We start from the raw sequence: 72089 nt of genomic DNA, 5'->3' as shown, positions 1-72089 counted from the left end.
CACACACACACACACACACACACACACACACATACCTGGTGTGGAAATAAAAAAAATAAAAAAGAACCAAAAAAAAAAAAAATCACACTGATCATAAAAAAATTAAAAGTTAAAAAAAGAAAGTTATGTTGAGTATGAAAACTCTTGTTCATTACATTTTACTTCATAATTGCAACCCCATGTGTTGTATTCATTGTTCTTGTTCTGTATATAGTTTGTTTGTTATCGTGATCAAAACCATTGATCTGAAGCTCAATGCTGATGCTGTCATGTAAATAGTTTTCTAATCAGCAATAAATATAACAATTTCTGATCAACCCATATCAATTGCATGCTTAAAATAACATACCGGTTAAAGCCCCGCCCATTTCAAGACAAACCGACCCACTTCTGGGTTAAATCCCGCCCACTCCGAGAACAGATACAGATACAGATACAGATAATGCTGTACTCGCTCATCCCTAATAAATATAGAGGAGACTGTGAATAACCCTATTTCAACAAACGGTGGCATATTCCTTTAAATTCAAAAGGCAGCTGGTGAAGAATGGACTGTTTGTGTTCTCCTGTAATTATGTAGATAAAGTCAGTCAATATAGAATCTGTGTTGTTTTTTTAATTACTACATTTTGTTTATGATCCTCAGCTAAAGGAAACATATCTGCACCAGCGTTGTCAGTTAATTTTAATTTTAAAGGGGACATATAATGAAAAACTCTCATTTTCATTTCAGTCATGGTGCACAAACATTTGAGTATCTGGAGGGCTGACCAACCCAAAACCTGAAATAAAACAACCCAGCCAGTTATTTGTGGGCGTCCTCGATCTGAAAACAAGTTATTGATTACTGGCCCGCGCACTGCAGCTATCGTTTCGGAGAGTTACAGACGTCTCTTTTACAATGGTGGCCTACTGGGGGAAATTTTTTTTGTTGCAATACTGCGAGTGGCCACTGGACAAAATTAGCATAAAGGAAAATAGTAAAGTAAGTAATTGTGTTTTTTGAACATTAAAACATGTAAACGTTCTCATAGAAATTAGAAGTATGAACCTGAAAATGAGCATAATATGTCTCCTTTAAAAGAAAATGTTGATATACCTGCTGGCAGGGTCGGTGGTCAGTGGTTTATCAAGTGTCTTTGAGCAAGACACTGAACCCCAAATTGCTCCCAATGGTCAGACAGCATCTTGTATGGTAGCTCACTGTCATCGGGGTATGAATGGATGAAAGACATATAAACTGCTTTATTAATATTATCCTGCTGCTTGTAGTTGTTAAAAGTCCTAACTGAGCTAGATGTGATGGGCATTAGAAAACTAGACTTTTAAGACCAAAGCCTGCTGTCACACTGTAAAAGAAATGTGAATTGTTTTGTTGCCAAAGTAAAATATAATGTGACTTATTTTTTTATTTTGATATTTGTGTAATTGACATTACTTAGGACAAGCATGTTGTGCTTCTTTTTATTTAGATGTTTGTGTCATTGACATTATTTAGGACAAGTATATTCTGCTTCTTTTTATTATATATTTAACCACGAGTTGACGTCAACTCCTCAACTCCTCCTTATTTGGTTCTAGTCTCTAGCTTTGTCACGGCCCAACATTTACATAGGCTACACCACTGATCTGAGATCAGGTAGTCTTCTGAATAGGTCGCGCAAATCTCAGAAATTGTATACATTGTTCATCTGCTATTTCATCACTAAATTCACTTCTGAGACTTTTTTATGCGGGAAATCAACTATGTAGAGGTCAAATATGTGACGTTTTACGAAAATTGATAATAATAATAATTTTGTCAACACTGTGTGTTGGAGTTCAGCAGCCGGTGCTGCCTGGGTTGCTGCTAGCAGCCCACGGCGCTCCATACCCGCGCAAAGTCACTGTTTCTGGGTTACTGGACTACCAAACACCGCTGCCCTGATGGAGCTCCATGGGCTTGTTACGCCCGCAATCTCTTACCACAGGTTCCAGTTAATCTTATAATGGTTATATATGTTGAGTTATGTAAACAAACGATCGGGGAAATAAGCGCCTCTTGTCCGCGAGTCTCATTGATCGAGCCCGCAGTGAGCTGGATGGAGCTCTATCAATGAGAGCTAGCTAGCCTCCTCCTAACGAGTCCTCTGAAATTCACAAAAATGCATTAAATTGAAATCGGACAAACACATAGTTGATTTCTCGCATAAAAAACTCTCAGAAGTGAATTTAGTAATGAAATAGCAGATGAACAATGTATAACATTGCAGAAATATGAGACCTGCTGTCTCGTCTCCACTGTATGTGTATGTGGTTCGCTCAACCAATCAGCGCGCAGCTCATCTAAATATTCATGAGCATACCATATTTGGAAGAAAAGCTCTTGTTCCAAATAGGGCCAAAACACAGGGATGCATTAGGACCCAAAGAATAGCAACGGGCCATTTTCAGCCCAACCAATGTTACATACTCTATTAGGAGACCTTAAGGAACAGTGTGAAATACCCTATATAATCATTCTATCACCCCTTTAAGGCACTAAGTCAAGAGTGTCAGGTTGAACTATAGACTGTTGTTGGCTGTAATATCAGAATTGTGCATGTACAGTATGTTTAATCTGATGCACTCGCTGGGTATCATGTAATTTCAGGCAGTGCTTCATCATTTCGATCTAAATAAAAGATGAGATGTCAAACTGTATGTTGTGACTGTTGTGGATGTTTCTGTGTTCAAACTTTGATAAAAGAAACAAACTACAAACATACTTTTAATACTACAACATGTATCCTGGCTGCTCAACAATTTTCAGTTTTTTGATTAATCCTCCTCATTGATCGTCATAATAGTTTCATTCTGATAACTAGAATGACTTTTGGGAAACTCTCAATCACTCCATCTATATAAATCTAAATATATATTTACTCAAGCAGCTGGAAGTTAACGTGAATCTGGGAGAATCTGTGGAAGAACATGACTTAATACTACAGATGGACTGTAACACTTTCAGATGAAGCTTTTCCGTCAACTTATCGTCATTATGTGTATACCCAACGTTCACTTGTGGTATTTACACATCCTTTAAGTCTAACTATACGCTAATGATTCTTTAAAGCTACATTGTGTAAGAATTTCTCCCATCTAGCAGTGAAATTGTATATGTCAACCAACTGAATATTACTTTCTAGCCCCTCCCATTCCGATCGCGTTTTAACTCCTACGGTGGCCGTATTATTCCAAGAAGTACAACTTCGTCCGTGAGTGTTCCTTCCAGTGTAATAATAGTTTTACGTTTTCGTTATTTTGGTACCATTTCATTGCTAACATCAGCTATCAGGTTCCCAAACGAATGCAAGCTAATGTTAGTAAAGTAACAGGGTGATCCTCCATCTTCAACAGGCTTTCAAATCTGCCGGCAGTCAAAAGTAATCTCCCCCTGGCATTTGTCACGGTGCCACTGAGTGTAAAAGCGCGAAACGCGGAGGTATGTCCCTCTTTGGCTAATGTATTTTAAAGATGGAGGCACAACATGGCAGAATACCTAGGAGCGACTCGCTCCTAGGTATTCTGAATGATTCTGAATGGCAGATTCTAAGCTTACGAGAATACTTTGATTAGTTGGTGGAAGTAATTACACATGAATGAGCACATATTTGTGAAAGAACAAAGGTTTTTTTGGTAAGAATCAACTCAAAACATTACACAATGGAGTTTTAAAAGCAATAACTGTCTTATGTCAGATTCAGCTGCAGGTGTTTGTCATCAATACAAATACTTCTACCTGAGAAGATCTCATGGTAGAAGTACACATAATACTCTTAGGATTACAAAAAATGGGTGTAACGGTACAGTTTGCAGGAATGACACTGGTAAGAGCTAATGAGGTTTAACCATGTATCAGCTAATTTAAATAGCTCACGTTACTGTATTGTGTCAACAGTTAACTTCATTTAATATTGTATGTGGCGGTTTTCTTTTGCGGGGTGCAAATGTTCCACCAAAACAAGTTCCACTCTGGATCTGCCATAACCAATCGCTAACGTTTAGTCGTGACGTATGTCATGCACATGTGCAACAAGAGGGGAGACATCAAGGCTATTAGCATTAGCACCGCTAGCGATAGCCTTAGCCAACTCCTTCACCACTAACAGAGCGAGCTGGAAAATCAAACTTTTCCCAAACCCCGTGGGGAGGAGGGCCACAACATCATGGCCACCAACAAAACTCAGCAAAGATTGTTCTTGCTCGGGCTTTAACTTCTGGATATTCAGTGGCGTTGCCACAACGGACCGAAGGGCTTCGCTCACATCTTTCTAGCGCACATCCTCAACGTCATCGTTCTCAGCCACTCCCTCTGTTTGCTGATTGGAACGCCAAAAACTTGTGGTCGAAAAAACCCAAGAATATACCACAAACCCAGACGGAGTACTGAAGTGAAATGGAAATTGAGCGGAAGTACATAGGAGGGCGGAGCCAGGCTAAATATTTCCAAGGCCTTCAGATGAATGACTGCTCTGGTAATGGGCATCCCATCATTAAGTTTTTCTGTCACGTAATCACACACTCAGCTGGCCGCTTTTGAGGACCGCTATTAGGTTTTTTGTAGCTGGATATATCATTTGTTTCATCTAAATATGAATGTGGATAGCGAGAGTGATAGTGAGATGCTTGCTACAGTTGCATTTCTAGTGATGAATCGGTGAAAACACGTTTTATTTCTCTGAGACAAGGCTTTGTTCTAATGCTGCTGGGCGCTCTCTCTCTCTCTCTCTCTCTCTCTCTCTCTCTCTCTCTTCAGTCTCTCTCTATCTCTCTCCAAAACCGTGCTTTCGGGCGATCGTTGAGGCTCCGTCTCAAACTCTGCTTTTTCGACCAGCTTTCGACCATTTAAAATAAAATGGATTATGGATCATTTTATTTCTATGGTTTATAGCTGACTTTTCTATTGGCTGTTAAAACAGGTGACGTCCAGTATGTTCTGCGACTTGAACAGCTGAAAGTCTAGACCCCGATTATAAGACGACCCCACTTTTTCAGCCTTTTTTCAAGGAAAAAAAACTGTCTTATATTCGGACCAATAAGGTATTTAGCAGAGCCACCGTCACTGCATCCAGAGCTTAGCGCCGCCCAGGACGATTGTGATTGGTTTAAAGAAAGGTAAACAACCCAGAGCGTTTTTTTCCTCCTATACCATAATGCATCTGTGGTGTAGCCAGACTTGACTCCACAGTTAAATTATCAGAAAGTATTGATCACACTTTACCTGGTTGTTGATCCAGTATGGCTGCATTTTATTCATAGTAACTTCTTTTCTGTGCAACATTTAGTAAATTAACTTTTATTCTGAAGAAATTGCACCGGAAAAGGTTTTACTTCTGCTGATAAAGTGGTCAGGAGATGTAGACATGATTTGTAAAGTTGAAACTGTGCAGTGAATATATAGCTTAATCTGATGCTCCTTAGTTTTTATTTAATAATCTCTAGCATCAACAAGGCATTTTCGCCCCCCAGAACTACCGCAGTTTGTATGTTGATATCACAAAAAACTTCCATATGTTTGTCTTAACTTAATTACTCTGCATGTAAACATATTGATAAATACATGATTTTATCTTTCAGGACCAGAAAACATCACAGTGGAAGAAGAGGCTGATGTTGTGTTACCCTGTTCTCTCAGCACCAAGGAGAACATTGAGTTTAAACTCTTTGACTGGAGGAAAGTTCTTCAGAAAGATGATGGTCTGAAGGAGGTGTTCCTGTATGATGGAGGCAGTCATTACAACAACAGTCTAGATGGTCAGAGTGAAGAGTTCAAAGGTCGAGTCTCTCATTTTCAAGATGAACTGAAACACGGCAACGCCTCCATAATCATCAGAAATACAAAGATATCTGACAGTGGAGACTACACCTGTGATTTTCCTCGTCTTCAGCCACCTCAAATATTCAAGATTAACTTTGTTGTTGGTGAGTACTTTCATTGTGTCTGCTCATTTTTTTTTTTGTCTGCAAGATAATACAATTTATTTTTAAACGTCTGTAAAAGGGCTTATATTTCACAAGCACTAACTAATGTTTTTGTTTTACCTTTTAGATCCTATCTTAAAAGACAGAAGAGATGAAAATATCCCAGGTGAGTCCTGATTTTAATAACGTTACTCTCTACTTCTCACATGGGAGAAGATATGATATGATTCAAAAAACGTTAAATCTGTGGACCATACTGTGACATTTATACGCCAACATATTTCACGTTTGTGTAAATATTAATTATTTACCTACATGTTTATTAAAAACAACTTATGTTTTCAGTCAGTGGCTAAAAATAGGATTAATTGTGCATTGGTCACGTTTTCTTCATCCATCCCAATGAAAAAACACAGTGCAAACTACATCCACTTAATTTCAATGTATGAATAAATCCTATGAAGGTTATAATAATCGGTTGTTATAGAAACTGTTTCAGAGAGGTGTTGATTCTTTATGGTCATTTTGGAAAACTGTAGTTTGGGGGTGCTGTTTAATCATAATGTGTTATTAATTAACTTTTAATTAATATTTTATTAACTTTAGTATACCCTCATTGACATTAAATGATAAAAAGGCACTCCAGTGAAATATTTTTTTTAAATGTTATGATTAAACTTCCATTCACGCTGAAATTATTAAAGATATTTCTGACTAACACAATTCAGACCTATTGACACAATGGGTTTGCATAACTTTAAAGATGCTATGTTTCATATTTGATACTTAATGTTTGTTTTTTTATATATTTTTGAAGCAAAACAAATCTCACAGTAGTCTAAAGGTTTATGGCTGCAACACACTACACAGTGCTTGCTGAGACCGATCATTTGTATTCAAATTCTGAGTAGTGCATAGGAGGAAGAGAAGGAGGGAAATGAAGGAGAAGGCAGTAAACTGGAGAGACCAGGTGGGTCAGAGCAGGAGAAGACCACAAAAGGAGATGTAGAAATAAGTGAAAGAGAAGAGGGAAAGGAAGAATTGACTGTGAGGGATGAAGAGGAGGCTGCAGATTAAGAGAGAGGGACAGAGGCAGGGAGTGATCAGGTCAGGAGGATGAAGATGACAGGGAGGTAGAGGCCAGTTGTAAGCCCATTTGTTAAATAAATGGTAAATAAACATTATCTTGACTTTGAACTACATGCAACAGTGTAGCCAATGGTTTACTTTGACTCCATACACACTAATTGCCTGCTTCGTGATGATGATGATGTGATAATTTCACATTTTAGCATTTTAGAAATAATCTCTGGTTTTAAGTTAAAGCTTCCCTAGCTGTCTCCTTTATTTCACTGTTGCAGTCAAAAGATAATTGATTAGCTACGTATTGAAACATTTAATAATTACTCTGTAGCCACCAAGGCACATGAAATTGTTAATCTGGCCCTGCTGGGTGGGCTATAATATAGTTTTCAAAGTGAGCTTTGGAATAAAAAAACTGGTCGATGCAGTTTACAGGCTGCGACCGCTCCCACAGACGGCGGTTTCCACCCAACGTCAAAGACCAACTGCATGCCAAATTGTGACATACTTTAAAAAACACAGAGGTCATCTGTGAGGAATAGATCAATAAGCTGTGCTGTAAATAGTTACATGTGTTACTGACGCTAATAATTAGCTTAGTCCATAGTCCGGCTCTTGATCCTTAATAAAATTGACACAACACCCGGTTCTGTCTGTCTGTCTGTTGCCTTCATATCTACAAAGTCAGTCATTCTTACCGTTTTCATCACAAAGTGTTTTCCCGGTCAAACACAGAAGACACAAACACAGCAGATCCAGTAGACGCTCCATAGTTGTCGATGAATTATTGTAAAAATAAGGAGCTCTTACAAATCACTGCACACAGTTGACTTTCAATTAGCCTACCTCTATTTGTCACTCCCAGTGACTGTATCAGTAGTACTGTATGTTCCTGCACGGTTCAGCCCAGCAGCAGCAGCGGGGAGACGCGGAGCTCTGTCACCATCTTGTGTCGTGTTACTGGAATTACACTAGTCCACAAGTCTTATCATCGGTCCTGTGTCTCGTAGACGGATAAAGACTTCAAAGATGAATTTCCAGGGTCTGATAAATTGGTTGAAATTGAAAAAAAAACGGATTATCCTTTAATCTGTTTTTAGTTTCAAACCAAAAATGAAAAAACTAAACAATGACCTCCGTTTTCCCGTTTTTCCAATGTCCATAAAAACAAAAATCAACTGGAAAACTGCTCGTTAAATGCAGCTCAGAAGAAGAAAAAGGGATTTCATGAAAAAAATTAGAATAGAATAAAAACAATAATTTAAATAGAAAAAGTAATTTTATGGGGAACAAATTAAAATAAAATTGTGATATTCAGAAAATAAAAAAATATTAAAGAAGGAAAATTATTTTCATGGATGTGTGTGTATGTGTGTACACCATGTAGCCAGTCAATAGCCTAGATATTCATGTAGGCCTTCTTCTATCAATATGTCCGACAGTTTCCTATCACAATTAAAATTCCCATAGGGAAGTCTTTGGGACGCGCTTTTTCTCCATCCTCACGCTTGAACAGCCAAAACGCTGATGTCTGTGTACAGAGGAGCACTTTAGTGATTATAGCCTACTGAGTCGCAACGCAGCAGCTCTGTTGAGTTTTTGTTTGTTTTTTCAGGCTAAGCACGACAGTCTTGGGCTATACTTTTGTTTGTGTTCAAATTAACTGGGGAAAACTCTTCATATTCCTCAACCATTATAAACCATTTCAGTTGTCTTCTTTTCACAACACGTAGGGTTATAGTTTACATCACCGCAATTTAAACAACAATGTCATGTTCATAAGTTAAAGAAAAATGTGAAATATTTCATACCTTTCTCTGTTATTGTCATGCTCGGTCGCATTGAGTTGGCCTCTGTCAAACTATTGAGGCATGCCAGTAGTAAATATAGCGTTAAATGTGATAGTGCCATTGTGTGTGTGGTGTCATCAGTTTGACATGAAGAAGTGCTGAGCGTCTCTTCAGTGCTGCGGAGGAAGGTCTGGCAACGTGACACTGCAGGACAGTCTTTAGGTGAGTTCTGTATGGGCTAATACATTTTTTTCTTTGGTTGGAGAACGGCAACTGTTAATCCAATACCAGTTGTGTTCAATCTGAGACGATTTAACAGCAACACAAAAACAACTTACAAAAACTTTTTTAAATAACACAAGCCCAATTATGTTGTGTGTTGTGCACAGGGAAACGAGGGAATTAAAGACCTGAATGTAAACGGGGCATAGGATTTTTAAAAAAAAAGCTCAGGGGGATGAGTAGGTCTAAATCCAAACAGTCCAAACTAAAGCTGTCCACAAGAGAAGCAGGAAAAGTGAATGTGCAGGCAACTGCAGAGGAAAGTGGGAACACAGGAGGGGCAGTCAGGTGATGGGGAAGTGAAGGAAAGTCTGAGGCCATCTGGTGGATGGATGGGAAATGGCAGTGAGAGGGCAATAGAATGTTCCTGCAGTACTGGAGACTAGCAGCCTACTTAGAGTTCAAAAGGTTGATTCCACCCAGATTCTACTTTCTGTCCAAGTACTCATAGTTTGAAAGGTTTATTCTACCAAAATAGATGCACAAATTGAGATGGGGGACTTGACCCAGAAAACCTCCGGTTCTCAACCCAACTCCCTACGGACTGAGCTACTGCCATCCACTTTCTATTTATTCATATCACCCAAATACTACTTTTGTCCAAGTACTTATAGTTTTAAAGCTTTTTTTTTTAAAGCTAGGGTCCTAGAAATGCGGTCCTAGGAATGCAGTCCTGAAAGTGCAGCCTCTGGTACTGCAGCTTTGTGGCTGGAGAGGAGGGATAGAGACAGACTGTGTAAATGTTTATCAAGTGTGCTTAAATATATTCAATGTATTTCTGTGAAATAAATATTGTGTTGTTATTAGGCTCCAGTGACAAGTGATGCTGGTCTCTGGTCAGTTTGTGATATACAGTATCTACAGATGTGATCTACAGTATGAAAATGACTTTTCCAAGCCTAAACTTAAATGTCAATTAATGCATCTGCTGTAGACTGCCTAAACCTCCAGCAGATGGTAGGCAAGGCAAGGCAAGGCAGCTTTATTTGTATAGCACATTTCAGCAACAGGGCAATTCAAAGTGCTTTACATGAAAACAGATTAAAAAATTTAAAACAGATAAAATACGAGAATAAAAGTTACAGTGCAGTATAAGAAATTAAACACTGAAGAGCAGTTAAAACAGTTAAATATATAAAAGCAGATAAAATAGGAATTTTGAAATAATACCTATTTTTTGAAATAGGTAGTGTGGGTTCATTGCTGAATGGAACCATTCATGTTTACAACAATGAAGATAATAATAATAACTGCTGACCATGTGTTATTGTTACATGCAACCAAATCTTTTTATAAATGGTTCATACCATTTTAAGACAGGAGATAGAATCATACAAATGTCCTTTAAAACTAAACTGCTGAGGTAGATTCATATCAGGTAGTAGGTGGATGTCCCACATCACTTAAACACACCATCTGCTGTTCTCAATAGAAACTTGAAATGTAGACTTTTTTTATAGGATGGTCAAGATATTCACATTTTGTTAAATCAGATGAGCTATAGGATTGCTTATTGGTAAAACAATCACAGAATCAGCCATAATGTAAAACGCCTTATAAGGACCAGCTTTTGGGCTGAAAGAGTGTTATTACTGCCATGAAATCAAGACGTCACTCTTGTCGTAAAAAGGAACTGTGTTTTTCTAAAGATTCCCACTTCCCCTAGGGGCTGAACCCGGGCTGAACGTGGACAAGAGAGTTTACACTCGTCTGTGTCTTTGGCTAAAAGCAGAAACCTGACTGCAGCTTTGACTGGACGTTGGCCAGCTATACTGTAAATGCTGCTGCAGCACACATGCTGAAAGCTGTCTGCAGCTGATAGTCAGAGCAGGTGGCTGAGGTAGCTGAGCTAACTCAACTCATACTCACGACACACAATGAAGGATGCCACCGGGGAAAAGAACACACTGGCCCTCATTTATCAACCTAACGTAGAAACCAGCGCAGATATGAGCGCAGAAATCCTCTTACGACAGGCTTCACATGTGATTCATGAAATGTTCGTATCACACCAATCAGAGAGTAAGAATGGTCATACATTGATAAATGCAGCAGCTGGAAACGATCATAATTTAAATATCACGCCCCAATATATTCTGGGTTTTGAGGCCTCGCCCCTACAATTTACGACATGGAGAGACGTAATCCGGCTGAGAAGCGGCACTTTTCAGAGGTGGAGATTGAAACCCTGATATCTCAGGTTCACTATTTGGCAGCCTGAAAACTGGTATTAAAGGCTGTAGAAAGAATGTGGAATGGAAAGAGATCACTGATGCAGTCAACATTGTTGCCGTGGTAAATTGGACTCCAGCTGAAGTTTATTTAATTTATACATCCTTGGCATATGTATGTCCCCATAGTAATATACAGGCTTATATTGCAATCTCTTAGGCCTACATGGTTTACGTATATTTAAATAAACACACAGTAGCGGAGTTTATGCAGTGTCTTTTATTTTTCTCTTGTTTTTTTCATGAGTCAGAACCAGGCAACAGCTGTGAGGGAGAGCGCGTGTCCTCCGCCACCCCCGTGCTGGACCACCACCCCGACCCTGTCTCCTGACAGCAGAGGTGTTGGAAAAACAAGTCGGTCAATGGCAGAAATAAATCGTTCACTTGTGGCCATTAACGACACTTTAAAAGAGAAAGGAAAACCTGAAGAATAAATAAAAATGTTGTTCATCGTCATGTTTCCTGTATTGAGTAGGCTATCATTGCCAAACATAACACTATACCTTTTTAAAGCGAGGAATAATATCCTGGCTCCTTCGTATAGCCCCCAGTTGGGGCTGTGCTGGACACTGCTCTCTGGGCATCGGGTCATCTGGCTCCAGAACCCCACTAAAGCAGGCTAAAACAATGTTGCAGACTTTTTCTGCCGTGTATAGTAGGGTCCCCCCCGCTGATGCAAGACCATGAGCCATCTGCCCTTAATCAATCCGATGGAGCGCTCCACCGTGGCCCGTGCGCGTAGCTGTGTACTGTTGTACCGGCGAATAGAGGTCTTTTAAAAGAGCCAGATCTGCCATTGCTGATAACTGATCAACTGATGACTTCTCCTTCTCCTGTTAAACTTTTTATATGCTGCACCGCGAGTCCACACTGACTCGAAAACTTGCGTACACGAGTTCAGACCAGACGTGAGATTTTATTGCAGCCTACGCTCACGTTCAAATTGATAAATCCCTTGCTTTGCGTAGGAATCGGCGTACGCCCGTCCTACGCCTGTTTTTGGTTGTACGCACGTTTCATAAATGAGGGCCAATATGTGCAAACTGCAAAAGCTATTTATCTTCACGTTAACATTAAAGCTGATTATAAAAATAAAGTCTCTGGCTAAAGTGGGAAAAGCTCAGAAATACCTCACAACCAGTGTTGCCACAGTTACTTTGAAAAAGTAACTTAGTTACTTTACAGATTACTTGATTTTAAAAGTAATTTAGTTACTTTACAGATTGGTAGGTGTAGTGCAGGGAAATATGACCTGCCGTGAGCACGGTGTATTTTATTTTGAAAAGTATCCGGATGTTTTATTTTGTTTCTGTGCTCGACTTCCTGTCCCGCACAATCTGAATTGTGCTGAATTGCTGCGTCGACGTTCCGGAGACGTTCCGCAGACGTTCCGCATCCAGTGGAAATTGCCGGTAAGTTTGACTGTGCGGTGCTGCGACTCCAAATGTTTCTTCAAATTTGACGTAGTATTTTTGTAGCTAGATAGCACTTTGTCGCCACCAGCACAGAGTGTACAACGAACCTTAATATTGCCATCTTTAGCTGACACAAACTCAAAATAGTGACTGCATTTCCAGCTAGAAAACGCGCATCTCTCTCCTCCCTCCATTGTTGTTTACGTTTGTGTTGCTGTGTGGTACACGTTAACTGTCCACATGCTGAAAACGTGACTTGTCGTCACATACGTGACTTCACTCCCCGAGACGCAAGACGAAAGCAAAAACAATATATATTTTTACTAAGGAAAATGACAAAAATAGTAACGCACAGTGACTTGGATAAGTAACTTTAATCTGATTACTGGTTTGGAAATAGTAACGCGTTAGATTACTCGTTACTGAAAAAAGTGGTCAGATTAGAGTAACGCGTTACAAGTAACGCGATACCCGGCATCACTGCTCATAACCCCTCATACGCACACATCTGCGGTGGCCTAATGATGTCAAATCAAAAGTTATCAAGGGGCCTTTTTAACTTGTGGGAAATTGTTGTGCAGATCTAACACACGTGAGTCACTCCTGGCCTTTTACTAGAAAGATGTTTTTACTGGCTGTGGTTTTATCTGTTTAATGAATGGATACATGTTAGTGATTCAAGGTTCGAGATTCAAAAAGCTTTATTGTCTAATACAGTATGTTGCCATGTTAGAAAATTTTCTTTTGATTGAAGGCAGAGTGTGTGTGATGTGTCAGTAGCATGAGTTTTGTATATGTATTGCATTGGGAATGAAGGATTTTAAGTATAATGACTTTTTAGCCAGAGGCACTGAACCTTCTTCCTGATGGTAATAGCTCAAAGCTTTGGTGGAGGGGGTAGGAGGCATCCTGGATGATGAAGTTGGATTTTCTTTCCATTGCTTGTATATAAAGATCAGATGGCTGTTTTTGTGGAATGCCTATGATCTTAACGGCTTGCCTGGCTATCCTAGCCACCTTTCTCTTGCATTTGTTTGGTAGAAAGCTGTACCAAGATGTGATGTTGAAAGCGATGACAGACTCTATCAGTGACTGGTATACTCTGGATGGAATGTCCTGTCTCTCTTCAAATCCCTTAAGCCTTCTGAGGAGACACATGCACACGCTGTTGGGCCTTTTTGTAAATTGTGTCAACATGCAGGGTGAAGGTGTGACGGTGGTCAATCAAAGTACCAAGGTACTCTAAACTTTCAACCTGTTACACTACTTGCCCTTCCAGTCTCAATGGTGAGGCTAGTGGATGAGGAGTATCAAGCAGTCGGCCCCTATGGCAACACATTGTCTTGGTCTTGGTGATGTTAAGCTCCAGCGAGCTTCTCTTGAACCAAAGTGCCATTGTGTTGGCATACTGCTTGTAAGTGGACAGGGAGTCGTCATCAGTGAGGTTGGCCACCAAGGCCATGTCATCTGCATACTTAAATAGCTTGAGTCCGTTGCTGCTGCAGGTGATCTCATTTGTATAGATGGAGAATAGGACAGGTGACAACACACAGCCCTGAGGCACCCTGGTGTTTAAAATAGTGTTGGTGGACTTAAACCCATTTACCCTCACATGATGTGTTCTGTCCTTTATAAACTCCTTCATCCAGAGTGTCAGAGTTAGGTTAACTTGCAGCTGTTGGAGGCGGTGCAGAAGAGTGTTGATGTTCATTGTATTGAATGCAGATGACAAATCCATAAATAAGATCCTGACAAGGGAGTTGGGAGAGTCAAGGTGTCTTGTTACAGTGTCCAGAAGAGTCAGGCTGGCATCCTCTACACCTCGCTTTGATTGATAAGCAAACTGTAGTGTGTCCAAGCTCTCTCCGACCATAGAGATGAGTTCATCTGCAACAACTCTCTCCATGCATTTGCAGAGGATGGAGGTAAGCGCCACAGGTCTGAAGTTGTTCATCACTTTGACATTGGGTCGTTTGGGAACAGGTATGATGGTAGTTTCCTTCCACACCCTGGGTACAAAGCTGGCATCAAGGAACAGTTGGAAAAGTTGTGTCATCACACCAGCTAGCTGAGGTGCACATTCCTTTAAGATGCGTCCCTTCAGTCCATCCAGGCCAGGAGCTTTGGTAGAATGGAGACGGGTAAAGATGGAGGCAACCCTCTTTTTCTCCACACAGATGGATTCAGAGCAATGGCTCATGTTGTGTGAACCTGGCATAGAAAGTATTCAGTTCCTCTGCAAAGGCAGCAGGATCTGGGCATTGGATCGTGCCAGCATTCTGAGTCCTGCCTATCATGGTGTTAAGACACTTCCAGGCATCCCTCACATCTCCCCTGGTGAACCTCTCCTCCATTTTGTTCTTGTAATTAAGCTTGGCAAGCTTGATCTTATGCTTTAGCTCTTTTCTGAGATCTTGGACACGTTGTTTGTCTCCTTGAATAAAAGCTAATTTCTTCAAATTTACACAGTGTTTGAGCTCTTTTGTAATCCAAGGCTTGTTATTACCAACAAGCATGACTTGTTTAGATGGAATGACACTGTCTGCACATAATGATACTAGTGCTGTCAAACGATTAAAATATTTAATCGTGATTAATCGCATTAATGACATAGTTAACTCGCGATTAATCACAATTAATCGCACATTTTTATCTATTCTAAATATATATATATATATATATATATATATATATATATATATATATATATATATATATTTAGAATAGATAAAAATGTGCAATATATATAAAAAAAAAATGTGCAATATATATATATATATAAAAGGAGCACCTTGTTCAATTGTATTTGTCTGTTCTGTATGTTCAAAAATATAAAACAATAAAAAGCTGATCTAAAGAAAAAAAAAAGGAGCACAAAACGGCAAAAACAACCACTGGATAAGAAAATGGTATTTTACAATAACTTTGAATGCACCACGAGGCTGGCGAGGCGAGGCTGAGTCTGTGTTTTTCAGACAGCAGCAGCTACAGTCTGGTGTTAGAAGCCTCTACAGTTAAATACAGACACACTGAGAGAAGCGCAGGCATTTAAGTGGCACCTTAATGAGGCACCGAAATCCGCGTTGCTATTCGGTCCGGTAGATAACGGTCGTTAAGGCACCGGTGCCGTATTAGCACCGGGTCTCGGACCCCATTCAAAATGGCAATTTTTGCCGAAAAGCAACTAGTTTGCAGGTCTGTACTACTCTGTGGCCGGCTCGCAAGCCTAAACAAGTGTATGCAGAGTGCCTGTGTTTTGTTTCCGGTCTAGCTAGATCCGGTGTGGTGTTGTAGTTTTTCTAACGATACTAGTTGTTGCAACAGCATGAGAAAAAAACTACAAAGTTTGTTAGGCCAAAAACAATGTTAATGTCGCGATAAAAAAATTGACGCCGGTTAAATGGGTTTGCGTTAACGCCGTCAATAACGCGTTTAACTGACAGCACTGCGTTTTGTTTCTCGAGAATGTGTGGCGTTTTGTCCCGCGTGTGGCCCTTTGTTTCCCGGGGATCGCGTGGCGTTTTGTCCAGTGTGTTATTGTGGCGCATCCCCCGTCCCCCGCGGCCGTCTCCCGGCGTGTAAGGCGCCCTTTCCCCGTCGGGTTTCTCCTAAACCCAACCTCCGCCATCCCGCTATTGTGGCGCGTCCACAGCGGGCCGCCTTGTGGCCGCCTCCCACCTTATGGAGCATCATTTTCGGCCGTATCCCGGCCGTATCCCAGCCGTTTCCCGGCGTTTATTGTGACGCGTCCCCAGCGGGTCGCTTCGCAGCCGCCTCCCGGCGTCCTTTCCCTGAGAAAATAACGTGACATTTACACGTAAAAACTGAGAAAAACGTCCCCGTGAACACCAATCAATAGATTAAAAATAACGTGACATTTACACAAACTGCTGTGAGACTGTGCATTAACAGCCATGCAAAGACTGCCCTGACTGATTTCTCTGTCCTCGCCGTGTCCTAATCATAGCGAATTAATGTGAACCCATTAAGGTTTAATGCAATGTCCACAGACAACCACGTTTCAGTGAAACAAAATAAATTTGTGTTTTGATCTGAATCAAGCTTAACCAGTGGGGAAAGTTCACCCATCTTATTGCGCAGGGATCGCACATTTGACAGAGTGAAAGCAGGTAATGGTAGCTTACTTCCTCGTCTTCTTAACCTGTTCCTAATTCCTCCTCTCAACCCTCGTTTCCACCGTATTCTTTTCCTCAACACGTTTTTGGTGGTTGAAGGAGCAGGGGAGGTGGTCAACTTGTTGTAAATGGTGTAAATTTTGAATTGAAAACGTGAGAGAAAAGAGTTGGATTTGTCCACTGTGAAGGTTGTAGAAGCTTTGTCAGGGGAGTTAAGAAGTTTGTTTATTGTAGAGAACCAGGGGAGCACGCGAAAGCAAAAACCAAAATGTAATGGTGAGGAGGCAAGAATCAGTAAATATTGAGAAGTGTGAGCTGCAACGTCTGTGGTACATTCCCATTGCAAATATCCCATTAACATTGATTGAGTAAAAGGGCCAAAACACGTCTACATTGATTATAGCGCCCCCTAATGGCCGATCTTCGCCAAATTTGGTACGGAGCCCCAGAGTGGCATGCCGAACGAGCATCACAAGTTTCGTGTTGATAGCAATTACTACGGCAGAGAAATTGCAATTGCAAATTTTCCATTTAAATGCATTGAGTTATTGGCCAAAACAAATAAACGTTGATTATAGTGCCCCCTACTGGCCGATCTTCGCCAAATTTGGTACATAGCCTCAGAGCGGCATGCAAAATAAGCATCACAAGTGTCGTGTTGATAGCATTGATTGTGGCAGAAACATGGCAATTGCAAATTTCCCATTTAAATGCATTGAGTTATTGGCCAAAATGAATAAACGTTGATTATAGCGCCACCTAATGGCCGATTTTCACCAAATTTGGTACAGAGCATCGTAGTGGGATGTTGAACAATGACTTCAAGTTCTTTGCTGATAACATTTAATTTGGTTGAGATATGATATCATATGTGTGTGGTAGCTAGCTAGGAAAATTAGTTTGGTCTTCAAATGCGCATACTTTAACGTAGCAAAATTTTTGTAATAACTTGGTTAGGTCCATCTGGAGATGCTATGTTCCAGGTTTCCTGCAGATCGGTCGCACGGCCTAGGACGAGTTCAAAAAAGTTGGTTTTGCGCATTGCGCGATATTGCGGAAAAAGTTTTTACGCAGAAATGGCCGTGGCCTATATCATGTGATTCAACTTGATTCAAGGAACACGTGAATATAAGGTTTTCTAATGTGTGATGTGTAATGTGGGAGTTAAAGGCAAAAAACCATTATAGCGCCACCTTGTGTAATTTTTGGTAGGTGAGGTCCATGACCCATTGTACATCTGCCCTGTAAATTTAAAGTTGTTCACATTAGTGTAAGTGGTGAATCTAGACGTGGGTCCCATATGCCACGCCCATTTTGATCAATCAGTACCCCACTGTAGGGGTTGTAGGGGTGTAGGGGCCTCAGGAGTTGCCATAGATGGTACCCATCAAATTTTGTAAAAATCAGATGAGCCATTCATGAGATATAAACTTTTTGTACTTGTAGCGTGTAAAAAATATAAAATATGTGGGGGACCTCCAGAGGGTCACAGCAAACAAGAATCTAAAGTTTCGCATTGATAGCATTTATTTTGGCCGACATATGGCAAAGTTGGTGTTTTCAAAGTTAGCTACACTAATTTGTTTGTGCGTAAGATGCGCAATTTTTATACCATAAAAATTGTTTTGATAATTTCTTTGTTAGGTCTGCCTGGAGATGCTACCTGCCAAGTTTCGTGCAGATCAGTCACATGGTCTAGGAGGAGATTGAAAAAGTAGGTTTTTGATAAATCATGATTTTTCACGCAAAAAAGTTGGATCCCGGGAACGCGTGGATATATGATTTTTGAATGTACGGTGAACGGTGTGGGAGTTTTAGCACCAAAAGCTTTTTTTCTGCTACACGCCACCTAGCGCCACCTAGTGGTGGAAGTGGGTCAATTGTTGCGCCTGAGGTCCTTGCGGAGTTTTGGACCAGTCCTGAAAATGGCACCCCCGCAACATGTACGGTTTAGGCTGTAGGGGGAGTTTTATGCAGAGACGAAAAATGGAAAATAATAATAATCCTTAGAAAAACGATAGGGTTCCACAGACCCCAGTAGCTTTGCTACCGCGGTTCTCCCACCCTTCAAGCTTGGAGTAGCTTAGGAATGCACTTTATTTTTATTTACAGTCAGAAAAAAGACATTTTGGCATTCAGGCTGCAGAAATGGCGCGTGTTGCAAAAGCATATAATGCAAAAGTCAGAAAAAACTCTCTGAGGGGTTTTTCTGGGGGGTTTGATGTGAGAAGTTGAGCTGTGCTGGCACGGTGCACCACAGAGCCAGGTAAAATCATATATCTTGATGACATTTTGCATGTCTGCTGACAAACCACTTTGTTTCCTGCAACTCTGACCTGTGGACCAAATACAGCAGAATATGTCCATGTCTGTTAGATTAGACCTACTTTTAATGTTAGCATTCTGTCGGTTTGCAAGTAGAAATCTTTTGCAACAGCAGTAACTTCACACTTCTCTAATACAGCTGGACTTGACGGTGCAGTGAGGCTGACATGTGAAAGGAACACAGAAGTGAAACTAAACTCTAAACCAGTTCAGGAAGCAGCTACACTTTTGTAGCTGCTTCCTGAACTGGACTGAGCTGAACTTCCTGAACTGAGCTGAACACAGAGACTTTTTTCTCTTAACTTGTCAAGGAAAGTTAAGAGGGAGTTGGTGGTATATGCTGCTCTTGTGTGTCATTTAATTGCCCTCTTGTACGGTGGCCGACAGGGGCAGACGCCCTGCAACTTAAGAAAACACACGCAAATAGACAAAACACAAGCAAATTAAGAAAACAACTTCATTAATTTGACAACACATGTGCAGCATTCAGCAAGCACACTGCAAATACACACAACACAACCAAATAGATAAACGCACTGCAAATAAAAAACGATGCAAAAAGAAAAACACGCAAACCCCGAAAAAAGAAGCGACGCAAAAAGAAAAACAACTTCATTAATTTGACAACACATGCGCGGCATTCAGCAAACGCACTGCAAATGCACACAACACAACCAAATACACAAACGCACTGCAAATACACACAACACAACCAAATACATAAACGCGCTGCAAATATGAAACGATGCAAAAACAAAAGCACACAAACCCAGAAAACAAATGCAACAAAAAAACGCTGCATCCAGATTACACAACGGAAGTTCTCCAGACCTCTAGAGGGAGCAGCTAGTGGAACAGCTGGATTTTCGACCTCACGGGGAGAGAGAGAGAGAGAGAGAGAGAGAGAGAGAGAGAGAGAGAGAGAGAGAAAATAGACTGTAAATATTAAATCTATGTTTGAGATATGTTTTCTCTGGTTTGGTGGGTGTGTCTCCTCAGGTCCCAGCTGATACTCAATCAGCAGAGACGTCTGTAAACTCGTGGTGATAAAACATTTAAAACTGCATCAGCGTTCAACATTGACGTTTGTTTAAGCCATATTACATCAGAGGGTTTAATTTCGAGGTCTGAAATTACTGAAGTGTAGGCCTCCTCAAGTGTAAGATTGTGATTATACAACAACGGTTACCAACAAAATAAGTGATCAATCTGTATTCATATGGTGGAGCAATTCGCTCTTGAAATACATAAAACAGGCAGGATTTCTAGTCCCTCCCTGTTAGTAAACCAGCCAATTTACCGTGGGATTTATCAAACTGAATAAATCCCGCCCGCACATATAAACACAGAACTACTTTGCTAACTCCAACGTGTTGTAAGTAAGACATCTGCTGAAAAAGTTATTGTATTCATCAGCATGATTGCCGTACTGTTTAGTTCACAAACATCCAACACACCAAAGTACAAACACATAGGGACCAGACGCGAGCTTTTATTTTGAAAAGCCGAAGCTCGGGGACAGCACCAGCCGGGAGGGCATGAGACGGGAGCATAGACTGTATATTAATAATATATTATGTTATTAATGATAATAATAATAATAATAATATCAATTTAATATAGGTTAATAGCGGTCGAAAATCCAGCTGTTCCACTAGCTGCTCCCTCTAGAGGTCTGGAGAACTTCCGTTGTGTAATCTGGATGCAGCGTTTTTTTGTTGCATTTGTTTTCTGGGTTGGTGTGCTTTTCTTTTTGCATCGTTTCATATTTGCAGTGCGTTTATCTATTTGGTTGTGTTGTGTGTACTTGCAGTGCGTTTATGTATTTGGTTGTGTTGTGATATTTGCAGTGCGTTTGCTGAATGCTGCACATATGTTGTCAAATTAATGAAGTTGTTTTCTTAATTTGCTTGTGTTTTGTCTATTTGCGTGTGTTTTCTTAAGTTGCAGGGCATCTGCCCCTGTCGGCCACCGTACCGGACCAATAGTCTAAACTCAATTCTGCTCAATATTAATTTTATTTCTTTATAAAAAGCAGTAAATTGTAAGGTCTTTGATAAGCGGCGACTTGTAAGGGTACAAATGTTATGATTAGGACATGAAAAAAATGAAGCAGAGATATTACAAAATGCAATTTTGTCACTATTTAATCAACATCCACGAATGCAATTGTGACCAAAATGTGCATGTTTTTCGCCATTTTTCAAAGAAAAGCATTCAGTTAACTTTACAAAGTGCTATTACTATTTCGTTTGTAGTCTAACTACAGAATTAGCTTTTTTTCACTTTTTTCTTAGAACATGAAAAAGTGATCAGACAGTACAAAATGCCAACATAATGTCGCTATTTGAACAGCATTCACAAAGCAATTGTGAACAAAATGTGCAACTCTTGAATCTCTGCTCTCAGGTCCCAAACTCTTGCCCAGGCTGAGCCACCTGACAGCTGTGTGGTAGCCTATGTCACCATGTTCAGTTTCATGCTCCTCCAAAAGTGACACAAACTGCCTTTGATTTAAGGCTGTGGACATCACAGCTTTCGTCCAGAGCCAAGGAAAAAGAACTTGAAATTGTCTGCTTTGCTTTGCTTTGCAGCTGAATCTCCAGGTTTCCCGCGATGTCCTCGATCCTTCTCGTTACGGTTCGCCTGGAACGCGGCACGTTCTTAAACGTCTCTTTTTTTCTCTGGGCATATTAGCGCAGCAGAGTCCACCAAACACTCTTTAATAAACTGCCCTTCAGAAAATGGCTTACTGTTTTTGGCGATCTTGTGGCAGATCACAAAGCTGGTCTTGACTGCTGCATCCCTGGATGTGCAACGCTTGGTAAAAACGCCTTGTTGCTTTTGCAGTTTAACTAGCAAAGCTTCAGATGTCCGTTCCCGCTCTGCATTATAATCCTTTATCACAGCGATCTGTTCTCCGCAAACTAAGCACACGGCTTTACCTTTGACTTCACTAAATAAATACTTAGAAGTCCATGTTTGGTTAAAAACTCGGCGCTCTGTATCGACCTTTCTTTTTTTCCTGAGCTGACATTTTTGAGCGATAGATCATTCACGTCCATGCTAATGTCTCGTGAGCTCAGTTCGCGGCTCGCCGACACGTTGCAGTTCTTCTTCTTCTACTTATTTTTAATTGCGACTTGCAACCAGAGAAGAAGAAGCTGCATACATTCGCACAAAAAAAGCAACAGCAAAAAACACTTGCCTTCAAAATAAAAGCAATGCAGTTGTATTCCATGCATGATGTACACTTATTTACGTTTGATTGCTAACTTCCCATTGACCTCACGTTGGCCGGTTAGGGCCGCCCAACGGGCCTGATGTGGCCCACGGGCCGTACAATGCCCAGGTCTGGGCTACGGCGTAGGGTCCGGCGTAGACGCAGAGGGGTCTGCGGGGGTACGCCGTCGATTCTACGCAGAAGCATAAAAAGGCCTTTATAAGGGCATCATCATGTTGACCTGGTCCTCTCTGCTCTACACACCTCTGGAACAGGAATACTGTACAAGTCTTACAAACAGTTACACAATCAACTAGAACTGCAAGACTAAAGCAATGAGCCTATACATTGTGATATAACACAAGCATAAAATAACTGAAAACTAAATAAATGTTTCCAGCAACACAGATATGATCAAAGCCTCATTCCATCATTAATGTATCATGTTCATCTGACTCTGGAGTTGAAGCTGCAGGAAAAAAGACAAAACAATAATTAAAGAAATTAAATTAATCTTTCTTGATCATATTCAGGCTGCACAATCACAGTTTTACCACTAACACATCATTTATTTTTGGTGTCTGATCTACACAGATCTTCCCCAAAATGCATTCTTTTCTGTTTGGAAATAAAGTTAATGTTAATACACAAACATGAACCAGAATAGCAGGTGTACTTAGAGACACCTACTGCTTTGTGTGTGTCGCTGCGTGATTAGAATAGAGTCCTACATCAAATCTATTCAATCATTTTAAGACTAGAATAAAATCATCTTGAGTATATTATAACATCCTGTCATATGAATTTAAGCAGTCCCATCTTTTCACTCTCAGCTTCACACATATGGCTGTAAAACTAGAGGCCAGAGTTCAAACAAACATTAAAAACTATGCATAAAAGTAAAGTTAACTTTACTTTCAAAAACAAAACCAAAATGTAGATGCATCTCTCAGCAACATCAGGCAGCGTGCACACTCAGATTTAATCTACTACAGACTGCTGATATTTCATTAAGAAATGTGAAACTGACACCATGGATGAGTTCAAAGTTTTCATCATGTTTGTTCAGATGCAGCAGCTAGATAACAAGGTGGAGACCAGGCTCCAGTCCTTAAATGAGAGGACATCTTTAACTGCTTCATCAAAGTACTCACCAACAACATGAATATATATATATATATATATATATATATATATATATATATATATATATATATATATATTTATTATTATTATTATTATTATTATTATTATTATTACATTTTTTTTTTTTTTTTTAAGATTTTTTTTTGGGCCTTTCTGCCTTTAATCACTGTTCAGCATGACAGGGCAGAGAGAGGGGGAAGATATGCAGGAAACCTGCCGCAGGTCAGATTTGAATAATCTTCCTTATATGGACTCACACTCTACCAACTGAGCTACCCGGACGCCTGAGTACATTTGGTTTAACTGCTCTGTTGTTTAACTAATTGTTTAGACGTCCAACTTTGTGCTGTTCTTTTAGTATCAGCTAACTGTCATCTAGTTTATTACCTTTTTATTTCGTCTAAATACCTGTTTCTTCCTCATTTAATATGTGAACACTTCCCCTTGCTCTACCACCTAAAATAATGGATGATAATATGTCAGCACTAAAACTATGTATGTATGTATTCTGTTAGTTTGCAATCTCGACATATATGTATTTTAGGTATTTTACCCCCCTCTTATTTCCCTATACTGCTTTTATTGCTCTCAACAGCTGTGTCTTTTCTAATCTTTGTACTCTCTGCTCTGTAGTTTTACTTTACGTTTCTGCTTTGTTGGTTGTTTTGTTACTAATCTTTTTGCTTCTGTGCTGTCGTCTTGCTTTGTGCTAAGTTCTGCTCTGCTTATGTAGTATTTTTGTTTGTTTGTATTTAACAGATAGTCTTTTTGGTTAATTGTGGCATTTTTAACACATGTATAATCATGATTGTATTGTCCTTTTCTTAAATAAAGACTCCCACTGCTTTTGCTTTCACAATAGAAATAGAAGGTTAGTTTAGGGTTAACACTATTGGAAACTTACTTGTATTACTTGTTCTTGATGTCAATTCAACATAAAAGAAAAGCTGCTGCTGCAACTCCAAGTACAGCAGTAAGAATTCCAGTAACTCCAAGTATTTTGTTCCACATGCTCATTTTGACTGAAACACATCACAAAAAGTTAGTTTTAGTTTAGTGTAGTTAGTTTATTTTGCACATGTGACTACAAAAGTTCAGTAGAATGATCATACACGCATTCGAACGCATTCTCATGAATGGGTTCGTATGATATGGAACGAAAACTCATGCATAACAGTTCATATATCATCCTACAAAATTAGGCACCCACCGGCCGGTCACGTGAGGACGGGTACAGCGCTCTGTGAGCTGTCGCTTGTGTCAGCCGCCGTTACAGTTGAGTTTAGCTGACAAAAAGTCATGCGGGGACGACACGTAAATTTAGACACCAAAACAACAAGATCATAGTTTGGATTAAAACATTCCTTTTGTTTTCCCCCGGGAGGAGAACTCCACCCCCCTGCTTAAAAGTCCTGTGTTTTACAGCAGCAGTCACCTGTTAAGTCAGACTCATTTCACCTCAGGGTGATACCATACACATCCCGGTCTGTCACTGGCCAATATTGGACCCTTCCGATCCAGGATTTTAAAAATTCAAGGCTATGCTTTGGCTGTATTTGGGCTGGGAATTCAAGCCATGTTGGGACTCTTTTTGCGGCTGCTCTAAAAACCAAACGTCCTGTTAAGTCAGACTCATTTTACCTCAGGGTGATACCATACACATCCCGGTCTGTCACTGGCCAATATCGGACCCTTCCGATCCAGGATTTTAAAAATTCAAGGCTTAAACGTCCGATTAAAGCTATGCTTTGGCTGTATTTGGGCTGGGAATTCAAGCCATGTTGGGACTCTTTTTCCGGCTGCTCTAAAAACCAAACGTCCTGTTAAGTCAGACTCAGGTGCTGACAGTAATAAATACGTGGAATACATACAGATTACAGAGCTTTACTTTTCGTAGCTACATGTATGAATGGTTCATGAGAACAGCCAGAGAGTAAACATAAAGAACAGTAAAATGTGCTGCTAAAACACATGAACAACTCAAGGAGGAATCTTACCAATAATAGCCACATAAATCTCAGCATGAGTCCTACGGTTGGTTTCCTCCTGTGTGACGACACAGCGACAGCAGCCGGTCTTGGTCACAGTAGTCTGGAGGGTGATGTGGTATCTGTCTCCTCTTTCAGAGACCTGTGGGTCTTTAGCAGGAAGTTTGTTTCCATCTCTGTCCTGCCACTCTACTCTAGGTTTGGGAGCAGCACCTTGAACCTCACACTGCAGCAACACTCCATCATCTGTGGCATCAATTATGTTGATGTCTGGCTCTGGAGCAACTGTGAACACAGGATAAACAATAACTACAGAATAATTACAGGATTAGTTATAGGGATGTAACCATGCATTGTGAATCGTTTAAATCAATATAAATGTGTAAAGCTTACAACTGGTTGAGATAAAAAATGATTCATGGTGCAATTTCTAAACGGCCCAGGGTGTAATCTACTTTAGATATCATTTGTTTGACTTCAGACGTCACTACTAACAATACTTCTTGGCAATGAATCTTATACCATTGGAAAGCCTGAATATTTCCCCTTTAAATGGTGCCACATTTGTAAGGAACATGTATTTGTGGGTTGTTCCTTTGAAAAATTCGCGCAAATTCTGGAGGTAGTCTCTGTTAAACCCTCTGTGGGGATGAGCGTTGTCATCTTGGAAGATAGAGTTTGGTCCCAGACTTTGGAGATATGAGATTCCCACTGGTTGCAGAATCAGGCCCCTGATTGTCAGCACCTGGGGGGTACCAGAAGCTCAAAACAAGTCAATAGCAACAGCAAAGAAAAGCTGTTTGGCATTGTCAGGACGATTTGGCAAATTTTTCATGGGCGCAACCCACATACTCAGCTCTGCTGCTCATCCCACAAATACATGTTCCTTACAAATGTGGGACCATTTAAAAGGGAAATAATCAGGCTTTCCAATGGTATAAGATTTATTTACAAGAATCATTGTTACAATTGTGGTATATTGACAGTCTATAACTTTCTATACACTTTGACTTAAGAGTTGGTATAAGGAGGATGCATGAACTTTACTCTACATTTACTGAGAACATCTGGAAATTGTTAACATGAGCAGAGGTCCCCCCAAGACAGAAGAGACCTTTTTTGGAGTTGTGCCAGATAACAGGCATTGATTGGTCAGTTATCTGGTCCAATGGTATACTTACAAATATCACGTCCTATGTTGATACAATGCATAGGATATATACGTTGTGCACACAAAGAAAAGGCAGAGCAGCAAATTTTGAGGTTTGGGTTGGTCGTTCTCCAAGCTCTCTGCAGGAGTTTGTAAAATTGATGCTGAATCTTTGCTTGTAATAAACCTTTTTATAATCAAGAACAGTGTCGGCGGATTCCTCTTCATACGGCATCACAGCATTACTATTTAAGGCACCACACAATAAAGAAATAATCTACCAAACATAAATGTCCTTACTTTGTGTGCACCTCATTCCGGCAAACAAAATCGCATCATGAACTTGACATCGAGAATAGTATCGAATTGTGAGTTGAGTGTATCGTTACATTCCTATTAAGCATGTCATTTTCTTTATAACTCTAATAAAAGTACTCACCAACAACAAGCTTGATGTGGAACATTTCTATTTTCTCCCTAAGTGGAAAATCACAGGTGTAGACTCCACTGTCGGCCACCTTTGTATTTCTGATGATTATGGAGGCGTTGCCGTGTCTCAGTTCATCTGGAAAATGAGAGACTCGACCTTTGAACTGCTCACTCTGACCTGGACGACCGTTGTTGTAATGGAGACCGTTATCATACAGGAACACATCAGTCTGATCATCTGACCTCCAGTCAAACAGCTCTGACTTAATGTCCTCCTTGGTGCTGAGGGAGCAGGGTAACATAACATCTCTCCCTTCTTCCACTGTGATGACCACTGGCCCTGGAAGAACATCATTTATTTATATATATATATATGTAACACTTGTAGAGCTGCAAATATAAATGGATTAGTTGTAATCTATTAAATTAATCAGCAACTATTTGATAATCGATTAATCGGTTCGAGTCACTTTCTACAAAAAAGAAGTCAAACTGGTTTGGGGTCCTTCTGTAAGTAATTTTGGGGTACTATTTGGTTTTGGAGAATTCTACAAGCAGCACTACCACAGGCCAAGCAATCGGCCCATTCCAAACAACCACATTTTCAACGGGCACTGTACTAGTTATGAAAACACTAAATGAGGGGAAATCTTTTTTAAAAGGACGCTGTTCATCTCTCCAGGAGACATTGGAAAAGTATAGACACAGTTAGTATTTTCTATTCAAGATTAGATACAAGATGGCGCCAACGGTGGTCGCCACAGTGATTTGGTGCTCATTTTTTGTCTTGTTTTTGTTGAATATTTAGCTGTGATTAGAGATGAGATCATGAACATCAGGGAAACAACACTAGCGGACTTAATTCCCACTTCTCTTGCATCTTCCATGGGTTTATTGAGGTAGAAGGGCCGGTGTTCGCAAGTGGGGATTTTGCACTTGACTTGACTTATTGCGCTACCTGGGATATTCCTCTCCATTGTGCAATCACTGTGCAACAAGGAAAAACAGTGACTTTTTATATCTGCCGTTTTGTGCTTCACAGAGAAGTGGCTCTGTGATCCTATACCTGACTCGGCGCTACAGCTGGCTGGATTTCAGCTGTTCAGAGCGGACCAAATCAAAAATTGGAGGTATCTGTTTTACACTACAGTGGCTGGTGTAATGATTTAACAGATCTTAACTGATCTCTTCTGGTCGGTGTTTACATTCCCCTGTAGGCCATGCAGGAAGCACAGTGCATGCTTTCTGATCAGATACTGTGAGCGGAATAACCCGGATTCCCTGGTTACTGTCCTCTGTGACTTCATCAAAGGGAACATCAGTCACAAACAAACGTTAAGTTACCCGTGTGAAATGTAAAAAACAACAACGGCAAAGAGAAACAGATGAAAGTAAACATGCTTGCTGTCCTTGCTGCTTTCCTATATCTGCCTCCATGTTGTCAACATAAGACCTTTGGCGTTAGTGCTCCTTTTGTACCATCATTTTATTGAATGAAATATTTAAGGGGTGATAGAATGCAAAGCCCATTTTACCTTGTCATAGTTGAATAACGACAGTTTGGTGGGTAAATAGGACATACATAGATCCTCAAAATCCCTTTGACACCTCTTTCCTCTGCAAATCTCACAATTTGAATCTGCCTCTGAAAACGGGTAAATCTCAACGGCTCCTCCTTATTTGGCTCTAGTACGCCCCAACATTTACATAGGCTACACCACTGATCTGAGATCTGAGAAATCAACTATGTGGAGGTCAATTATGGGCCGTTTTACGAAAATTTATGGCTAATTGCAAATTTTGTCAATCACCAAGGCAAATTCCACGAAGGGCAACTACTAGCAATAAATTCCTTTAAGATTTGAACTTTTTTTTCATGACTTTTTGCTACCTGTTCATCAAATTTCTCTGAAAGTGATCCCAACGCTATAACTCTCCACTGTCGTTGTCTTTATAGTTGTGGTGTGGACTCCATCCACTTGAGTTAGAATGATTTTTAAAACTATAGATTTATAGTTAACGTAATAGTTATCGTTCTTGTTGTGGACGGCCCTTTACAGTGTACTTCTACATCAGAGGAAGACATTGTACTACTACATTTACCTGACAAAGAACAGAGTGTGCTACCCATCTGGCCCGTTAGAAAGCCAATCAGCAAAAAGAGTGTTAAACAAGCACCAGAACCGGACCGAGTAGCCTACAGAGAGACCCAGCCTGGCTCCAAACTCTCTGTGTGTGCGTGTGTGTGTGTGTGTGTGTGTGTGTGTGTGTGTGTGTGTGTGTGTGTGCGTGCGTGTATGTGTGTTAACACTTTATGTTAATTTCTCATTTCCATACAGGTTTAGTGGCTTGACGGTTAACGTTGAAGTATGGATGTGATTCACAGGGGTATTTTGCTGACGGTAACCTTATTAGTGTTAGAAGTTAGCAGTACACTTAATAAAGCGGACCCAGGTTGTGTCTGATGAAAACTGCTGTCTTTGCCCGATCAGCTCCAAGATAGTCTGCATTTCACAGCAGTTTGGAGGAATAAGCTCCAAGATTAGATTATGTTCTGCCTGTGTTTAGAAGAGGTGAATGTGGGGCGACCTCTAGCTCACCCAGTAAGAGCGCGTGCCCCATGTGGGCTGAGTTCTTTGCAGCGGCCCAGGTTCGAATCCGACCTGCGGCCCTTTGCTGCATGTCATCCCCTCTCTTTCTCTCCCTCCTTCATGTCTATCCACTGTCACTGTTGATTAAAGGGAAAAGCCACACAAAATAATAAAAAATAAAAAAAGTGGTGACAGCACTCACAGCAACTTAATAGTGTCTAACTTTTGTTTGATATTTAGTGTTGCCCGCCAGTGTTGGCAAATGGCTTTTTATTGAAATTCATCTTTGCAAAATGCTCTGAGTGAGTTTTATTGTGAAGGATAGACATGAAAAAGCCAGCATTACAGCAGCGCCTTTTTTCTCAACCTGTTGATGAAAAGTTTGCTTGTTATATACAGCAATCATGTTACGTTAGAAGCAGCAAAAAGTGAACAGCAGTCCAAATTGGTAACGGTGACAATGAAAATACATCTGTTCAGACAATTTTACCCATTCAATTCTAATAAAGTAGCTGCAGTTTCCCCAGCATAATGACGTTATTTGTTCTGGTAGCTGACCAGTTAGCTAGCTAGTGAGCCAGCAAGCTAACATTAGCCAGGAGCTAAAACCACACTATCACAATATACTAAGTGTTGCAAAGTGGCATGTCACAAAATGGCATGTCACAACATGATGCCGTGTGTATGTAACGTATCATCTGGGTGCCAGTGTTTTGACGGAAGTTACGAGTAACTGGACGGTGAAAAGTTATATGACGCCACTGACAGGCGACTAAAGGAAGCGTCCTGTGTTAAAAAATTAATTAACAGATTTCTCTGGGTATGATTTTGGTGGAAACATTTGGGATAGTGTAAGAACACATCTCAAAAAATATATAACATAGGTATGCCTCTGGTCGTTTTTAGACATTTTAATGCAGAAATGTACATATTGTACCTTTAAACAAATAATTTATAATTTCTCAAATTAGTTGAGCTAACCCTGTAGGTACATGTAGGCCTACCTGTGGTTGGGAATCACCGCAGTAGATTATAACCAATCGCAATAACACGATTGCAGCTTCTACCTGGTCACTGAAAGGTTGTTTCTACCTCAAAATGAATTGATTTTATTCATTATGCTTATATCTGACAGATTATAGCCCACCCAGTAGTTTTTTTGTTTAAATGCCCTTAGGAGGGGCAACACAACGCATAAAATGCACTTTTGCACTTGGAAAAAAGTGAGGTCCCACCGTGTTTTTTAAAAAAGTTGTTTCTGCATAAAAATTAGTTGGTTATTATTCATCAGTTTGATATCTGACAGATTATAACCCACCCAGAACTTTTTACTTGTTGAATTGGCATTTCAACAAGTAAAGAGTTATGGTGGGCTATAATATAGTTTTCAAAGTGAGCTTTGGAATTAAAAAACTGGTCGATGCAGTTTACTGGCTGCTCCCACAGATGGCAACCAAGTTTTTGGCGGTTGATCTTTTCTTCATACTTTTTGGCACGACACTTGTTCACACACCTCAAAGACCAACTGCATGCCAAATGATGACATACTTTAAAAAAACACCGAGGTCATCTGTGAGGAATAGATCAATAAGCTGTGCTGTAAATGGTTACATGTGTTACTGACACTAATAATTAGTATAGTCGATAGAGCGTGCTCTTGATCCTTAAAATTGACACAACACCCGGTTCTGTCTGTCTGTCTGTCTTTATATCTACAAAGTTAGTCATTCTTACCGTTTTCATCACAAAGTGTTTTCCCGGTCAAACACAGAAGACACAAACACATCAGATCCAGTAGACGCTTCATAGTTGTCGATGAATTATTGTAAAAATAAGGAGCTCTTACAAATCACTGAACTCAGTTGACTTTCAATTAGCCTACCTCTATTTGTGACTCCCAGTGACTGTATCAGTATTACTGTATGTTCCTGCACGGTTCAGCCCAGCAGCAGCAGCGGGGAGACGCGGAGCTCTGTCGCCATCTTGTGTCGTCTTACTGGAATTACACTAGTCCACAAGTCTTATCATCAGTCCTGTGTCTTGTAGACGGGTAAAGATTTCAAAGATGAATTTCCAGGTTCTGATGAATTGGTTTAAATAAAAAAAAATAATAAAATGTCCATACATAAAAACAAAAATGAACTGGAAAACTGCTCGTTTTTAATCTGTGTTATCATTCGTTCATTGGTTTCCCTGAGCGACCACCCAGGAGGCTCCATGCTGCAGTCATACAGTCTTGGCTTCTTCTAAACGTAGTTCACTGGTTAAATCTGACAGAAGAAAAAGGGATTTATGAAAAAACTTGAGAATGAAATCTCAATATTTGAAAACAAATAAAAACGATGATTTAAATAGAAAAAAGTGATTTTATGGGGAACAAATGAAAATAAAATCGTGATATTCAGAAAATAAAAAATAATTAAAGAAGGAAAATTAATTTCATGGATTAAAAAAAAGTGAATCAAAATCTTAATATTCAGAATATAAAAATAATTTTAAAAGAAAAAAGGATTTCATCAAAATATTATAATAAAATCATAGACTGTTAATAATATATACAGTCTATGCTTAAAACCAAAAAGCATCTCTCTGCTGGTGAGTGGTGTCATGGCGCCCTCTGGTGGACACCAGCAGGAACTACAAGCAGAGCGACAGAAAACTAATACACATTAAAACATGTTTACAGTTTTTATTATTTTAATTTAAATGTTTTTTTTCTGATACACTAACCCCACTTTATACATTTATATTCATTTCATTTTTAGTATTTCTTTTGTTATTCTATGTCCGTTTGTTTTAATCAGTATTATTGATTAAGTATTTAAAATAATTCATTTAAATGATATATGTATTTATATTAAATAAAAATGATCAAAATAAAAGGAATATCGGGTGACAAAATAAAAACATACAATTAAAGGAATTTTATTTAAAAAGTTTCGTGTATGAGATAAAAAAAACATTTAAATTAAAATAATAAAAACTGTAAACATGTTTTAATGTGTATTAGTTTTCTGTCTCTCTGCTTGTAGTTCCTGCTGGTGTCCACCAGAGGGCGCCATGACACCACTCACCAGCAGAGAGATGCTTCCTCTGAATGCAGTTCAGTGGTTACATTAGACAGAAGACAAAGGGATTTATGAAAAGAGAATAACATCTTAAAATTCAGAAAATAAAAAATAACTTAAGAAGAAAAAGTTATGGTAAAAATTTAGAATAAAATCTTAATATTCAGATATTTATTGTAGTAATTGGAATGGTTTTATCTTATGAACAGGTCCCAATTTTTAAATTGAGGTTTATTAAATGTTATGTTTGTAATACTATATTCCTTTATTTTAATCATTTATATATATATATATATATATATATATATATATATATATATATATATATATATATGGGTATTTTTGGGAATGTATAATTATGGGCCCTGTATTTTAAGGACGAACATTTATTTATTTACAATACATTATTCATTCACAAAAAAAATTGGTGTCCTTAAAAGGTCGGATTTTTCCTCATTTTTTCAATTAAGGCATTAAGATCAATTTCCAAAAAGATTTTTTTTTTTTTTGTCAACTTTAGCATGGGTATGAATACTTATGAGCAGCACTGTATATATATATATATATATATATATATATATATATATATATATATATATATCATTTTAAATAATCCTATAATTGTAGTTCCTGCTGATGTCCACCAGAAGGAGCCACGAAACCACACACCTTTTTTTCTCCATTAAATCACTCCCTTAAAAGATTGTTTAAGAATGTTACGATTTAATTCTTTATTTTTTCATAAAACCACTTTTTTGTGTATGAAATATAAACATGTCAAGAGATCGAGGACTTTGTATATGACGAGTAAACTGAGACGTATTATTTCCCCTGTATGTTCAGCTTAAAGCTTATAGCTTTATTTAGCCCAAGGGGACAATTTAAAAGCACAAGGATTTGAAATGACAAGTAAAATAGTTCTCTGATTAAAAAACAAGTTAAGAACTACTCCGAGAGCAGAAAAAGACAACATTAGGGACATCAGAACAAATTGTTCATATGAATGTCTATTTTTTTACATGAAGTCTTTATCTGCTGTTGAGCATGTTGTCCTCTGGGTTTCAGCTGAGAGCAGTTTAACAAGAAATCTGATGTCATATGCCTTCAAAATAACAAAATGTCTAAATCTGAGTGACTTGTGTCTAGAGACAAAGGTTTTCCTAATTAGTCTTATTTATATTATCTTATATATGACTAAATAAATGACTTGAAATGCTTTAAGATGAATCACTGAACATTGGCCTAACTTGTGTCTAGAGAGAGCTAAATAAATGTGATCATTTGAGACCTGAACAGGAGCTCCATCATGTCACATCTGAGGCACTTTAAAATCAGATCCCCCAAAAAATATTTAACATAATAAAATACCTACAAATGTGCCAAACAGGAACATGTGTGTTTGCTGAGCCAGTTTAAAAGGTGGAACACAATGCAGATTAAAGTTGGTTTTAGGACAGCAGAGAGCGCCACATTGTTGAAAATGGAAGCTAAAATAAACTCCTCACTTCTGAAGACAACTTGGACATAACAGAGTTGTAGTAGCAGCTTATGAAACCTTCCTCACCTCTTCTTGCAGCCATTTAATGATGCATTCACAATCTGTCTTAAACTGCCAAGATGGATGAGTGCAAGTCTTATGTTTGACTAGTAATGTTCCCACCTTTAATGCTGTGTTGAGGAATTTTATGTACAAATTAGAGTTGCTGAACTGATTAATAAAACATTATAATGGCTTTAACTGACCCAACATAAAGTGACACAACTTAACTTACACTTCTTATTTTTAGAAACAATGGAACAAATATCTGTATGTGTTCAACTTCAAAATATAGAACTTTTTTTGGATGTTTTCTTTTTACATATTTGATACTGAAATGGACCTGTGTGTCTGAAATAAAGTTGAATTGAAGTGATTGCAGGATGCAAAGGGTTCTGACTCAGGTAGACCACCATGTCCAACCTCCACATGCAAAGCTATCCAAAGAGAGGAGGCTCATAGAGTGAAACATGGTTTATTCAAAGGATATGATAAAAAGAGAGATACATAAAGTAACCATATACAAAGCTGGACTATCAAAAAAACTGACCTTGTACTGAAATTCACTTTCCTGTAACCAAAATACAGTCTACATCTGTGGTCAGAAAACAAACTGTTGCTCCACATCATCCTGCTCCGTTGAACTAACTCCACTTAAAGAAACCAACTCATAATTCAAATCACATACTAACACAAAGCACATTCTCCAACATGACCAATGACCTGAACTCTACTGTATATTACATATGTAGTGATGGAAACAGGCAAGTGTCCAGAACAATGAGAGGCCGATTACAAGATATACATTTAGTTTATTCACAAAATCTGCATGAGATAAAAACAGTAAAAGGAAAAGGCCGACAGCGCTAGTGTTGAGCTACACAGTAGCGACTTTAGGGAAGGAGTGCACTAAGCTGGGCACTGACACAATCACTTGATATTAATAACAAGAATGCACAGTAATCATTTAAAGGCAATTAATATGCTTTAGGAGCCCAAAACACACAACAAAAGAGCAATGCTCCAAAAGAACAAAATACCACTGCACACTTTAAAACCCACACATTAACTGTTCAGACATGCAGGGAATAATAGAAGACTTAACACATCAATCCACTCTAGCAGGCAATAAGGGATCTCTAAAGCTTATAACTAAGTTAGGCCGTAGACAGGGGGGGTTTGGGTGGTTCAAAAGCCCCATTACTGCCAAAGGTCCATAGTTTAAGTTTTTTTTTTTTTTTTTTTAACTAGGCTAGTTTTGTGTTGTTGTAATGAACAAGTGTCTTTTAAAATAACCAATAATTCAAATCCCTCTCAAATCAAAATGTGTGCATTTGGACTAAAAAAGGTGGTGTACATGATGACATAAATATTTTCGGTGCATCAAAAAGTGTGTTAGTTAGGATACCACTAGACAAGCTAATCCAGCACAAATAAGTGCATAAAAAGTCACCAAAATGAAGTATTTGAAGCTCATAATTAAATACAAAAAGAGGAAAAAACTGCAAAAAGGTCGACTTTTTGAAAAACAGAAGCCCTTCCACAAGGCTGGCTACGGGCCTGCAAGTCCAGAATGTCACAGCACCCGTCAGCGATATCCTATACCTGTTAATAATATTTAAAAAGGAAAAAAGAAAAGAACTCAACTAAGAAAGAAAACTAATTTTACAAAGAAATGCCTGTTACTCTAATCTAAATTAATGTGGGAAAAACAATGACAATGTTGCACTTGAAGACAGTCCTATAAAACAAATCAACATATGAGACCACTTTCCAGCATATTTTAGGAGCCAACATCAAATGGTCAGACAGTATGCCGTAGGCTACCTTTAAGTCATTTAGGTTTCATTCAGACCAGCAGCATGTGTTAATGTCCTGATGAACGATACTAAAGAAGGAAAAACAAAGACAAGACACTCAACATGTCATATATTCTACTAGATTTGATACATTTCACGGTTCATGACTTACAATCACTATCTCTGCTCCAAGTTTGAACTCATCTAAACAGCTGACTGGAGTTGTTTTACAGCAACCTTTCTCCCGTCCCTGCAGTATTCTGTGATGAATATGAAAACAAATTAACAGCACCTACCGCGAGGCAAAATGTTTGGCCTTCAGCATGTACACCCCGATGCCCTTACCTGATACTGCAGACCGGTAGAGAGAGAGAGAGAGAGAGAGAGAGAGAGAGAGAGAGAGAGAGAGAGAGAGAGAGAGAGAGAGAGAGAGAGAGAGAGAGAGAGAGAGAGAGAGAGAGAGAGAGAGAGAGAGAGACCTTCCCAGAGTTGTGACATCATTCCCATTACACATATTTTAAATATCATAAACAATTATCCCTCCAGTTGTCCTCGGGTCAAATGTGACCCATTTATAAAAACTTTCTATATTAGAACTATGACAAAATGTTGAAATAAATCGAAAAAAACATTATTTTTGGAAAAAGTGACAAAAAAACCTCATCAAAAACATCGCCAATTGTGACAAAAACTTATTTAAAAAAAAGTGACTAAAAAATTGGAAAATAGTAAGAAAAAAAAACATCTGAAAAAACAACAAAAAACTTGTTAAAAAATTGACAAAAACATAATAAAAAAACGGCAAAAAGTGGCTAAAAAATTGAAATAAAAGTGACAAAAACGTCTAGAAAAGTGTAGAAAAAGAACAACAAAATGTTGAAATTTTGACTCAGAAAAACACAAAGTTGCATGGTCGACGTGAAGACAACACAAGGGTTAAGGCCTACTACTTTTCAATGGGAATCAAATTCAAAAACTGTAAACAACAAAACATGGCTCTGACATGCATTGATCAGAGGTCAGCTAAAGAGGAAAACCATCTTTTAATTGAAATCTTTAACTTCTAACAACTAACCCCTGATAGACAACAACCAGCATCTGCAGCAGTGTAGCTTGAAGCTGAAGTTCTCAAACTGGGGTCCAGGGACTCCAAAGGGTCCTTAAGGGGTGTCCAGAGGGTCTCCTACAAAATAAAAGCTCATCTCACTGCAACACATTAACCACTCTGCACTGTTTACATCTTTTTAATACTAAGTCACTAAAAATAAAGTACAGTAGATACAATTTGAAATCAACTTTGGTCATTGCTCTATATTCATCCAGGTTTTGGACTTTGGACTGGGCTTTAGACTTTTGAAACTCTTCATCCAACACAACACACTCACTTCTCCACTGTTTATCTGCATGTCCAGTATGTTGCAATTCAATTCAATTCAATTTTATTTATAGTATCAAATCTGAAGACACTTTACAGATAGAGTAGGTCTAGACCACACTCTATAGTTTACAAAGCCCCAACAATTCTAGTAATTCCCCCAAGAGCAAGCATTTAGTGCGACAGTGCGACAGTGTCGAGGAAAAACCTCGGCAGACCCAGACTCTTAGTAGGCGGTGTCTGATGGTGCCGATTGGGGGTGTGATGAACAGTGGCAATAATAGTCACAATAAAGATAATGGAACAGTGACTACAAATGTCGTAGTAGTTCATTGCATAGCAGGGCACTGCAGGGCGTTACAGGATGTAGCGTGGCACAGTAGAGCATAGCTGGACGTAGCAGGATGCAGCAGGATTCAGCAGGACGCAGCTGCAACTAAGATCTTGGTGCCATCCTAATCCAAGGAAATATGCTGGGCAAGTAAACTTCCCAGAGCTAGGTTAGTAACAAGCATTTCTGGGACAAGAATGCACACAAATGGAAACAAATGGAAAGAGAGATGAAAGAGCAGCTCAGTGTGTCAACAGAAAGAAGGAAGTCCCACGGCAGTCTAGAACTATAACAGCATAACTAAGAGAGACAGGTTAAGGAGAGGAACCTGGTCGGGCTAGAACTCTCCCCTGCCGGATCGGGCTGTACTTGCCTGCCTCCCTCTTTTTTTATTATATTATTGATTATGTGGTAGATGAGTCTGAAGACTATGAAGAGAAGCAGGTGGGCCGGGCTAGGCGGACGCTGCAACTCCTCACTCTTTAACTATAAGCTTTATCAAAGAGGAGGGTTTTCAGTTTATTCTTAAATGTGCTGACAGTGTCCGCCCCCCGAACCCAGACCGGGAGCTGGTTCCACAGGAGAGGAGCTTGGTAGCTGAAGGTTCTGGCTCCCATTCTACTTTTAGAGACTCTGGGAACCACAAGTAGCTCTGAGTTCTGGGAGCGCAGTGCTCTAGTGGGACAATAAGGTACTACGAGCTCTTCTAGATATGATAGTGCTTGACCATTTAGAGCTTTATAGGTCAGAAGAAGGATTTTAAATTCAATCCTGGATTTTACAGGAAGCCAATGCAGAGAAGCTAATACAGGAGAAATATGATCTCTTTTCTTAGTTCTTGTCAGAACACGTGCTGCAGCATTCTGGATCAGCTGGAGAGTCTTAAGGGACTTATTTGGGCAACCTGATTGTAAGAAATTACAGTAGTCCAGCCTGGAAGTAACAAATTAGTTTTTCAGCATCGTTTTGAGACAGGATGTTCCTAATTTTGGCAATGTTATGAAGATGAAAAAATTCTGTTCTTGAGGTTTGTTTTAGATGGGCGTTAAAGGATAGATCCTGATCAAAAATAACTCCTAGATTTCTGACAGTAGTGCTGGAGGCCAGGGCAATACCATCTAGGGTAGCTATATCTTTGGATAAGGTGTTTAGGGCCCAGCACAATAACTTCTGTTTTGTTTGAGTTTAACATCAGAAAATTGTAGGCCATCCAGGATTTTATATATTTAATGCAAACACACACACATATTCTCCAAAACCTGGAGGAATAAATATAGAGCAGCAGAGTGGTGTCTAGATGTTTCAGGTCGGGGCTGCTGTCTTAGAAACTGACCCAAGAAAGGAAAATCACTTTTATTCCTTTACACAAGTTTCAGCTGAAAAAAACTGTCACACTGCAAAGAATAATGTCAATATTGACATTTAGTTCAAGATTTTCAATAGTAAAGTTTGAATACATTTAAATTGAAATTACATAAAGGCACTATATTATCGCTAAACAACATAAACAGTGCAAGAACATAGTAAGGTGTACTGTACAGACTTTGTCTTGTCATATTAAAGTAAAGATTCATTTGAGGTAATCATTTTTTTTTTTTTCAGGATACATTTTTTGGCATTTCTGCTTTTAAAAGATACACAGGAGAGAGAGGGTATGACATGCAGCAAAGGGCTCTGTGGAGGACCAAACCAAAGTCACAGTGGTGATGACTCAGCCTAAAGTACCGGCTCTACCCGGTGACCCACCAGGGCACTAGTTACTTAGTTAGATAAGAAGATCAATACCACATTTCAGCCTTACAAAGAACATATTATTCATTTTCATGTTTTTTGTCATATCTGCAATCAGGGACGTCACTAGGATTGACAGGGCTTAGCCCCCAGGGTATTTGTAACTTGTGTTTGCAAAATGCCCTCACATCTTGCATTACTGTATTAGAGCTACACTTATGTCAACAACCAGTCAAGAAACCAACATGTTAACAAGTAAACAGTGACAGACATATCCTATTCTTCCATTTCTACTCTGTTCCTTCTGTCTTATCCTTTAAGATAAAACAAAACCCTGATGCTAATTTCATGACTTCGAAATGCAAATTGGTCACATGAAACAACATCCAAAATGTCCAAAAACAGACAGAGGCCAGACTGCTAAAAAGTTGGTAAGTTAAACAAATATGACAAATAGCAGTACAAGAAAGAAAGAAAAAAATAGGCATCACTGCATACTTTATCATATAAGATATTAATACGGCTCCTATTTAAAGTGGCTACTGTCTGAATACAATAACCTGATGGCGGAAGGAATAAAAGATTTGGAGTAATGATTACTGTATATACTGTATGTACTGTACATAGGATTGCTTTCATTTTATTTTCACATGTGTATCTGTGGGCATGTGCTCATCTTTAGCCTAGTCTATATTTAGGCAACAATTACATATTTATTTAATTTATCACAGCCAATGAATGCAGAAAGTTAAATTGGTTAGAATATAGCTAGCATATATAATAAATATATTGAAATAATTTAGTTTAGGCTATTCATAGTACCTAGACCTGCCAACAATGCTTATTGTTAGAAGAAAACCAAACAATCCTTAGACCTATAGACCACTACTGACCTCAATCAGAATCAACTGCCCTGCCAATCTCCTGCTTCTCTTTCTCTCTGCTGAAATATCTTCCAATATCCATCTCATCTGCTCAATGAATTGAAGGATACAACGGTACATTAGCATTAAGACAGGGACCCTATGACATTTAGTTTTCAGTGACAACAACATTCTATGGGGATTGATATTGTTTTAGAATAGTCCTACTATAGAGATAGGCTATATTATTGGCAATAAATAAAGGGTTGTGATTAGCTTGCTGAGTTAACCATTTTTTGTATTTTCAAGATTTCAAGCTATTGTTTTCCATAGCAAACCAAAATACTCTCTCTAAGTCTTACAAACAGTTACACAATCAACTAGAACTGCAAGCCAAAATCAATGAGCCTATAAATTGTGATATAACACAAGCATAAAATAACAAAATGACAAAATAAATGTTTCCAGCAACACAGACATTATCAGAGCCTTTCTTCCATCATTAATGGATGAAGTTCATCTGACTCTGGAGTTGAAGCTGCAGGAAAAAAGACAAAACAATATTAAAGAAATTAAATTAATCTTTCTTGATCATATTCAGGCTGCACAATCACAGTTTACCGCTAACACATCATTTATGTTTGATGTCGGATCTACACAGATCTGCCCCAAAATGCATTCTTTTCTGTTTGGAAATAAAGTTAATGTTAATACACAAACATGAACTAGAATATCAGGTGCACTTAGAGACACCTACTGCTTTGTGTGTGTCGCTGTGTGATTAGAATAGAGTCGTACATCAAATCTATTCAATCATTTTAAGAATAGAATAAAATGATCTTGAGTACATTATAACATCCTGTCATGTGAATGCACACAGATAATTATTTTTAGTCACATATGGCTGTAAAACTAGAGGCCACAGTTCACACAAACATTAAAAACTATGCATAAAAGCAAAGTTAAGTTTTTGTTGGTTTCTTTCAAAAACAAAACCAAAATGCAGATGCATCTCTCAGCAACATCAGGCAGTGTGCACACTCAGATTTAATCTACTACAGACTGCTGACATTTCATTAAGAAATGTGAAACTGACACCATCGATGAGTTCAAAGTTTTCATCATGTTTGTTCAGATGCAGCAGCTAGATAACAAGGTGGAGACCAGGCTCCAGTCCTTAAATGAGAGGACATCTTTAACTGTTTAATCAAAGTACTCACCAACAACAAGTTTAATGTAGAATGTTTGAAAATTTAGATCAGAACATCTGTAGACTCCACTGTCAGTCCTCCTCGTATTTCTGATGATTATGGAGGCGTCGCCTTGTTCCAGTTCATCTGGAAAATGTGAGACTCGACCTTTGAACTGCTCACTCTGATCTGGACGCTCGTTACTGTAAAGATCGCCTTTATCATACAGGAACACCATCTGATTATCATCAGTTTTGTTCCAAACAAACCATATTGACCGAATGTCCTCCTTGGTCCAGAGGGAACAGGGTAAAGTAACATCACTGCCTTCTTCCACTGTGATGACTTTTGGCTCTGGAAGATAGAAACATGTAAAAAAAAAATAGAGGCCAGAGTTCAAACAAACATTAAAAACTATGCATAAAAGTAAAGTTAACTTTTTAGTTAGTTTCTTTCCAAAACAAAAACTAAATGCAGATGCATCTCTCAGTAACATCAGTCAGTGTGCACACTCAGATTTAATCTACTACAGACTGCTGATATTTCATTAAGAAATGTGAAACTGACACCATGGATGAGTTCGAAGTTTTCATCATGTTTGTTCAGATGCAGCAGCTAGATAACAAGGTGGAGACCAGGCTCCAGTCCTTAAATGAGAGGACATCTTTAACTGTTACATCAAAGTACTTACCAACAACATCAAGCTTAAAGTGGAATTCTTGAGGTTTCTGAAGTGATGGAAAACTACATCTGTATTCTCCACTGTCAGCCCTCGTCGTATTTCTGATGATTATGGAGGCGTTGCCTTGTTCCAGTTCATCTGGAAAATGTGAGACTCGACCTTTGAACTTCTCACTCTGACCTGGACGCTCGTCACTGAAAAGATGACCTTTATCATACAGGAACACCTTCTGATCATCATCAGTTTTCTGCCAGACAAACTGTGTTGAATGAATGTTCTCCTTGGGCCAGAGTGAACAGGGTAAAATAACATCATTGCCTTCTTCCACTTTGATGAGTTTCGTCTCTGCATGATTAAAACATGTATTAATCAGTATGTCTACATGCAGAGTCATCAATTAGAAATTATTAAGGCAGACAAACATTTTTTAAGCAGAATTATTCCACAAAGACAGTTTCAGCAGTTTAGTTTGTAGTCTAATTTCTCCTACATAATTATATCTGCATATTTCTTTTTAAACTTAACCAAAATATTTGAACTATGTTTAAGCTTGTACTGCATTATATAATTTACATACCCTTCATTACATGTATTCAATCATTTTAAGACTAGAATAAAATGATCTTGAGTACATTATAACATCCTGTCGTATGAATTTAAGCAGTCCCATCTTTTCACTCTCGGCTTCACACATATGGCTGTAAAACTAGAGGCCAGAGTTCAAACAAACATTAAAAACTATGCATAAAAGTAGAGTTAACTTTTTGTTGGTTACTTTCAAAATCAAACCCAAAATGTAGATGCATCTCTCAGTAACATCAGGCAGTGTGCACACTCAGATTTAATCTACTACAGATTGCTGATATTTCATTAAGAAATGTGAAACTGACACCATCGATGAGTTCAAAGTTTTCATCATGTTTGTTCAGATGCAGCAGCTAGATAACAAGGTGGAGACCAGGCTCCAGTCCTTAAATGAGAGGACATCTTTAACTCTTTCATCAAAGTACTCACCAACAACAAGCGTAATGTGGAATGTTTGAGGTTTCTGAATTGATGGAAAACTACATCTGTATTCTCCACTGTCAGCCCTCGTCGTATTTCTGATGGTTATGGAGGCGTTGCCTTGTTCCAGTTCATCTGGAAAATGTGAGACTCGACCTTGGAACTTCCAATCTAGATCCTCGTCACCATTATCATACTCGAACACCATCTGACAATCTTTATGCCAGATAAACTGTGTTAACCGAAGGTCCTTCTTGGGCCAGAGGGAACAGGGTAAAATAACATCACTGCCTTCTTCCACTGTGATGAGTTTTTGCACTGGAAGATAAAAACATGTATTAATCAATATGTTTACATGCAGAGTCATCAGTTAGTAATTATTAAGGCAGAAAAAAGAAAATCGAGGCTCCAGTCATTAAATGAGAGGACATCTTTAACTGTTTAATCAAAGTACTCACAAACATGAAGCTTAATGTAGAACATTTGAGGTTTCTGAAGTGATGGAAAACTACATCTGTATTCTCCACTGTCAGCCCTCATCGTATTTCTGATGATTATGGAGGCGTTGCCTTGTTCCAGTTCATCTGGAAAATGTGAGACTCGACCTTTGAACTGCTCACTCTGACCTGGACGCTCGTCACTGTAAAGATCACCATTATCATACAGGAACACCTGCTGACCGTCATCAGTTTTCTTCCAGATGAACTGTGTTAACCAAAGGTCCTCCTTGGTGATAAGACAACAGGGTAAAGTAACATCACGGCCTTCCACCACTGTGATGAGTTTTGGCTCTGGAAGATAAAAACATGTATTAATCAATATGTTTACATGCAGAGTCATCAATTAGTAATTATTAAGGCAGAAAAAAATTGTAAGCAGAATTATTCCACAAAGGCAGTTTTACCAGCAGTTTAGTTTGTAGTCTAATTTCTCATATATAATTATATCTGCATATTTTTTCATACATGGCCAAAATACTTGAAGTGTTTAAGCTTGTAGTGTATTATATAATTCTCATACCCTACATTAAATATAATAAATCATTTAAATAATAATTAATTAAGAATAAAATAATATCATCTTAAGTACATTATTACATCCTATAAAAGTTATATTAAAGTAAATCCAACTGACTTGATCCTACTCTGGTGTAAATACCAACAGAATGATTAATGACTGACGATAAAACAACTGCAAAGACTTTTATAATATTTTGATACAATTCATTATTTTAACTTACCTTTATTACGATTGAATGTGATGTAACCCCTGTATAAAAGCACAGCTAGAGTAACACCAGCAACAAGAAAAAGAACACCAATAACTGCAGCAACAATCCATCCAGTGGAGAACCCTGAAACAGAAGACAAAAAGTTAATGTAACACTCAGAATGTAACTGCATATCACATAGTATCACAGTCTACACAAAGAGAACAACTGCAGGTGTGCATTCTCCTGAAACCTGAAATCTAAAACTCCATCCATCCATCTTCGTCCGCTTATCCGGTCTCGGGTCGCGGGGGTAGCAGCTCCAGCAGGGGACCCCAAACTTCCCTTTCCCGAGCCACATTAACCAGCTCCGACTGGGGGATCCCGAGGCGTTCCCAGGCCAGGTTGGAGATATAATCCCTCCACCTAGTCCTGGGTCTTCCCCGAGGCCTCCTCCCAGCTGGACGTGCCTGGAACACCTCCCTAGGGAGACGCCCAGGGGGCATCCTTACCAGATGCCCGAACCACCTCAACTGGCTCCTTTCGACGCGAAGGAGCAGGGGCTCTACTCCGAGCTCCTCACGGATGACTGAGCTTCTCACCCTATCTCTAAGAGAGACACCAGCCACCCTCCTGAGGGAACCCATTTCGGCCGCTTGTACCCTGGATCTCGTTCTTTCGGTCATGACCCAGCCTTCATGACCATAGGTGAGGGTAGGAACAAAAACTGACCGGTAGATCGAGAGCTTTGCCTTCTGGCTCAGCTCTCTTTTCGTCACAACGGTGCGATAAATTGAATGTAATACCGCACCCGCTGCGCCGATTCTCTGACCAATCTCCCGCTCCACTGTCCCCTCACTCGCGAACAAGACTCCAAGGTACTTGAACTCCTTCACTTGGGGTAAGGACTCATTCCCTACCTGGAGAAGGCACTCCATTGGTTTCCTGCTGAGAACCATGGCCTCCGATTTAGAGGTGCTAATTCTCATCCCAGCCGCTTCACACTCGGCTGCGAACCGATCCAGTGAGTGCTGAAGATCACAGGCCGATGATGCCATCAGGACCACATCATCTGCAAAAAGCAGCGATGAGATCCCCAGCCCACTGAACTGCAACCCCTCTCCACCCCGACTACGCCTCGATATCCTGTCCATAAATACTACAAACAGGATTGGTGACAAAGCGCAGCCCTGGCGGAGGCCAACTCTCACCTGAAACGAGTCCGACTTACTGCCGAGAACCCGGACACAGCTCTCGCTTTGGTCGTACAGAGATTGGATGGCCCTGAGAAGGGACCCCCTCACCCCATACTCCCGCAGCACCTCCCACAGTATCTCCCGGGGGACCTGGTCATACGCCTTCTCCAGATCCACAAAGCACATGTAGACCGGTTGGGCATACTCCCAGGCTCCCTCCAGGATCCTTGCGAGAGTAAAGATCTGGTCCGTTGTTCCACGACCAGGACGGAATCCGCATTGTTCCTCTTCAACCTGAGGTTCGACTATCGACCGAACCCTCCTTTCCAGCACCTTGGAGTAGACTTTACCAGGGAGGCTGAGAAGTGTGATACCCCTATAATTGGCACACACCCTCTGGTCCCCCTTTTTGAAAAGGGGAACCACCACCCCGGTCTGCCACTCCTTTGGCACCGAACCAGACTTCCACGCAATGTTGAAGAGGCGTGTCAACCAAGACAACCCCTCCACACCCAGAGCTTTAAGCATTTCTGGACGGATCTCATCAATCCCTGGGGCTTTGCCACTGTAGAGTTGTTTAACTACCTCAGCAACTTCCACCAGGGAAATTGATGACAATCCCCCATCATCCTCCAGCTCTGCCTCTACCATAGAGGGCGTATTAGTCAGATTTAGGAGTTCCTCAAAGTGCTCCTTCCACCGCCCTATTACCTCCTCAGTTGAGGTCAACAGCGTCCCATCCTTACTGTACACAGCTTGGATGGTTCCCCGCTTCCCCCTCCTGAGGTGGCGAACGGTTTTCCAGAAGCACTTTGGGGCCGACCAAAAGTCCTTCTCCATGTCTTCTCCGAACTTTTCCCACACCCGTTGCTTTGCCTCTTTCACGGCAGAGGCTGCAGCCCTTCGGGCCCTTCGGTACCTTGCAACTGCCTCCGGAGTCCTCTGGGATAACATATCCCGGAAAGACTCCTTCTTCAGGCGGACGGCTTCCCTGACCACCGGTGTCCACCACGGTGTTCGTGGGTTACCGCCCCTTGAGGCACCTAAGACCCTAAGACCACAGCTCCTCGCCGCAGCTTCAGCAATGGAAACTTTGAACATTGTCCACTTGGGTTCAACGCCCCCAGCCTCCACAGGGATGCACGAAAAGCTCCGCTGGAGGTGTGAGTTGAAAGTCTTTCGGACAGGGGCCTCCTCCAGACGTTCCCAATTTACCCGCACTACCCATTTGGACTTACCAGGTCTGTCCAGAGTCTTCCCCCACCCCCTGACCCAACTCACCACCAGATGGTGATCGGTTGACAGCTCTGCCCCTCTCTTCACCCTAGTGTCCAAAACATACGGCCTCAGATCAGATGAAACAATTATAAAATCGATCATTGACCTTTGGCCTAGGGTGCTCTGGTACCAAGTACACTTATGAGCATCCCTATGTTCGAACATGGTGTTCGTTATAGACAATCCATGACTAGCACAGAAGTCCAACAACAAACAACCACTCTGGTTTAGATCAGGGAGGCCGTTCCTCCCAATCATGCCTCTCCATGTGTCTCCATCATTGCCCACGTGCGCGTTGAAGTCCCCCAGCAGAACTATGGAGTCCCCCACTGGAGCCCCATACAGGACTCCACTCAAGGTCTCCAAGAAGGCCGAATACTCCGAACTCTTGTTTGGTGCATATGCACAAACAACAGTCAGAGTTTTCCCCCCCACAACCCGCAGGCGTAGGGAGGCGACCCTCTTGTCCACCGGGGTAAACTCCAACGTAGCGGCGCTCAGCCGGGGGCTTGTGAGTATCCCCACACCCGCCCGGCGCCTCACACCCTGGGCAACTCCGGAGAAGAAAAGAGTCCAGCCCCTAACCAGGAGTATGGTTCCAGAACCGAGACTGTGCGTAGAGGTAAGCCCCACCAGATCTAACCGGTAGCGCTCCACCTCCCGCACCAGTTCCGGCTCCTTCCCCCACAGAGAGGTGACATTCCACGTCCCCAGAGCCAGCGTCTGCTGCCCGGGTCTGGTCCGTCGAGGCCCCTGAACTTCACTGCCACCCCTGCTCCTCAGATCTTTGCATAGTAAATTGAGACAGCTAGCTAGACTATCTGTCCAATCCAAAAGTTTTTTTCACGCATGACTATTTTGCAGCAGCTCTGTGCGGAGTTTAGCACCGCCCATGATGATTCTGATTGGTTTAAAGAAATGCCATTAAACCAGAACACGTTGTTCGGACCACAGTAAGGAAGAATTAAACTGGATATTAAACAATAAGGCCCTAGAATAAATCAACCTCTGAGAGACAAAGAGATCTGGGCCTACATGGAAAATTCCAATCCTGATCTACCTCTGAGACAAAAGAAAGCACATGTCTCCTCAGTCAAGAGGGTGAAGTCCCCATTTTCCAGCAGGAGACTGCAAGTCGCACCTAGGTGTCACCGCACAAAAAATGGCCGAAACGCTAGGAAGTCCTGGATTCCCATTGGACCAGTGGACTCCAAACACAGCAGGGGGCCTGAGACTATAAAACTTTCTGACACACACAAACCTGAGTCTTTTCCACTAGTGATTCGTTACTGAAAGGATGACACTGCAGCGCTGCTGAGAAATCCACAGCCTCACCTTGCCGGTCGAGTTGAGCTGAGTGGTATCTTCGTGATACTACAAAAGGGGATCCTGGTGAAGAAGATTTTCTGTCTCTCACCAAATCTGCAGAGGGTAACTTGCCCTGTTTTTCAAGGAAAGGAGGATGTGTCTTCCTACAACTCGACTCTGGAAAAGCTCCCCATATGCCGGGAGGAACTTCTCTGTTCGTTAAATCACGGGCCTGTGTTTTAATTCGCTTTCTGTTCATCGCGGAGAATCCGCCGAACAAACTAAGCGAACTACACATCCAAAAGTAAGAGGCTTCATAGTGTTCTGGGCAGATTAGAACAGGGTGTGTTTTATTAATGAGTAATTTGCTTTTGTTGCTATTTGTGTTACCATTAATGTGATCTGATTAATACGGTGCTATTTCTGCACACTTTGATTATTAATCTTTTTGGCTGTGAACGTATCTCTGATCCAGATATTGTTGATGTTGTGTTGAAACTGTGTTGAACTGTAGCTTTTACTTCCCGCCGTGGAGAAGTTTAATTACTGGACAAGTGGAGCCATAATCCTGCCTTCCATCAGTCAACTGCGGCGCTGTGATATAAAGACGTTATATCATAGACCCGTGGAACGGCTGAGGGCCTGATTATCCGCGGAGTCAGCTGTTTGCTCGCAGAAAGGAGCAGAAAATAACACTCTCTCGTTGAACAAAAGCTCAGATTCTGCTGTAGCATTGAGTTAAGTTAGAATCTCGAGTAAACGAAGACAGTGATTATTTTCAACCCCACAGAGATCAAGATTTTCAAGTGTTCAAGTATTTTCCCTCCATTTCTCTCTCCCTCTCTCTACACACACATACACACGCACACACACACGCATGCACGTGCATGAATAGTTAAACAGCTAGCACATAGCGAAGTAGCTAGTGTGTCACTTTGGTCTGTAAGACCCCCGGGTTTTGTCACCCCTCCTCTCTCTCTCTCTCTCTCTCACTCACACACACACACACACACACACACACACACACACACACACACACACACACACACACACACACACACACACACACAGTGTCTCACAGAGAAATGCTGGTTTGTTTTTGCTTTGTTTTATTGTAGTTTAAAAAAAGGTATATTGGTTTTAATTGATCGAAGGATTATTGATCGGCCATTGATAATTTTGAAGTTAATAAATTCTACTATATTTTAAATAGAAGTTGTCTGTGATTATTTGTGTACTTATTGTAATAACAAGCTGGTTAAACAGGTCGTTGCTCGAATTCACCCTTTCTTTTGTTCCTTTAAACAATACCAGATAGATTAACCAAGTTAAGATCTGTATTTTAAAGGGAATACCACAGAAATGAGACTGTTTCACAGTTTGATTATTGGTCCCTAATATATTCCAGGGTGGTGCCCCGTTTTTGATAGTTTGTCGATTTGATAAAGTTATTAATAACCATATTCATAACTTTATTAATATTGATAAAACATCTTAATAATAATTTGCCAATGATTGAATCTGTACCCTATGAATTCCCTCCCATCCCCGAACGCTATGTAGAGTAGCCAGACTCTCCTTCAGCACGCCTGGGAGGAGGGTGTGGCATAGCGAGACTACTATTCTAACACTAAAAGTGGTACCCATACAAGATCCGCGGACCACATCACACCCCTCCAGTGCCCCACCGTAAAAACATTTTACTGCTAACCTTCAAAGCCCTCCATAACCTTGGTATAGACTGGTGCAGGTACCTCAGGCTACATTTAATCTACTACCTTTTGGTTTAAAAACAAATATCTTTTTGCTACGTTTATGCCTCACGTTTACATTCCTCGTTTTCGAGCCCCTAAAACGGAGACATTTGGGAACTCTGCTGCCCCCGTTTCGTTTGAAAACTCCGGGGTTGTTTTGTAGTCTGGACGGGCACAAACAACGTCAGTCAGTCTTTTCGTTGTCAGACGTGTTAAAATGGACGGAGATTCGTTCTGCTACTGGAGCTGAAACTCTTGTGAGGACGGAGATCGTGTTTGTCTCACAACGCTGCTTAAAAATGAAAACCTAGTAGTGTGGATGTAGCCTCAGAAACTAAAAATGACACATATCCACCAGGCGGTGGCGCTATAATCAAGGTGAAGGTGTTTTGGCCAGTAACCAAGGGGGTAAGCTTCGCTTCAGATCTCGAACCTCCTATGGCGCCATTTTGATGCTACAAAGCGATCAACCGACGTTAGCATTCCATTGACTGCCATTCATTTTGACGTCACTTTGACAGTGAATAACTTTACATCTGAAGCGTTTAAAGACTTTATTTGTCCATTGTTTATTTCTAAAGAAACACGACAATGTATAAAAGGCTCCATTACCTTGTACCTCACGTTATGGCTCCATAGTAGACGTTTTTGTAAAAATAGGCTAACGATTGTGTCATAACCACGCGACTTACTGTATAGTAGAGGAATTACCGTATAGTACAGGAGAAGCTCGCAGGCAGTTTGGACTTACATTAGCTGTTTAAGTTTAATTACTAATGTTAACTAGCATTTTAGTTAGCAATAATTAGCCTGTGTCCATGTTATCTCCTTACATATAACTACACTCTCCGTCTCTGCTAGATTGGGAATGATTGAGATTTCTCTTGGCACAGCTACCAGAAGACTTCCAACTTTCAGACACGTTGCTCACATCACATTTACGTCGTTGGAGGCTGCTCAGTAACGCTCAGCCATCACTGGAAAAGTGCTTCTAAAGGCCTTCACTGGTCTCCGTCCAGAGCAACGGGATCTGTTGGTCCATTCTTATATACAGTCTATGACAGTAACTGAATATAGGTGAATCTCATGATACAGGCCACACACATTTACTATAACATTTTGCAAATAAATAACACATAAACAAAACAATTTAAATATTAAAATATCACAAGGAAGAATCTCACCACTGATATCCACAGAGGTCTCAGCATAAATCTGATGTTTGATTTCCTCCTGTGTGGCTACACAGCGATAGGTGCCGGTCTTGGTCACAGTAGTTTGGAGGGTGATGTAGAAGCTGCCTTCTCTTTCTGAGTCCTGTGTTACTTTAGCATGAAGGATGTTTCCATCACTGTCCTGCAGCTCTACTTTAGGTTTTGGATTGCCATGAACTTCACACTGCAGCAGCGCCGAGTCTGCTGTTGCAGTAAGTATTCTAACAGATGGTTTTAAAGCTGCACCTGTGAACATGAAACAGATAATTTTATAAATTATATAAGACAATCACAGCATTCAAATGTAAGACTGGGATGTGTTTTTCATCCCTTCCCTGCTTTAAAATGTTTATAACAGTGTTAGAGAAAAACACAGGGAGAAACAGAAAAGCACAATTTAAGCCTAAATTACACATTTCAACGTTGTTGCAGACTTAACTTCTTCCAGTATGAGTCAGATTCTGGTTCTGCAATGTTTTTATGTTCTACAACAATATAAAAAGTTGTTATAATAAAGTGAGGCCAATGCACAATAAGTACTAAAAGTAAACCCTTTAAATCATTAACATTTAAACAAACTTAAGAGATGTTGGCATATAAATGTCTCCACTTTTAAGTGAAGTCCAACACATAGAAGAATGATCTCAGTTTCATGGTTTCTCATGCTGAATGGCTTATTTACAAGAAACGTCTGAGCACATCTCTGGTAAGCAGATGATCTAAAGTGATGCTTTAGCATCATTCTTTGTAAAGAAACTCAGTTTTACAGATCTATCGATTAAATGAACTAATCAATTAGTCAACAAAATCATATGAATGTTAGATAGCGAGCGACATCATTAAAACCATGGATCAACAGAAGTACATTTCCAGGATGAAGTGACATCTGGCACGTAGCTCACATGCCAGATGTCAGGCTTTGGCCGTCACCTTCCGCCCTCTCTGTGTTGCCACTCTTTCAGGGAATGATTGTAAAGATTTATAAAGAATATGTTTAGGGCATTTCCTCTCAAACTGGGACGTTTTTAGACCGATTGGTGGGATTGCCGTGGACGAAGTACACACGGAGATACACTGGTAAGAGCTAATGAGGTTTAACCATGTATCAGCTAATTTATATAGTTCACGTTATTGTATTGTATGAATATTTAACTTGATTTAATATTGTATGTGGCGTTTTCTTTTGCAGGGTGCAAATGTTCCACCAAAACAAGTTCCTTCCAGAAATTATTTTGCAGAGCCACATCTGATCTGTCTTTTAAGACACCATCTAAAAGGCAAATCAAAACGTATGATAGAGTGCTTGTGTGATGTTATCACACTAAAAGTGATTCATACATAGACCTGACTGGTTTTGGGTTAGGGTTAGGTCGAAGTGTGCTTGAAACAAATTAGGTCGTATATAGACTGCTAGAACTTCAGAAACTGTTTAACGAAAGTACTCACCAACAACAACAATAAGCTCAATGTTGAATGGCTGAAGACGAGGAAAATAACAGGTGTAGACTCCACTGTCAGTCACCGTTGTATTTCTGATGATTATGGAGGCGTTGCCGTGTTTCAGTTCATCTGGAAAATGAGAGACTCGACCTTTAAACTGCTCACTCTGACCACCTAGACCGTTGTTGTAATGACTGCCTCCATCATACAGGAACACCTCCTTCAGACCTTCATCTTTCTGAAGAACTTTCCTCCAGTCAAAGAGTTTAAACTCAATGTTCTCCTTGGTGCTGAGAGAGCAGGGTAACATTACATCAGTCCCTCCTTCCACTTTGATGACTGTTGGCCCTGAAAGATAAAATCATGTATTTATCACTATGTTTACACATGTCACCAGAATTATTCCACAAGTTTTGAAAAGAGTTTAGTTAGTAATTTATCCTCCTCCACAATTATTTTTAATACATGTACTTAATTTGTAGAACTATATATTTAAAATTGGATTTTATTATGTATTTTGCACAATAAAACGATCAGCCGATTAATAATTAGTTGAGTGACAGAACTATTTTGATCGTCTCAGTCATTTTAGTAAAAACTTGTCATGTTTCTAGCTTATTGAGAACTTTTACTTTAAGTACCTTTTATTTTACTTTTACTCAAGTAACATTTTCAAAGCAGGACTTGTAACAGAGTATTTTCACAGTGTGGTATTTGTACTTTTACTAAAGGATCTGAACACTGGTATGTTGTATGGATCAACTGATTCTGACTCTATATCTGTGACATCCTCCTGATGTAAAACATTTCCTCATTTAGAGTTGTGATAAAGAGCTTTTGAGGAAGTGAAATCATGTGAAAAAAAGATACAAATCTTCTCTTCTCACATACACAACTCTCCTGTAGAAATGAACCTAAATAACAATGGTGGAATGTAACTAGGTACATTTACTTAAGTTGAAATGATTAGACCATTAAACACACAACTGTTTGGATCCCTTACACTTTCTAAAATGGGAGGATTCTTCTGCATCAAATACTTTTACCTTGAATACTTTAAGTACATTTTCCTGATGATACTTACATACTTTTATTAAAGTAATATTTTCAATGCAGGACTTGTTGTTGTTGTTGCTAGACGTAGTTAGGTTTAGGCATGAGGAGTGGGGATTGGTTAGGGTTGGGTTAAGAATAACAGGGTCAGCCAATCAGAGGCAGAGTAAGGCAAAAAATAAGGCGGGCCACGAGGCACTTCCTGTGACGTCTAGCGGATCCGATCTAGCATCTACCCAGATTCTGAGCTCGGGGGTTTCCGGTTTCCTCCCTCACCCAAAAACTTTAAAAAACCTGAGGTCATCTGTGAGGAATATATACTATTTACTACAATATTATTGGCCTAGTTGGGAGTGACAGAACTACACTCACCTTAAAGATTATTAGGAACAACTGTAGATTTCTTGTTAATGCAATTATCTAATCAACCAATCACATGGCAGCTGCTTCAATGCATTTAGGGGTGTCGTCCAGGTCTAGACAATCTCCTGAACTCCAAACTGAATGTCAGAATGGGAAAGAAAGGTGATCTAAACAACTTTGAGCATGGCATGGTTTTTGGTGCCAGGCTGGTCTGAGTATTTCACAATCTTCTCAGTCACTGGGATTATCACGCACAACCATTTCTAGGGTTTACAAAGTATGGTCTGAAAAAGGAAAAACATCCAGTATGCAGCAGTTCTGGGGGGCCAAAATGCCTTGTTGATGCTAGAGGTCAGAGGAGAATGGGCCGACTGATTCCAGCTGATAGAAGATCATCTTTGACTCAAATAACCACACGTTACAACCGAGGTATGCAGCAAAGCATTTGTGAAACCACAACACGCACAACCTTGAGGCGGATGGGCTACACCAGCAGAAGACCCCACCGGGTACCACTCATCTCAACTAAAAATAGGAAAATGAGGCTACAATTTGCACAAGCTCCCCAAAATTGGACAGTTGAAGACTGTAAAAATGTTGCCTGGTCTCTGAGTCTCAATTTCTGTTGAGACATTCAGATGGTAGAGTCAGAATTTGGCGTAAACAGAATGAGAACATGGATCCGTCATGCCTTGTTACCATTGTGCAGGCTGGTGGTGGAGGTGTAATGGTGTGGGGAATTAGAGTCCGGATCGGGCCAAATTTTTCTGTACGAGCCCGGCCCGCGTCCGACAGAGCCGTGACCGAACCTGGCCCAAGCCCGACAGGCATTAAGAAATTTGTGTCCGAGCCCGACCCGAGGCTGACACAGTTAAAATCAAATTTTTTTTCTCATACTACACATGTAGGCTACGTTTTTGTGTGGAAAGTTTTTATTAAGCAACTGTAGGAAGGCATTCGGAAATGTCAACAGATGAGGCATCAGCGCACACAGGGCAACAAGCGCACGTTAATAAGCGGTTAAAATGTTCAATGTGTTAACCTTTCCTGTTTGCTTCTTTTCCGACTGTGGTCAGAAAATCAGGGGAGACTCGTTACCTCCAGGGCCCACGTTATAACATGAATATCGTCAGGGTTAATATCCTGTTTCTGGTGAGCAAATGAATGAACTTGGCTTTCAGTCTGGGGTTTATATCGAACACCGCACAGACTGTGTAGCTACAATAAAACTTAAACTTATTGCACCAACTCTGCTCCGTTTGCATACAACACGCCTGCTTCCTCTTTCTCTCTTCTGCCCACTTTCCACACACACACACACACACCCCCACACGCACTGAGCTCTCTTAAAGGAGCCGCAGCACCATTTTACAAATGTCTTATCACGCTGACGAACCCGACCATAATTTCTAAATATCTGTCCGAACCCGGCCCGGCCCCTGACCATGTCCATCCCTTTTATGACCACCATGTACCCATCCTCTGATGGCTACTTCCAGCAGGATAATGCACCATGTCACAAAGCTCAAATCATTTCAAATTGGTTTCTTGAACATGACAATGAGTTCACTGTACTAAAATGTCCCCCACAGTCACCAGATATCAACCCAATAGAACATCTTTAGGATGTGGTGGAACGGGAGCTTCATAACCTGGATGATCATCCCACAAATCTCCATCAACTGCCAGATGCTATCCTATCAATATGGGCCAACATTTCTAGAGAATGCTTCCAGCACCTTGTTGAATCAATGCCACGAAGAATTAAGGCAGTTCTGAAGGCGAAAGGGGATCAAACACGCTATTAGTAGGGTGTTCCTAATAATCCTTTAGGTGAGTGTATTTTGATTGTTTCAGTCATTTTTACCATAAAAAGTAGGTGTTTCTTCTTAAATGTAAAGCTTTGGCTGCATTGAGTAGTCTATTTGAACTTTTGCTTTTAGTAGGCCTACCTTTTCTTTTACAGATTCTAAATTCGGGTGTTTCCAGTTTCCTCCCACCCAAAAACTAACGGAATGCCAAAACTAACTTTAAAAATCACAGAGGTCATCTGTGAGGAACAATCAGATCAATAACCTGAGCTGTGAAGGGTTAGGGCGGGGGAGTGAAAATAACTTATTTGTCCCTCCACCTGCCTCTCAAAAGTCGAGCCCTAAACTTCTAAGTTAGTAGACTAATTCTTACCGTTTTCATCACAAAGTGTTTTTCGGGTCAAACACAGAAGACCCAAACACAGCAGATCCAGAAGAAGCTTCATAGTTGTCCATTGAATCGTTGGATCAGTTACTGTAACAAAGTCAGAGTTGGTTTTGATTTATACTTTCATTTTCATCTCACCTATATACAGGTGTAGCACCCAAAGCCTTCACAATAAAAGCGCCCAAAACACTAAAATCATTATTAATTATTGTCTCTGTCATTATTACAATTATGCTATTAGTAACAGGAGTATCATTTTAATATCCCAAGCTTTATTAGTGTCTTATGTGATATATGATATATCTTTTCTCCATCTTCTACTTTGTTGTATCATCTCACTCACTGTGTTTCTGTCTCTGGAAAGGACTTTGTTCATGTGGCTTGGAAAGTGGAAAACTTGCATACAGTTACACTAACTTTTTTAAACTGTCTAAAATAAACTGTTGCATCACAACAGTTTTCATGTCTTCTGAATATAAGTGGTGAGCAGTTTAAATAGAAACTGATGTTACATGCCTTCAAAATATCAAATATTACAGTGATTTGTGTCTGCAGACAAAGGTTTTCCTAATTAGTCTTATTATAATATCTACATCATGAAATAAATGACTTACAATGCTTTACGATGAATCACTGAAACATTGGCCTAATTTCTCTTTAGTTAGAGCTAAATTAATCTGATATAACTGCTTAAACACAAAATAGATTGTTTGAGACTTGAACATGAGCTCCATGTCAGATCTGAGGCACTTTACAATCTGATCCCCAGAAACCCTTGACTTTTTTAACCCAAATGAAAAACCTACAAATGTGCCAAACAGTTCACTGTCACAAACACAAGTTTTAATGGGGACATTAAAATGTGTTTGCTGAGCCAGTTTAAAAGGTGGAACACAATGCAGATTAAAGTTGGTTTTAGGACAGCAGAGATGCCACATTGTTGGAAATGGAAGCTAAAACAATCTAATTTAAATAACAACTTACCCCTAATAAACAACAACCATCGTCTGCAGCAGTGTAGCTTGAAGCTGAAGTTCTCAAACTGGGGTCCAGGGACACCAAAGGGTCCTTAGGGGGTGTTCAGGGGGTCTCCTCCAAAATAAAAGCTCATCTCACTGCAATATGTTGAACATTCGGCACTGTTTACACACACACACACAGACACACACACACACACACACACACACACACACACACACACACACACACACACACACACACACACAAACACACATACCCTCCTTGTATGTGTACAACACCTGGTAGAAGAAAGCTGATCTGTCGCTACACTACAATTCCTGTTTATCTATGTAGTATATGACCATTCTATAACTTTCTATAAACGTTGCTTAAATGTTTGTTATAAGGGAGTCCAATGAACTTTGCTTTACACTTACTGAGAACATCTGGAAACTGTTAACATGAGCAGAGTTTCCCCCAAGACAGAAGGGACCTTTTTTGGAGTTGTGCCAGATAACAGGCTACGATTGGCCAGTTCATATACTAACACATACACCCTCCCACGTTAGGTCATACAATGCATAAGATATATACGTTGCTCACACAAAGGAAAGGCAGAACGACTTTTGGAAGAATTTGGGTTGGTCGTTCTCCAAGCTTCCTGCAGGAGTTTGTTAAATTGATGCTGAATCTTTGTTTGTAATAAACCTTTTTATAATCAAGATCAGTGTCGGCGGATTCCTCTTCATACAGCATCACAGCATTACTATTTAAGACACCACAATTTTGGCGACGAGGATGGGATCGGTTGCATCTCCCAGGTCATCGTTTCATCATGGGCACTCAGGGACTGACTCCCGCTTCATTGGTCGACTATGAGGTGAGCTTTCTCACTATTTGGGCGCTGGTCAGTTCATGTGTGGTTCTGTGTGTGTGATGAGGGATTGCACCGTGTCGAATCTGTGTGTATTCTGTGTAGTGATTGCTGTGTGATGGGGTTCCGTTATAAATTATTTGTGTTAAATATGATGTTTTATTGTTGTTAGACTGTTCAACAAATATATAGGCCTATAAGTCCAGTTGAAATGTTTAGCTGTTTAGATACTTAGTTAGTTGACAGGACTGTTGTGATCATTTCTAGTTTCAGAAATGTGAGGATTTTTCTACATTGTTACTTTTGATACTTGAAGTACATATTTTATGATACTTTCCTTACTTAGGTAATATTCTTGTAGCAACATTTTGAATCAATGATGTCATAAGTTAGAAGCAAGAAAACTAAAATGAGTATGATTAAAAGTACAAGTAATGCTTCTCGGAGGTGTTGTGTTTTGTGTTTATTCAGTGTGCCTCGATGGATGTCAGAGCAGACCTGTCTCACTCCTCTACAAGCTGATTTGTTTGGTCCCATCCCCCACCACTTGCACCAGAAACTGCATCTGGAGCAAGAGCAGCAGAGAAGGAGGGGCGACAGATTTACAACTGTCTATGGTTAAGTGACTGAATTGGACACCCAGATGGCTCTCAGGGCATGACCAGAGACTGACATTAAAGAAGTAACGTCACACATGCCTACAAAGTACTTTGGTGAAACATTCACAGATGAACAATAATTGAGAAGCTGAAACAACCATAAAGATGAATCCAAGCTCCAAAAGTAAGAAGAAAATGAAACATCTGGAAACTAAGGGCAGACTGAGGTTTAGAAAAAGGATGATGATGATCAGAGTGATTCAGAAGAGTGTTATGAAAGTGAAGATGGAGACAGCAATGAAGATTTGGAGAGCAGAGGAGCTACAGGACTTCATCCTGCAGCGTCTAGCATAGAAGAGATTGAGAGAGACATGGAGCGATGCATGTCATACTTGGAGAAGCTGAAGATACAGAGGGACAAATTGCTGAAAAAAGGGTCCCAAAAAGTGAAAGAACAGGACCGAGAAACTCTCAGAAAACTCAATCAAATGCAACTGGTGGAGAATAAGAGGAAGAAGAAGAAGCAGGTTTTGGTTGTGCTGAATCAATGCCCACGAAATCAACAATTACCGCCACAATTCCAGTCAAGCCAGTTGCTCCAACCACCATTCGTGGTTCCAGTTGTTTTATATCCACAGCCAGTTTTTGGACAGATACAGAACTGGAGAGGAAGAGGACGAGGAAGCTTAGGCAGAGGAAGAGGAAGAAGATTTGATTCATACTCTATGCAATCACTGTTTTAATTGTGGACAGGATGGACACTTTGCCCGTGAGTGTAATAGACCAGGAAGAAACTCCAGAGGAAGTTACAGAGGACGATACAGGGTCCAGTCAAGGCCATATGGAGGACCGGTGAACCCTTACAGGAGTCTGGAACCAGGATTCTAGAGATGCCCAGAAGATCTGAAAGGGGTGTCAGCTGGTGTCATCAGGACCAGAAAGAGATCCAACAATTGAGCTCAAGGACAAGGACAGTCACAAGTTGGTACAGATCTGCACAGATGAGCGTCTGACCAGAGAAAGAGGGAGGAGTGAGAGAGATCGGATTTGCTCTGACGCATCGACGCATCGACGCATCAACGTACCAACACATAAAAAGGAGGTAATGCACCGACAAACACACAATTTGAAAATACAATTACTCTAAAGAAGTAATTAATAGTAGTAAAGTAATTTTTGCTTTTAAAATAGAGTTACTCCTATGTGAACACACCTATATGAATGGTTAAGACATCTAAATTAAGCAACTTGGTATGAAAATCTTACATTTTGTCAGTACCTGGTGAAATGTATTATGTTAGATTTGTAATGACTTTCCTGTGACAGCTTCTAACAAGACTAATGACAAATATGCTACTTTGGTTGCTGTGTCAGGAAATGTTAAAAGAACATTTCACTGTTTTATTTTTGTGCTCTAATGACATTTAGTTTACAACTTTTGAAGATGTTTCTATTATTTGAGTGTTGCCAAGATAATTTATTGAGAAGTAATCTCATGTATGAGTTTGAATTGGATTGATGTAAAGTTGTTACAAACAGCAGATTGAGAGTGCTGTTCTCAGAATTTGGTTAAAAGTAAGCTTTTTTTTTTACTTGCAACTATAAGTAAAATAGGGATGCATAGAGAATGCATAAAAACATTAGCAGTGATAATGTGAGAAAAGATAAGACAACTCCCAATCATAGATATAGTCTACTCAAATTAAAAGTTGTTTGCATTGGTTAATTTGTTGTTTATAGTGTACCAGTCATTTGTTCATGATTTCTCTCTAAGATTTGCGAATGGAAATCAGTTATTATAGCCCAATGATTGATCAGCATCTTTTGTTATTGATACAGATGTTTAGAAATCTGATTTGAATTTCACTATTCTGCATAAGTTGCAGTGGTGTTACTTAAGGCTGTAGAGTTAAAGGGTAAAAACCAAATAATAATAACTTACAAAAACCCCAGAGTGAAGCTCTGTAGTTTATTGAACTTTGATATTGATTACAATTTTGGTTTATCAATTACAGAAACAAGTTAATTTTAGCAAGCAGACTTGGTTTGTCTTGTGTCTAATTTAAACAGGAATGTCACATAGATGAGGTTGACAGAGTTGGACATGAGGAGATTTATTACACCCACTATCTGGTAACCAAACAGTGAAGAGAGACTTCTGTGTGGTACTTTGTAAAAAGCGAGTAATTACATGCTATAAAATGATTGGCTCTTAAAATAAATTTGGTCTTTTCTCAAATCCCCACTTGACTACACCAAGACGTGTTAAAAAGGGATGTTTATGATTTGTTTGATTTAATTTGTTGAAGGTGTGATTGCTGCATCAGGATAAGAGTTGTTTTTTCAGAAATGACATAACTTTTGTTGCTGACTATCAATGGTCGGCAAAGAGGGAATTAGACATTTTGTTTAAACTGAGGGTTTGGTTTATTGTATGCTTTTTCACATTTCTTTGGATTTTGTAGTGGTATTTAGTGTTTTCTTATTAGTCGAAGGGGGGAAATGGAAAGTGATTCATATTATCATATATTATTTTTGATATTATTAATTTCTTATTCTTATTTGATGTTTTTAATTTTCATGTGTTGTTTTGCAAACGATACTGGTCAGTGTTTTCTTTTCTTCCAGAGCATATGGGGTAATGTGCAGAGGGAGATTCAGATACAAATATGGACAATATGAAGGAACTAGGAGACTTCTGAACCAGGATGGTGTGGATCTGTTCAGATTTCACCACATCAACATTGCTGAGAAGCTGCAATGTAGTGGACTACATTCCTGTGTTTGTCTGATATATACATGTTTGCAGAGTAATACATACTTTGTATAATATTCTTGCATTAATCTGTCATGAAGTGAATATGTGGAGATCTCAGATGTTTTTCTTTTTTTGTTGACGCTTAGGGAAATGGGGTCTAGGAAATAGAAGTCCTTTTTTCAGATCCGAAGGGTCGACCTGCCTGAATTTGGACATTGTTTTGATTTTATTTCATTTTCTGAGGTTTTTACATGTATTTGCTTATACCATAATTCTACATAAATTGATAAAGATTTATTTTCTAATTGATCTGGAGTACTAAGGTGGTCGCCTAGGCAGAGGGACCGTGAGAGAATTTTCCTATCTTGATTGATTGATGGCTACTTGAAAAGACAGCTGCCAGATGGGTTTTTCGCTCTCACACTCCAACAATTAAATTTTGTTACACTCTATAAATTTGTTTACACTCCGAAAGTTATATTATAAGGAACATGTTATAATGAGAAATGTTATTCCTACTCTTCTTGTTTTTCGAGACTTTATTAAGTCTCGAAGGGGGGAAATATGTAGTATATGACCATTCTATAACTTTCTATAAACTTTGCTTAAAGGTTTGTTATAAGGGAGTCCTATGAACTTTACTCTACACTTACTGAGAACATCTGGAAATTGTTAACATGAGTAGGGGTCCCCCCAAGACAGAAGAGACCTTTTTTGGAGTTGTGCCAGATAACAGGCATTGATTGGCTAAGTTCTGTGTCGAACCATGTACTCACACATATCACGCCCTATGTTGATACAATGCATAGGATATATACGTTGCTCACACAAAGGAAAGGCAGAGCGACAGAATTTGAAGATTGGGCTGGTCGTCTCTCCAGATATCCATGGGTCTGTTAAATTGATGCTGAATCTTTGTTTGTAATAAACCTTTTTATAATCAAGATCAGTGTCGGCGGATTCCTCTTCATACAGCATCACAGCATTACTATTTAAGACACCACATCTGTAAGGTAAGAACCAGACGCGGGCAGGTTTAGCGATGACACTGATGCATACCGTGCCTGAAGCCAACTGAACCGTGCCTGACCCACATCTTTAAAGCATGCCTGGGCTGGGCGCCCGGGCGCCTGGGCGCCCGGGCTCGGTTTAGCATACCGAGTGATCACACTAGTCCATCACACCATACTTTGTGCAAGGCTACTGCACTGCAACTTAAGAAAGCACATGCAAATAGCTCACAATACAACAAATTAAGAAAATACATGCAGAGCTGCTAAGTACAGTACTAATGTATATGAAGCCTACACACCTATTTTCCACCACTGCCCATTAAGCATATGCAGTATTGCATATGTCACTGTCTCTTTAAAGTTGTAAATTGAACCTTTAAAAATCCTCTAATGCTTTTTTTTTTTTAAATAAAGATGTTATGTGTTATGAATGTCTCAACTTAAAGTGATTTGTAATTTGTCAAACACATTGAAATAATGATTGCAGTCAGTTCAACACAGATTTAAAGTTATTTAAACAACATCAGACCTGTGATCATCATACATGTGACGGGTAGAGAGTGAAATTAGGACTCACTTGAGTTATGGGATGTTTTTCCCTGATCTGTCTTTTAAGATAGGACCCAAAAGGCATTATTAACATATAACATTAGTTAGTGCTTGTGAAGTATTATTAACTTGACAAACAGTTAAGCAGACATTTTATTTTCCCAGTCACAGTCCTGTCCATCTTCTATTTGTGGACATGTTACACTGTTTGTATGCACAACAAACAGCGTAATGCGTTGATATCAACTGGCATTGCTGACAGTAGCTAACCTGGCTAGAGCTAATGAAAACAATGAAAACACGACTTGTAAATGGAACGCATTCAACTCAGGTGTGACGCCATTCCCAGCCAAAATCACAACTGGTAATACTGGTTGGTGGTGTCTCTCCATAACACAACAAGATCACACCTGTTACACAAGCAGTAATTAAGACTCAGTTCCTTTCTTCAGGAAAAAACGGACTGTTCAGTTCTTTAATTTCTTTATGGAAATACCAAATCTCTGACGTACCATTTAAAGATTTATCTGATGCCAACAGTCAGATCATTGGACAAATGTACAGATGAAGCCATCTTAAATCCCCCTCCCAGCCAGAAGCCAGCCAGCTGCCAGCTGGTTGCCTTCCAATCTCCAGCCTACTTCCAGTCACCCCCCTCCTCCTGTGTCCTGACAGAGTGTAAATTCCACTGTGACCACACCCATTCATTCACTTGCAGGGTTTCACCATGGACAAGGAGTAGTGAGTGACCTAATCCACCATTTAATGTACATTAAATGAAGCTTTACTACACTGAAGCTATCCTCCAGAGACATGAAGCAAATCAAGTTCATTCCAAGTCAATGATGTCTATTATACAGTAGTTATAGCCTACTGTAGTAATTGTTCTCTAGTCTCTCAAGTCTAGCTATTTTTTTTAGTTGGTCTATTTAGTTATTGTAATTTAACTCTACATAAGGCCTACATTTGTTTATTTTACCTGTGCACGGTTAAAATGTTGCTAATTTCAAAGGTTAGCTATGTAAACATGTTCCTATGGTGACATTTTTACTGCATGTTACTCAATAAGAGTGTCTGTATCCTTTTATTTTGCTGATGGGCCATTGTTTGTCCGATGTTACGTGCTGCTGCATATAAAGTCAGTTGATGAGTACCGCACACAGTTCCTCTATCTCCTACTCCATATCATTCATTTCCCTTAGTATTTCTTTTATTTCCATGCAGTTCTTTTGAATAACAACTTTCATGGAGAGAACAGTTCGGTAGTACAGACGGGTCTCGGCTGTATCGCTTCCTTAAAGCATTAAAGCAACACTAGAGAACTTTTTGTAACTTAAAATAATGTTTCCAAAATCGTTTCAGTGGTTCATCAACTTGTAACAGGGTGAACGGCACTTCTACATTCGCTTTGCGGCTCCCTACCGGCTTTAACCGCACTATGCAAGTTTGCCAGATCGGGTAGCAGATCTGTAGTTCCAATGAGACATAGTGGGACAATTCTGCTTCCAACCTGTAGGGGAACCAAAGAGGAAAAGTTCTCTAGTGTTGCTTATAACAAAAAAGCCATCTGGAGTCTATGTGGGCTTTACAAAATGCTTCAGCAGAATATTGTCACGACCTGGTCAACATGATATGATAAATGTAGCTTTAGGAGGCCCACTCCCTCATACAGTAAGCTCCATCAAATAAGAACAGCTGATTTCTCAGGCCAGTAAACGGCTGTGTTTATATCACTGCTCTGGTGGATAGATAAACCATTGTAACTAGTTTTTTTACACATAGTGCTTAGGGGCATTAGCAGTCGGCCCCCAGCTCACTACGTCATCACGAGGGATTTTTTTTTCCAGCCACGGCTCGGCCAGGGACCCTTCACGGACCTGCCAGGGCTCCAACACGGAGGGAGTGTAAATTTAAGATGGCTTCATCTGTAGTCATCATTCCTAAAAGTACAGAGTTTACAATACAGCCACAAGTTATATAGAACAGTTATACTGGATCTTATTTCCTTGTGCCTGGGACAAAAACACCCCTTTCCTGGGTGAAAGTCTTGTGTTTTCCCCGGGATGTGAACTCCTCTCCACTGTTTGAAAGCCCTGTGTTTTAGGAGCCAAACATCCACCCCGACCTCCTCCCTACAGCAACAGTCAATGTGCTGCTGACAGTAGTAAATACGTGGAATACATGTGAATTACAGTGCATTACTTTTCATAGCTATTTGAATGGTTAATGAGAGCAGCCTGCTGAGGTACACAGTAAAGGACTCAAAACATATCTGTTAAAAGAATGCTTTCAAGTTCAACAAAGTCTCACAATTTGTCATTTCACATGTAGCTTACTTGGAGCTCTGAAAACAAAAAAAGAAGTAGTTGATGAATGTTAGAGACAGGCTTTAGATTACATTTATCTCATATATTAGCTTTTATTCTAAATGACTTACAAAAAGTGCATTCAGCCACGTGAATACAACCCCAAAACATACAAGAGTCATGCAACTACATCAACTGAAAGGGCTACATTAAGATACAATAAAAGATTTGAAAAAAAAAGTTGCTTTTAAATGACACATGGTGTCTCCTGTTACTTCTTTCTACTTTTCACTTTTCTTTCTTTAACCTTTATCTACGGCTTCCTGAGGTAAATTTGTGATTTGTGATGTTGGGCTATTTAAATAAAATTGACTAAACTACACATGACCTGGCACCAGATGGCAGTGTACAAAAAAAATAACATATTTACTGATACAGGTCAAATGGCTCCTACAATATACAGAAATAATATACATATAATATAATTTTCTTGCATTAAAATAAACTTGTTGATATTCTCCTTGAGCATGTTCTAGTTCAAAGTTATTGGTTTTAACATTGCACGAGAATAATCTTTTACAAAATGCATTACTGATCAACCACTTATATTTGTGCAATTTCATTTTCTTAAAAAGATTTGTGCAAATATTTATGAACAGTGTATTATGTCTGACTATTCTTGTAACTTAAAGAAACTGAGATCTGACATTCACGCCCACCTCTGCTGTGATTGGCCAGCTGTGCAGAGGTGTATCATTTGAACTTCTCTCTCATTTGTTACGCAACTTTTTATGACACTTTTCATGTGAACAACCTAGTTCGGTGCAACATTATTCCTATATTTATTATTCTCCTCCCTATGACAGAAAGGCTGAAGACTTTTCTGTTTGATGCTGCCTTTAAATAAAAAACATCAAACCATTTCAAATGTCTTAAACTGCACTGTAACTTTTATTCTCGTATTCTACACCGGTCTTATTTTATTTGACCTGTTTAATTTCTATTTAATGAATGTTTTAACTGCTCTTTCATGTTTTATGTAAAGCACTTTGAATTGCCTTGTTGCTGAAATGTGCTATAGAAATAAAGCTGCCTTGCCACAATAGAAATAGAAGGTTAGTCTAGGGTTAGCACTATTGGAAACTTACTTCTATTACTTCTTTTTGTTATTTCTATTTTCACGTAAAAGATAAACAACTGCAAGTACAGCAAGAGTTCCAGCTCCATATAGGTTGGTATAGGTCCATATGCTGGTGTTGTTGTCTGAAACACATCACAAAAAGTTTAGTTCAGTAAGTTTATTTTAAATAAGTTAAAAAAAAAAAGTAAAACAACGTAAATGTACACTCAGAATGTAACTACATATGTTCAGTAGATTGGTCATAGACTAACAATGTATTCTCATGAATGGATTAGTATGATATTGTCCAAATACTTATGCACAACAATTCATATAATATCCTACGAAATCATGCCACCGCTGGCCGGTCATGTGACGCCGGGTACAGAGCTCCGTGAGTCTGTTGTTTCAGTGGCCGTTGGTGGCTAGTTGAGCTTAGCTGACAAAAAGTGAGCGTCATGCAGCGACGGCAATTAAGTTTAAACACCAAAATGACTAGTTAAGTTTAAAAAAAGATCATGGTTTGGAATAAAACACTCCCGGGACACGCGTTTCCTGGGTGAAAATCTTTTGCTTTTCCTCCAGGAAGAGCACTCCGCTCCCCTGCTTGAAGGTCCTGTGTTTAACAGCAGCAGTCACTGTGGTGCTGACAGTAATAAATACGTGGAATACATACGAATTACAGAGCTTTACTTTTTGCAGCGATATGTCTACAAATGGTTCATGAGAACAGCCAGAGAGTAAACATAAAGAACAGTTAAATGTGCTGCTAAAACACATGAACAACTCAAGGAGGAATCTTACCAATAATAGCCACATAAATCTCAGCATGAGTCCTACGGTTGGTTTCCTCCTGTGTGACGACACAGCGACAGCAGCTGGTCTTGGTCACAGTAGTCTGGAGGGTGATGTGGTATCTGTCTCCTCTTTCAGAGACCTGTGGGTCTTTAGCAGGAAGTTTGTTTCCATCTCTGTCCTGCCACTCTACTCTAGGTTTGGGAGCAGCACCTCGAACCTCACACTGCAGCAACACTCCATCATCTGTGGCATCAATAATGTTGATGTCTGGCTCTGGAGCAACTGTGAACACAGGATAAACAATAACTACAGAATAATTACATTTAGGCTTATTTTCTTTATAACTGTTGAATGAAAGCACTCACCAACAACAAGCTTAAGGTGGAACATTTGATGAAGACGTGGGAAATCACAGGTGTAGTCTCCACTGTCAGCCTCCTTCGTATTTCTGATGATTATGGAGGCGTTGCCGTGTTTCAGTTCATCTTCAAAATGTGAGACTCGACCTTTGAACTCTTCACTCTGACCTGGACGACCGTTATTGTAATGAAAGCCTCTTTCATACATGAAAACCTCCTTCAGACCTTCATCTTTCTGAGCAACTTTCCTCCAGTCAAACAGTTTTGACTCAACGTTCTCCTTGGTGCTGAGAGAACAGGGTAACATAACATCTGTCCCTTCTTTCACTATGATGTATTTTGGCTCTGGAAGATAAAAACATATTTATTAATCCAAATGTTTATCTGCAGATTAATTAATTATTAGGGCAGAAATAAAAAAATTTGAACACGTCACCAGAATCATTCTACAACACCAGTTAAAAAAAGTAATTTGTAGTCTAACTTATAAGATTTATTAACTGTATTTTAAAATTGTAGTTTATTATGTAATTTACACAATTAATCATAAGACCACTAATACAGTAATACCTCAACAGTATCCAAAATTAGTACACGTAGCCATGCAAGCAACGAAACACAGCCAAGAAACACTGATTATAGCCTCTTTTTATATATGCAAACATGCAGAGCAGCAATAAGACAAAATAATAACAATCATGATGGAGACGTACAATCCGATCAATAACCTGTGCAGAGCTAACAATTAGTATAGTTGCTACTGCTGATGATTCAGCTAATTACTAGTGACTGGCCCTGTCTGACTGTCTGAAGCAAGATAATAAAAACTAATCTAGGCTACAAAGTTAGTAATTCTTACCATTTTTATCACAAAGTGTTTTCCGGGTCAAACACAGAAGACACAAACACAGCAGATCCAGAAGAAGCTTCATAGTTGTTGTTTAATCAGGCTATAGGAACAAAGAAGGAGTTGCTCTAACAAATAAAGGCACACAGTTTTATTACAGATTGAATCACTCCTCAGCTCAGCACAGCTGGTTTCTGCCCTTAGACTCTTATATAACAGTCTATGTGTCCGCTCCTGCAGCAGCTGGAAGAGGTGGTGCTCTGACGTGTTGTTGGAGTTACAGAAGTCTTTTCATTGGTCCTGTGTCTTGTTGTGTTTATGTGTTCTTTCATGTCTTTGTCTCCGCATCATTTTAATAGGTTATTAAGGACAAAGATTTAATTGCAGAAGATGAATTTAGTTCAGGATGTCTAGGTCTGCGTGTTGCAGTGAAATCTGGTACCCTTTGAGATCTGTGTCCCCCTACCTGAACCAAGCCTATATATCATTTTTTTATCTAAATGGAAGATTAAAAAGACGTAAACAGCATGTTCAAAGTGTTGTCTATGTGTTTCAGTTTGGGGGGGGGTTGTAAAGTGTGAGGATAATTTACCAAATAATGACAGAATCTCTGGAATCTACTTCAAAAGCTTGTTTTACTTGCGCAAGCAGAGTCAGTTTACAGCACTCAGTGTAAGTACCGTAATAATCTCAATGACCATCATCTCAGATCAAAAGAAGATCAAAGATCACAACTTTTGAAACAATCATTTCTCTCTGAGGAGTCACCGAGCCTACCAGTAGGCGTAGCAGGCCCCTTCTGACCCATATCTATGAATACCACTGATAACAATCCAATGATAACATTCAAATCGGGTGAAGGAGTGCATCATAAAAGCAAAGATGTATTATAAATGACTGACTAGTGATCTCTTTTAAGGAGCAGAGAGTCAAGTTAGTCATACATTTCACACAATCAGTAGCTTTCTTCTTATGTCTGGTCAGGCTCAGCATTTCCTCAGGGATACTGTACATCCTGTACTAGGTCACTCAGCTTTCATGATGAACACATGAAAGACAGTAATACTGAAACAGAAATACTAAAACAGAAGTTATGATGAAAATGGTTTAACAAAGAAGATGAAGCAGAACAGTTTGCTAGTAAGCATGATTTTCCTAACATGAAGTTAAATCATGTTATTCCTTTTATGCAAGTTTCAGCTGGAAAAACAGTCACATTGCAAAGAATAATGTCAATATTGATATATTATATGATTTTTTTTAAAGATAATTTTTTGGGTATTTTAGGCCTTTATTTATATAGGACAGCTGAAGACATGAAAGGGGAGAGAGAGGGGGAACGACACGCAGCAAAGGGCCCCAGGGCGGAGTCGAATCCGCGGCCACTGTGTCGAGGAGCAAACCACCACACACGGGCCCACTCCACCAGGTGAGCCACCCAGGCGCTCGATATTGACATTTTATTTAAGATTTTCAATAGCAAAGTATAAAGGTCTGCAACTAAGATTATTGTCATTGTCAGTTTATCTGTGGATTATCAGAAAATGGTGAAAAATGTGGATCAGTGTTTCCCAAAGCCCAAGATGACGTCCTCAAATGTCTCGTTCTGTCCACAACTCAAAGATATTCAGTTAACTGTCACAGAGGAGAGAAGAAACTATAGAACAATATTCACATTTAACAAGCTGGAATCTGAAGTTTTGCTTTTTTTTCATAAAGAATGACTTAAACCGATTAATTAATTATCAAAATAGTAGATGATTAATTCAACAGTTTACAACTAATCAATAGATTGATTAATCTTTGCAGCTCTAAATTAAAATGACATGAAGGCACTATACAACTGCATTATTGGTTAACAACATAAACAGTGCAAGAACATTGTAAAAGTGTACTGTACATACTTGTCTTATTAAAGGAAAAAAAAACTTAGTCTATTAATTTCTTTTTTTTTAAGAATGTTTTTTTGGCATTCCTGCTTTTAACAGCTCGTGATAGAGACAGACAGGAGAGAGAGGGGATGAGATGCAGTAAAGGGCCCTGCACCGGACTCAAACCCGAGTGGCTGCGGTGAGGACTCAGCCTAAAGTACGCGCTGCACCCGGTGAACCACCAGGGCGGGGAAATAGAAATAATGATCAAAATTTGATTAATTGTATAGCCCTAGTTCCTGCTTTCTTTGCAAATGAGGATTTCACATTATAACATTTGATAATCTTATAAAATATACACTCACCTTAAAGATTATTAGGAATACCTGTAAGATTTCTCATTAATGCAAATACCTAATCAACCAATCACATGGTAGCTGCTTCAATGTATTTAGGGGTGTTGTCCAGGTCTAGACAATCTCCTGAACGCCAAACTGAATGTTAGAATGGGAAAGAAAGGTGATCTAAGCAACTTTGAGCGTGGCATGGTTGTTGGTGCCAGACGGGCTGGTCTGAGTATTTCACAATCTGCTCAGTTACTGGGATTTTCACGCACAACCATTTCTAGGGTTTACAAAGAATGGTCTGAAAGCAGCAAAGCATTTGTGAAGCCACAACACACACAACCTTGAGGCGGATGGGCTACACCAGCAGAAGACCACCAAAATTGGACAGTTGAAGACTGTAAAAATGTTGCCTGGTCTGATGAGACTCGATTTCTGTTGAGACATTCAGATGGTAGAGTCAGAATTTGGTGTAAACAGAATGAGAACATGGATCCGTCATGCCTTGTTACCACTGGGCAGGCTGCTGGTGGTGGTGTAATGGTGTGGGGGATGTTTTCTTGGCACACTTTAGGCCCCTTAGTACCAACTGGGCATCGTTTAAATGCCACAGCCTACCTGAGCATTGTTTCTGACCATGTCCATCCCTTTATGACCACCATGTACCCATCCTCTGATGGCTACATCCAGCAGGATAATGCACCATGTCACAAAGCTCAAATCATTTCAAATTGGTTTCTTGAACATGACAATGAGTTCACTGTACTAAAATGGCCCCCACAGTCACCAGATATCAACCCAATAGAACATCTTTGGGATGTGGTGGAACAGGAGCTTCGTAACCTGGATGTGCATCCCACAAATCTCCATCAACTGCCAGATGCTATCCTATCAATATGGGCCAACATTTCTAGAGAATGCTTCCAGCACCTTGTTGAATCAATGCCACGAAGAATTAAGGCAGTTCTGAAGGCAAAAGGGGATCAAACACGGTATTAGTAGGGTGTTCCTAATAATCCTTGAGGTGAGTGTATAGTATACTAGGCTATTTCTACATTGGTGAAGCTGAATGTTTCAATCAATTGTTATAAAATGAACTGGTAGCGATTGATTTAAACTTTGTATTCAATAATTTAATATGCGGAGATATTTGTTTAAAGACATAATATTTTGTATTTTCTCAAATTAGTTGAGCTACTCCTAAATCTTTCCACGTACCACCTGACAACTTGATTTCTTCATGTGGTTTATGTCTGAAGGATTAAAACCCACCCAGAACGTTTTACCTGTAGAAATACCCTTTTAAAGGGCTAATACCAGGGCCGGCCCATGGCGTAGGCAGTAGGCTATAAAAGATTTCGAC

At 39.7% G+C, this 72089-nt stretch overlaps 2 protein-coding genes and 3 long non-coding RNA genes across 7 annotated transcripts; 1 reads left to right on the top strand and 4 right to left on the bottom strand.

Moving 5' to 3' along the window:
- The first annotated feature begins 7724 nt into the window (after positions 1–7724).
- On the top strand, positions 7725–19532 carry LOC116035413. Its single transcript, XR_004101356.2, has 3 exons — positions 7725–7815; positions 8497–8500; positions 19522–19532. It is a non-coding gene; the product is annotated as an uncharacterized LOC116035413 (long non-coding RNA).
- Positions 19533–24482: 4950 nt separating this feature from the next.
- Positions 24483–57432, bottom strand: LOC116035412 (CD276 antigen-like). 2 transcript variants are annotated; one of them, XM_036002426.1, is made up of 6 exons: positions 57313–57432; positions 56314–56415; positions 52885–53061; positions 27152–27319; positions 25572–25847; positions 24483–24596 (listed from the first exon to the last, which is right to left on the bottom strand). In XM_036002426.1, exons 2-6 carry the CDS (start codon positions 56384–56386, stop codon positions 24505–24507), a joined length of 786 nt encoding a protein of 261 aa, XP_035858319.1. In that variant the 5' UTR covers positions 56387–56415; positions 57313–57432; the 3' UTR covers positions 24483–24504. The 2 variants fall into 2 exon arrangements, with proteins under 2 accessions (XP_035858319.1, XP_031134286.1); XM_031278426.2 differs by lacking the exons at positions 52885–53061; positions 56314–56415; positions 57313–57432 and adding an exon at positions 31467–31571 and having other exon boundaries at positions 27152–27481.
- On the bottom strand, positions 40867–43945 carry LOC118495312. Of its 2 annotated transcripts, none has more exons than XR_004897683.1 (3): positions 43919–43945; positions 43323–43469; positions 40867–40974 (listed from the first exon to the last, which is right to left on the bottom strand). It is a non-coding gene; the product is annotated as an uncharacterized LOC118495312 (long non-coding RNA). The 2 variants fall into 2 exon arrangements; XR_004897684.1 differs by lacking the exon at positions 40867–40974 and adding an exon at positions 41892–41980.
- LOC118495316 lies at positions 44579–51508 on the bottom strand. Its single transcript, XR_004897689.1, has 2 exons — positions 51244–51508; positions 44579–44667 (listed from the first exon to the last, which is right to left on the bottom strand). It is a non-coding gene; the product is annotated as an uncharacterized LOC118495316 (long non-coding RNA).
- Positions 57433–66418: 8986 nt separating the features above from the next.
- Positions 66419–68957, bottom strand: LOC116035409 (butyrophilin subfamily 2 member A2-like). Its single transcript, XM_036002419.1, has 4 exons — positions 68524–68957; positions 67671–68009; positions 67312–67587; positions 66419–66650 (listed from the first exon to the last, which is right to left on the bottom strand). The coding sequence occupies exons 1-4, from the start codon at positions 68594–68596 to the stop codon at positions 66541–66543; spliced, it is 798 nt and encodes a 265-aa protein (XP_035858312.1). The 5' UTR covers positions 68597–68957; the 3' UTR covers positions 66419–66540.
- Positions 68958–72089: the final 3132 nt, after the last annotated feature.

Source organism: Sander lucioperca, chromosome 6 (assembly GCF_008315115.2).
Source record: "Sander lucioperca isolate FBNREF2018 chromosome 6, SLUC_FBN_1.2, whole genome shotgun sequence".
NCBI classification, from domain to species: domain Eukaryota; kingdom Metazoa; phylum Chordata; class Actinopteri; order Perciformes; family Percidae; genus Sander; species Sander lucioperca.
The sequence above is the reverse complement of the archived record's forward strand: the minus strand, read 5'-3'. Positions and strand labels throughout refer to the sequence as shown.

What these genes read in the sequence shown, in the direction of transcription:
- LOC116035412 (XM_036002426.1), bottom strand. Translation starts at nt 56,386, where the DNA reads ATGAAGCTTCTTCTGGATCTGCTGTGTTTGGGTCTTCTGTGTTTGACC. An exon ending in AACACTTTGTGATGAAAACG is followed by an intron (nt 53,062 to 56,313) that starts GTAAGAATTAGT and finishes TTTATCTTTCAG; the next exon opens with GGCCAACAGTCATCAAAGTG. An exon ending in TTACAACAACGGTCTAGGTG is followed by an intron (nt 27,320 to 52,884) that starts GTCAGAGTGAGC and finishes ACGGTCGTCCAG; the next exon opens with GTCAGAGTGAGCAGTTCAAA.
- LOC116035409 (XM_036002419.1), bottom strand. Translation starts at nt 68,596, where the DNA reads ATGAAGCTTCTTCTGGATCTGCTGTGTTTGTGTCTTCTGTGTTTGACC. An exon ending in CCACCTTAAGCTTGTTGTTG is followed by an intron (nt 67,588 to 67,670) that starts GTGAGTGCTTTC and finishes CTGTGTTCACAG; the next exon opens with TTGCTCCAGAGCCAGACATC. An exon ending in GATTTATGTGGCTATTATTG is followed by an intron (nt 66,651 to 67,311) that starts GTAAGATTCCTC and finishes GATGTGTTTCAG; the next exon opens with ACAACAACACCAGCATATGG.